The 71,941-nt window shown below is 46.3% G+C and overlaps 1 protein-coding gene and 1 non-coding gene across 2 annotated transcripts; one reads left to right on the top strand and one right to left on the bottom strand.

The window, feature by feature from the left end:
- The first annotated feature begins 23,945 nt into the window (after nucleotides 1-23,945).
- Nucleotides 23,946-32,670, top strand: SRSF3 (serine and arginine rich splicing factor 3). The gene is made up of 6 exons (XM_001508979.4): nucleotides 23,946-24,100; nucleotides 26,116-26,323; nucleotides 27,788-27,922; nucleotides 30,286-30,324; nucleotides 30,965-31,051; nucleotides 31,239-32,670. Exons 2-6 carry the CDS (start codon nucleotides 26,118-26,120, stop codon nucleotides 31,264-31,266), a joined length of 495 nt encoding a protein of 164 aa, XP_001509029.2. The 5' UTR covers nucleotides 23,946-24,100; nucleotides 26,116-26,117; the 3' UTR covers nucleotides 31,267-32,670.
- Nucleotides 32,671-51,454: 18,784 nt separating this feature from the next.
- Nucleotides 51,455-51,592, bottom strand: LOC114813594. The gene has a single exon (XR_003761311.1). It is a non-coding gene; the product is annotated as a small nucleolar RNA SNORA7 (small nucleolar RNA).
- Between the last annotated feature and the right edge of the window lie 20,349 nt (nucleotides 51,593-71,941).

The raw sequence follows: 71,941 nt of genomic DNA, 5'->3' as shown, positions 1-71,941 counted from the left end.
ATGTGCAGAGCAGTATACTAAGCGCTTGGAATGTACAAATCGGTAACAGAGACAGTCCCTGCCCTTTGACGGGTTTACAGTTTAATGGGGGAGACGGACAGACAAGAACAATAGCAATAAATAGAATCAAGGGGAGGGGAAGGGAGAGGGGGAGGAGCAGAGACAGAAGGGAGGGATTTGAGGCCTGGAGAGGTTCAGTTGCTAGCCCTCTTTCTCTCTCCCCTGACTTCAAAGCCTTATTGAAGGCATATCTCCTCCAGGAGGCCTTCCCTGACTAAGCCCTCTCTTTCCTCTTCTCCCACTCCCTTTCGCATCTCCCTGTTTGCTCCCTCACTTCTTCCCGCCCACCCAGCCCCACAACACTCATGTACATATCTGTAATTTTTTTTTAAATATTAATGTCTGTCTCCCCCACTCTAGACTGTAAGCTCATTGTGGGCAGGGAATGTATCTGTTCATTGTTGTACTGTACTCTCCCAAGCTCTTAGAAGAGTGCTCTTCACACTGTAAGCACTCAATAAATACAATTGAATAAATGAACGATTAGCCCAATGCGGGAGGCCAGATTCCTCTGGAGCCACCTTGCGACAGAGGTGTGGGGGATCCAAGAAGCGGCAGAAAAAGCAGAACCGGCCCTTTCTGGACTGAAATTTGGAGTTACAGGGAAGCAGCAAGGCCTAGTGGAAGGAGCAAAGGCATGGGAGTCAGAGGACGTGAGTTCTAATCCTGCTCTGCCACTTGCCTGTTGTGTGGGCAGGTCACTTAAATTATCTGTGCCTCAGTTACCTCATCTGTAAAATGGGGATTCAGACTGTGAGCCCTGTGTGGGACAGGGATGGTGTCCAACCCGATCATCTTCTAATTACCACAACACTTAATACAGTGTCTGGCACAAAGTAAGCACTTAACAGCATGGCGTAGCGGATAGAGAATTGATCTCAGAGTTAGAAGGTCATGGGTTTCTAATTCCAGCTCAGCCACTTGTCAGCTGTGTGACTTTGAGCAAGTCACTTCACTTCTCTGTGCCTCAGTTACCTCATCTGTCAAATAGGGTTTAAGTCTGTGAGCCCCACGTGAGACAACCTGATCACCTTGTAACCCCCAGCACTTAGAACAGTGTTTTGCACACAGTGAGCACTTAACAAATGCCATCATTGTTATTATTACTATTACATCACTTTTCTGTGCCTCAGTTACCTCATCTGTAAAATGGGGATTGAGACCGTGAGTCCCACATGAGACAGGGACTGTGTCTAAACCGATTTGCTTGTATGCATCCCAGGGCTTAGTACAGTGCCTGGTTCATAGTAAGCACTTAACCAATACTTATTAAATACAATTTTTTAAGAAAGAAAAGACTAACCTCTCCTCCTGGATCTACGGTGCTGCAGTGGTCCCTGTGGCCACTTGGTGGTGGTAATATTCATTCATTAATTCAATAGTAATAATAATAATAATAATTTGGTATTTGTTAAGTGCTTACTATGTGCAGAGCATTGCTCTAAGCGCTGGGTTAGATACAGGGTAATCAGGTCTCCCATGTGAGGCTCACAGTATTCATCCCCATTTTACAGATGAGGTAACTGAAGCACAGAGAAGTTGACACCCACAGTCACACAGCTGACAAGTGGCAGAGTCGGGATTTGAACCCATGACCTCTGACTCCCAAGCCCGGGCTCTTTCCAGTGAGCCATGCTTGAGCGTTAACTATGTGCAGAGCACTGTACTAAGCACTTGGAATGGACGATTCACCAACAGATAGAGACCATCCCTGCCCAATGACGGGCTCGTCGCTCCCATTGTGCAACGCCCTGTGCTATGCACTAGAGACGTATTATTGATGACTGTTTATTTGTTGATTTCTGTCCCCCACCCCCATTAGACTGTGAGGTTGGACTTGGGCGAGGAGTTTAGGTTCGATGGAGAAGGGACACAGGAAGCCAGGGGAAAGTTTGAGGATAAGGAGAGACGTGGACCAGGCGAAGCTTCAAGAAGATGATCCATGCGACAGTGCGTCTCATAAATAACAAAGTGGGGAGAGGCTGGAGGCAGGGAAGCCCTCGAAGAGCCTTCCTGGTTCTAACCCCAGCTCAGCCACTTGCCTGTTGTTTGGACGAGCCACTTAATCAATCCATCCTATTTATTGAGCACTTACTAGGTGCAGTGCACTGAATTAAGTACTTGGAAGAGTACAAAATAAAGAGTTGGTATACGCATTCCCTGCCCTTAATGAGCTTTAACTACTTTGCGCCTCTAACTCCTCACCTGTAAAATGGGGATTTGCTACCTGTTCTTCTTCCTATTTGGACTGTGAGCCCCATGTGGAACAGGGAGTATGTCCAACCCGATTATCTTGTTTCTACCTCAGCGTTTAGAACAAGTACTTGGCACACTTAATATATACTTTATTATTATTGTTATTATTAATAATCATCATTTTCAGACTAAGCCCCCCTGCTTTTCCTCAGCTCCCCCTCCCTTCTGCGTCACCTCGACTCGCTCCCTTTGCTCTTTCCCCTCTCCCTGCCTCACAGCACTTATGTATATATGTATATATCTAAAATTCTATTTATTTATATTGATAATAATAATAGTAATTTGTTATATGTTAAGCGCTTATTATGTGCAGAGCACTGTCCTTAGCGCTGGGTTAGATAGAGGGTAATCAGGTTGTCCCACATGAGGCTCACAGTCTTCATCCCCATTTTACAGATGAGGTAACTGAGGTACAGAGAAGCTAAGTGACTTGCCCACAAACAACCAGCTGACAAGGGGCAGAGCTGGGATTCAAACTCATGACCTCTGACTCCCAAGCCCAGGCTCTTTCCACTGAGCCACACTGCTTCCGGTTGATACCTGTTTTCTTGTTTTGATGTGTATATACCTATAATTCCATTTCTTTATACTGATGCCTGTTTACTTGTTTTGATGTCTGTCTTCCCCATTCTGGGCTGTAAACCCGGTGTGCGCAGGGATTGTCTCTCTTTATTGCTGAATTCAACTTTCCAAGTGCTTAGTACAGTGCTCTGCACAGAGTAAGTGCTCAGTAAATACGATTGATTGAATAAATGAAGCATTATTATTAGAGTACTCTACTTGGAATGTGACCTGAGTTTATAGCAGAGTAGAGAGCAAGGGGGATGAAACTTTTATTTTTAGGAAGAACCCACAGTATTTGGCAGTAGATTGAATGTAAGAGTTGAAATATAGTGAGTTGAGAAGCAGCGTGGGCTAGTGGGTAGAGCACAGACCTGGGAGTCAGAGGGACCTGGGTTCTAATCTACCGTGTGACCTTGGGGAAATCACTTAAATTCTCTGTGCCTCAGTTTCCTCATTTGTAAAATGGGGATTAAGATTGTGAGCAGGGACTGAGTCCAATCTGATGAACAGGTATCTACTCCAATGCTTAGTACAGTGCCTGGCATGTAGTAAGCGTTTAACAAATTCAATTTTTAAAAAGTAAGAAGCCGAGCCCTCCTAAAAAGCTATTTCCTTTAGGGAACATTCTTCAATTAATCCTCTCCACCTCTCCTGTCATACCAACCCAAGCAGCCTGGTCTAGTGGCAAGAGCACAGGCTCGGGAGTCAAAGGTCGTGGGTTCTAATCCCGGTTCCACCACTTGTCTGCTGTGTGACCTTGGGCAAAGCACTTCACTTCTCTGTGTCTCAGTTATAATAATAATAATGTTGGTATTTGTTAAGCGCTTACTATGTGCCGAGCACTGTTCTAAGCGCTGGGGTAGACATAGGGGAATCAGGTTGTCCCACGTGGGGCTCACAGTCTTAATCCCCATTTTACAGATGAGGGAACTGAGGCACAGAGAAGTTAAGTGACTTGCCCACAGTCACACAGCTGATAAGTGGCAGAGCTGGGATTCGAACTCATGAGCCCTGACTCCAAAGCCCGTGCTCTTTCCACTGAGCCACGCTGCTTCTCTATCTACAGTTATCTCATCTGTAAAATGGGGATTGAGACTGCGAGCCCCATGTGGGACAGGGACTGTGTCCAACCTGATTACCTTGTATCTATCCTGGTGTTTAGAACAGTGCTTGGCACATAGTAATCGCTTAACGAATACCATTATTATTATCTATTTCACTGTATTTATTCACTAGTAGTGATCGTTTACATCTATTCCCCAACTTAACCTTTGCGCAGTCAAGTCATTAATTTACATCTCCTTCTCAATAGGCTCTAAACCGATTTTCTACTATTGGAGACAAAGGCTATGAATTATCCAGGGACCCCTCCCTTGTAGGTGACGACCTTTGGTCCTTTCACAACGTGTTAGCATCTCTTCAGGGTTAGGCCAGAGGAAGGAGGAAAAGACCACATTGGGCAATTTTGCTCCCTTTTAGCAGTTCTTAGCAGTGCTTTGACTCTGCCAGACAAAATTATTTCTCCATCCTTGTTGACACCCAAGCCGGTTGTTCCAGACATTTAACTCCCTCCTCAAACTCCCTGTCCCCTCCACCATTCATTCATTCATACATTCAATAGCATTTATTGAGCGCTTTCTATGTGCAGAGCACTGTACTAAGCACTTGGAATGGACAATTCGGCAAAAGATAGAGACAATCCCTGCCCATTGACGGGCTCACAGTCTAATCGGGGGAGGCAGACGGATAAAAAGAAGACAACATAATCACGATAAGTAGAATCAAGGGGACGTACGCCTCATTAGCAAAATAAATAGGGTAATAAAAATATATACAAATGAGCACAGTGCTGAGGGGAGGGGAAGGGCACCACCCTCCCCCATCCCTTGCCCCTAATATTAATAATAATGTCGGTATTTGTTAAGCGCTTACTATGTGCCGAGCACTGTTCTAAGCGCTGGGGTAGACATAGGGGAATCAGGTTGTCCCACGTGGGGCTCACAGTCTTAATCCCCATTTTACAGATGAGGGAACTGAGGCACAGAGAAGTTAAGTGACTTGCCCACAGTCACACAGCCGGCAAGTGGCAGAGCTGGGATTCGAACTCATGAGCCCTGACTCCAAAGCCCGTGCTCTTTCCACTGAGCCACGCTGAAGAGTAGCAGGAGGGTCGATGTGTTAGGGGGAGTTTAGGGAGGTAGGAGAAAAGAAGGATAGCATCACCAGTCCTTGGGGAGAGAGTTCAGTCACAGAGTGGACAAGGGTCAGGTATTGATCTACCCTAAGTGCTTAGCGCAGCAACTCAGGCATTCAGTCAATGCCATTGATTGCCATTTAGGACTAAGTGCACAGACAGAAGGAGGGCTAAGGAGAAAGGCAGCAACATGATGTGGATGTGACTTGGGAGTCAGAGGTCATGGGTTCGAATTCCAACTCTGCCACTTGTCAGCTGTGTGACTGTGGACAAGTAACAATTTCTCTGGGCCTCAGTTACTTCATCTGTAAAATGGGGATTAAGACTGTGAGCCTCACGTGGGACACCCTGATTACCCTGTATCGACCCCAGCGCTTAGAACAGTGCTCTGCACATAGTAAGCGTTTAACAAATACCAACGTTATTATTATGTGGGGGGTAAGGGGGATGAGGACAAGAGCAGAGACAGAGCAACAGACCCTTGGGGCGGACCGGGTGTTTCTGCTAGGAATAATAATAACAATAATAATGGATGGTATTTGTTAAGGTCTTACTATGTACCAAGCACTGTTCTAAGCGCTGGGGGAGATACAAGGTCATCACGTTGTCCCACATGGGGCTCACAGTCTTCATCCCCATTTTACAGATTAGGTCACTGAGGCACAGAGAAGTTAAGTGAGTTGCAGTTGATAAGTGGTGGAGCCGGAATTAGAACCCACGACCATGATTTAGGAAGAAATAAGACTCAGAATACTTTCTGCTATGTGACCTTGAGTAAGTCACTTACTTTCAAGTGACTCCATTACCTCATCTGGAAAATGAGGATAAGAGTGTGAGCCCCATGTGGGACAGGGACTGCTTACAACCTGATTAACTTGTATCTACCCCAGCGCTTAGTACAGTGGTTGGCATATAGTAAGTCCGTAACAGTACTATTCATTCATTCATTCATTCAATCAATCATATTTATTGAGCACTTATGGGGTGCAGCACCCTGTACTAAGCACTTGAGAGAACACAATTACGGAGAAGCAGCATGGAATAATGGGTAGAGTACGGGCCTGGGAGACAGAAGGTCATGGATCTTAATCCCTGCTCAGCCACTTGTCTGCTGTCCTTGGGCAAGTCACTTTACTTCTGTGTGCCTCCGTTCCCTCATTTTTAAAATGGGGATTGAGAATATGAGCCCCTTGTGAGACAGGGACTGTGTCCAACCCAATTTGCTTGTATCCACCCCAGCGCTTAGTAAGTGCCTGGCAACATAGTAAGTGCTTAACAAATACCAAAATTATTACAATACAACAATAAAGACACATTTCCTGCCCACAACAAGCTCACAGTCTAGAGGAGGGGAGACAGACATTAATACAAATAAATTACAGATATGTACGCAAGTGCTATGGGGACTTTCCTCCATCCGTTGAATGAGATAGTGCTAAGGGTTTAGAACAGTGCTCTGAACATAATAACCGCTCAATAAATACCACTGATTGATTGATTGATAACTGCAAGATTGACAAAGGCATAAAATCCTTTCACTTTTCAGAAAGAAAGGGGGAGAGAGTTTTAACTTCACCTTTTTTGTGGAAAATTTTCCGAAGTAAAATGTTTTTCCCATTATAGCTCACCTGCATACACATAGGATTTTTAAGTGCCTGAATTTAGTTAATGATTACCTGCATTTTAGACTTCCTCCTTATACTTTTTATACCAAAATCTCCACATTCATGATGCATAAATGCAGGTATATTATGTACAATCAACTACATTATTGAAAAAAAACCCACAGGAAAACCAACACAGATTGATAGATTGAAATAAGATATTCAATGCGACAATAAAACTATGAGAAGCACCGTGGCCTAATGGAAAGGACATGGGCCTGGGAGTCAGAGGACTTGGGTTCTAATGCTGGCTCCACCAGTTATCTGCTATGTAACCTTGGGCTAGTCACTTCACTTCTCTGTGCTTCCGGGTCCTCGTCTGTAAACTGGGGATTCAATACTTGTTCTTCCCTCTACTTATACTTTGAGCCCCATGAGGGACGGAGGCTGTCTGACCTGATTAACTTGTATCTATTTAATGCTTAGAACTGTGCTTAACATAGTAAGTGCTTAACAAAAACCATGGTGTTGAAGGTAATAATAGTAATAATATATTATTCCTTCTTTCAGTAATTTTTTGTTTGATAGTCTATAAGCTATATGTATATGATTTCTATTGTACTCTCCCAACTCCCCACTATTGGCTTCAAAGCTGTCCATCACCTGTCCATCACCTTGCCCCCTCCTACCTCACCTCCTTTCTCTCCTACAGCCCAGCCAGCACACTCCACTCTTCTGGTGCTAACCTTCTCACTGGTCCTCGTTCTCACCTGAACCGCTGTCGACCCCTGGCCCACGTCCTACCTCTGGCCTGGAACACCCTCCCTCCTCACATCTGCCAAACTAGCTCTCTTCCCCCCTTCAAAGTCCTACTTTGGACTTCTCAGATTGAGCCCCTCTTTTCCTCTGCTCCTCCTCCCCTCCCCATCGCTCCGACTTGCTTCCTCTGCTCTACCTCCCTCCCCGCAGCACTTGTGTATATATGTACATATTTATTATTCTATTTATTCATTATGCATATGTATCTATAATTATATTTATTTATATTGCTGCTACTGATGCCTGTTTACTTGTTTTGATGTCTGTCTCCCCCCTTTTAGACTGGGAGCCCGTTGCTGAGCAGGGATTTTCTCTGTTGCTGAATTATACTTTCCAAGCACTTAGTACAGTGCTATACACACAGTAAGCGCTCTATAAATACGATTGAACGAATAAATGAATGAAAGAATGAAGTGCTTTTTTTGACACTTACTATGTGTCAGGCCCTATTCTAAACACTGGGGTAGAGTAAAAATAATCAGGTCCTACACAGGGTTCATGGTCTTAGTAGGAGGGAATACAGGTATTAAATCTTCATTTTGCAGATGAGAGAACTGAGATACAGAGAAGTTCATAAAACAGGCAACTGGCGAAGTGGGGATTAGGACCCAGGTCTTCTCTCTGGGTAAAAGTTCAGGATAAAATGCCCACATTACAATGCCCAATACTTCCCTTCATTAAAAGTGGACATCCTCAAATTTAACAATTGCTTAAATCATCTGATTTGGGAGACACAAAGAAAGAGTGATAGAGATAATACCCAAAGATGATTTATTAAAATAGTTTATTCTATGCAATGTAACAATGGTAAGCATAGATATGATATATCATCATTTGGTTGGGGTAGCATGGAATAAATATATAGTCAGGAAGCTGAGGATGGGGGGAGAGATTTGAAAGAATCTCTCTTGCTCAAGTCCATGGAAAAATGAAAAAATGAAACAGTACCCACATCAGGTTAGTTGCCATTGTTTTTACGAGATGTTCTTCCCCTTGACTCTATTTATTGCCATTGTTCTTGTCTGTCCGTCTCCCCCGATTAGACTGTAAGCCCGTCAAACGGCAGGGACTGTATCTGTTGCCGACTTGTTCATTCCAAGCGCTTAGTACAGTGCTCTGCACATAGTAAGTGCTCAATAAATACTATTGAATGAATGAATGACTCCAAAGTAAGAAGTGTAGGAATTTGCTTCCCTCTGAGACTGGTGTTGTAAATAATCTCAGCAGACACTCAGTAAATCCTACTGATTGATCACAGAAAGGTACAGAGGACATGACCTTTTGATTCCTTTTAGATTCAGGAGAGCAGGGAAAAACAGAACTTCGTCTCACGAGTCCTAGATTTTACAAAACAATCTGTAGACTTGGGCTCTGGTAACTGCTGAGAAAGTTTGCTGCCTAACATCCCAAGATTTATCAATCAATCAGTTGTATTTACTGAGTATAATACAAGTATCTGCTACTTTCTCTGCCCATAATGAGTTTACAATCTAAAGGACTGCACTTTTGTCCTCCGGCATTTGTCAAGTGCTTACTATGTGCCAAACACCAAGTGCTGATGTAGATAAACCCCCATATGAGACAGGAACTGTGTCCAACCTGATGATACCAGCAGTATCTCAAAAGGGGCTCTCCCCTGCAAGAGCTTGGCCAAGATCACACTGCAGGTAAGTGGTAAGAGTTAGGATTGGAACCCAGGTCCTATAACTCCCAGCCCCTTGCTCTTTCCACTAGGCCACAGTGCTTCCCATAATGATAGAGTTAATCATATCAGAATGATCTGGTCCTTTCGCTGGTACTAGGGGAGTAACTCTGGCCATGTACTATAATTAGTGCAGGGAAGCGAAATGGCCTAATGGAAAGAGCTCTGGCTTGGGAATCAGAGAACCTGCGTTCTAAACCTGGCTTTGCCACTTGCCAACCCTGTGACTTTGGGCGAGTCACTTCACTGTCTCTGGACCTCAGTTCCCTCATCTGCAAAATGGGGATTCAATTCCCTTTCTCCCTCATAGTTAGACTGTGAACCCCCGTGTGTGATCTGGCTATCTTGTGTCCACCCCAGCGTTTAGTACAGTGCTCGGCACATAGTAAGAGCTTGACAAATATCACAATTATTATTAATAGTAGTAGAAATTTCTGAGCAACCTGAGTGCATTTTGAGTGTTGTCAGCAGGGGGTGCTCCAAACCGTAGCTAAGCCCCTGATAGTCTACTACACACTGTCAACAAGCCAGTCGTATTTATTGAGCGCTTATTGGGGTGCAGAGCACTGTACTAACCGCTGGGAAGAGAACAATACAACAAGAAACTGACACATTCCCTGCCCCAACAAGTTTACGGTCTGCAGGGGGAGAGACAGACATTAATATAAATAAATGACAGATAACGTGGCTCAGTGGAAAGAGCACGGGCTTGGGAGTCAGAGGTCATGGGTTTGAATCCCCACTCTGCCACTTGTCAACTGTGTGACTTTGGGCAGGTCACTTCACTTCTCTGTGCCTCAGTTACCTCATCTGTAAAATGGGGATGAAGACTCTGAGCCTCATGAGGGACAACCTGATTACCCTCTATCTACCCCAGCGCTTAGAACAGTGCTCTGCAAATAGTAAGTGCTTAACAAATACCAACATTATTATTATTATTAGATACTTGTGAAAGTGCTGGGAGGCTGGGAGGGGGGGAGGAATAAAGGGAGAAAGCCACAAAGAAGGGAGTGGGAGAAGAGGAAAGGAGGGCTTAGTCAAGGAAGGCCTCCTGGAGAAGATGTGCCTTCAATAAATAAGGATTTGAAGGAGGGGAGAGTAATTGTCGGATTTAAGGAAAGAGGGCGTTCCAGGCCAGAGGCCCATGGGCGGTGAGATAGTTGAGAGGAAGGCAGGGAGAAGGTCAGCATTACAGCAGCCAAGTGTGAGGGCTGGGATGTAGTAGGAGAGCAACCAGGTGAGATAGGAGGGGACAAGATGATTGAGAGCTTTAAAGCCAATGGTCAGGGGTTTCTGTTTGATGCGGAGGTGGATGGGCAACCCCTGGAGGTTCTTAAGGAGTGGGGAAACAGACTGGATGTTTCTGTAGAAAAATGATCCGGGCAGCAGAGTGAAGTACAGCCCAGAGTGGGGAGAGGCAAGCAGACAGGGAGGTCAGTGATGAGGCTGTCACAGTAATCAAGGCAGGACAGGATGAGTGATCATTTTACAACTGAAGAAACTGAGGCACAAAAAATTGAGTGACTTGCCCAAGGTCAAAAAGCAGACAAGTGGCAGAACTGGGATTTAGAACCCTGACCCTCTGACTCTCAAGTCCTGGCTCTTTCCACTAGGCCATGCTGCCTTTCAGGTAGCCAGTAAGCATTCCTAAAAGGGCCATCTCAAATCAGAATGAGAACTGGGAAGGATAGAGGAGGAGGAGGACGAAAAACGTGTAAGAGACTTCGCCATATTCATCCCCAAGCTCTACTCCTTCTCTTCTGCAGAGGGTGAGACACCTGTGTGGGAAACGGCAAATGTTTATATGTGGAACAGAGAATAAAGCAACCTTTGATCTTGCTTTGTTGATTCTTGCTCTGGGGGATGGGAGTGTTCATTTGCCTAAGTACATAAAAAGAGCAATGATGTCTTTCTCTCTCTTAGGATCCTTTTGGGGTGGTTTTGGGCCTCTGCTCAGGTTCTGATATTTCTGGGCCTGGGGTCTGACCTGGATTCCTTTTTTGGGCACTGGATTATCCGGCTGGGCAATGACACGCTCAGTCTGGAGTACAAGGAAAAGTATCTGCCAGGGTTCCACAGAAGGAAAGTGGAACCCTGGAATCCTTACCTCCACACATTCCCTGACCCTCATGAAATCATGGATCCAACTGGGCTCTGGTGAAGTTCTCCTTTAGTACACTCTTAAATGCAAAGGAATTAGCCTAGTGGATAGGACGAGGGCCCCAGAATCAGAATAATAATAATGGTGGTATTTGTTAAGTGCTTTCTATGTGCAAAGCACTGTTCTAAGCGCTGGGGGGATACAAGGTGATCAGGTCATCCCAGGTGGGGCTCACAGTTTTAAACCCCATTTTACAGATGAGGTAACTGAGGCACAGAGAGGTTAAGTGACTTGCGCAAAGTCACACAGCTGGCAAGCGGTGGAGCGGGGATTAGAACTCATGACCTCTGACTCCCAAGCCCGGGCTCTTTCCACTGAGCCACGCTGCTTCTCTAGGGATTCTTATCCCGCCTCTGCCACTTTTCTGCTGAAGTCACTTCACTTCTCTGAGCCTCAGTGCCTTCATTTGTAAAATGGGGATTAAGACTGGGAACCCAATGTGGGACAGGGAATGTTTTCAACCCGATTTGCTTGTATTCTCTTCCCACACTCCTTAGCTGCTTAGGCACTGTAATTTATCTATTTATGTAGATCAAAATGTGTCTTCCCCTCTAGGCTGTGAGTTCCTTGTGGGCAGGGAATGTGTCAGTTGTTGCATTGTATTCTCCCCAGGGCTTAGTACAGTGGTTTGCACTCAGTAAATGCTGGATAAATACAATTGAATGAATGAATGAATGAATGGCAGAGAGTAAGCGCTTAACAAATACCACAGTTATTATTATTCCTAGATTCCCCACCCAGCAACCCGTTTTCTGTAAAAATTACATGGTCAGCCTAAGTGATATGGAGAGCATTTAATAAATATTAGTAGCAACAGGAGTCATACCAATGAGCCAGAGCCTTCCAGAGAGCCTAAACATTGTCCCAGTTGTATTTCAACCACTCTTTCCACTTCCCAAGGGTACAATTTAGTAAACTCAGTCTCCTAGTTACCTGAAAGATTTCCTGTCAGAGGGGTCTAATTTACAGACCGGGCACAGCTGAGCTGCAGGAAGAAATTGGCTTCATCCAAACACTCAACAAATACAATAAATACCAGTAATCAGAACTACATGCAGAGAAGTAGTGTGGCCTAATGGACAAGAGCACAGGTCTGGGAGTCAGAAGGACCTGGGTGCTGATACCGGCTCCATTATTTGTCTGCTCTGTGACCTTGGGCAAGTCACTTCACTTTCTGGGCCTCAGTTCCCTCACCTATAAAATGGAGATTAAGACTGAACCCCGTGTAGGAGATGGACTGTGTCCAACCTGATTAGCTTGTATCTGCCCCAGTGTTTAGTACAATGCCTGACAGTAAGTGCTTACCAAATACCATAAAAACAGTTCTTGAGGGGATTTTTCCCTTTCAGGCAGGTGTCCAGTTCGGGGCCTGGCACACAGTAGGCACTTAACAAATACCATAAAATGAAAAAACAAAAAACTACAAAAAACATGTTTCTCTTCTGCCCTCTTGATAGAAAGAAACTTTGATTTTTCCCCATTTAGACCAACCACACTCACAACTAAATCTTCCTCTCCAGAGATATTGGTAATGTGCTGTGAGATATGGCACCTGCCTTCTACTTCTTGACACAAAAAGCGGGTGACGGCTTTTTCTATGCTCTTCTGGTAATGGTCAGTCCACTGAGTTGGGTTAGATTTCTGCCTTTCTCTCCCGTAGCAGCAAAGTTGAGTAACAAAGTAACACATGCTCATCTGAGAGTCCTTTCTGCAGTTTCTCCTCGAGAAAGTGGGTCCCCTCAAAGTAACAGGCTTAGCAATTAGATTGAAAGTGCTCCTTTTTATGCTATTTATTATTAATAATAATAATAATAATAATGGCACTTGTTAAGCACTGAGTATGTGCCAAGCACTGTTCTAAGCATTCGGGTAGATACAAGGTAATTAGGTTGTCCCATGTGGGGCTCACTGTCTTTATCCCCATTTTCAGATGAGGTAACTGAGGCACAGAGAAGTTAAGTGACTTGCCCAAAGTCACAGCTGATAAGTGGTGGAGCCAGGATTAGAACCCACTACCTCTGACTCCCAAGCCTGGGATCTTTCCACTAAGCCACGCTGCTTCTCTAAAAATTTGTATTTGTTATTTGTTAAGTGCTTACTGTGTGTCCAGCACTGTACGAAGCGCTGGGGTCAAAACAAACTGATCAGATAGGACTCCGTCCATGTTCCATATGGGGCTCACAGTCTGAATCTCCATTTTACAGGTGAGGGAATTGAGGCCCAGAGAAGTGAAACGACTTGCCCAAGGTCACACAGCACACAAGTGGTGGAGCTGGGATTTGTACAGAGGTCCTTCTGACACCCAAGCCTGTGCTTTATCCACTAGGCTATTTTGCCTGAATACTGTCAGATGGGCTCCTTGAAGGTCAATTCCACACAAAAAATTCCTTGCAAGTGTGTGGGAGTACTGCTCCCTTTCACATCCTGCTTGACTGTCCCTGAGGTAGGCCTAAAGGTGTGTTTTTATTGTAGTCTCTGTAAATTCTGAAGAGGTAGAGCTGAAGTCACAATAGCCCCTCTCCCGTTCCTATCTGAGAGGAGTTCTTTTGTTCTGGGTTTGTAATCTTCTTCTCAGAGATCCAGGTGGTCCCGGCTTTGAATGGAGCAGCAAGAAGGACTGCAGAGAGAGAAAGGAGCGAGAGGCCCAGAAAAGGGGCTGGAAGAGAATAGGCAGAATTGAAGTGTAAAGACAGAAGAAGTAGCTTCCCCATATAGCTACTATGGAGTTAGACCATCTGAAAGACAGTGAGACTCTCAGGATCCCTCCCACAGTTTTGCCTTGAAAAATAAAGGAGAAGCAATATGGCCTAGTGGAAGAGTACCGGCCTGGGAGTCAGAGGACCTGGGTTTTAATCCCAACTCTGCCCCTTGTCTGCTTTGTGACCTTGGGCAAGTCAATTAACTTCTCTGGGCCTCATCGGTAAAATAAGGATTAAGATTGTGAGCCCCAAGTGGAACAAGGACTGTGTTCAACCTGATTAGATTGTATCTGCCCCAGCACTTAGTACAGTGCCTGGCACACAGTAAACATTTAACCAATACCATTTAAAAAAAAAAAAGCTCTTGAGGGGGATTTCTCCCTTTCAGGCAGATTTTAAGGTCTCTCTTCCTGTGACCTGCCAGAAGGGTTTGCTGGCTTTGTGCAATTCCTCCTTTCTTCTTGTTATCCCAACATCTGAGAGACCTCAGGTGCTGTTTTAATAATAGTAATAATAATAATAATGATGGCTTTTGTTAAGCACTTACTATGTGCAAAGCACTGTTCTAAGCGCTGGGGAGGATACAAGGTGATCTGGTTGTCCCACATAAGGCTCACAGTCTTAATCCCCTTTTTACAGTTGAGGGAACTGAGGCCCAGAGAAGTCAAATGACTTGCCCAAAGTCACACAGCTGACAAGCTGCGGAGCTGGGAATTGAACCCATGACCATGTTTTAATCATGTTTTAATCATCCTCCTCCTTCCCTGAAAATTTTGGGCGGTTAGAAGTCATAGGGACTTTGAGAAAGGCATCTCTGGAGCTAAACAAGTCATAATGATAATAGTGATAATGATATTTGCTAAGCACTTACTATGTGCCAGGCACTGTACTAAGCACGGGGGTAGATACAAGTAAATCAGGTTGAACAGAGTCCCTGTTCACATGGGGCTCACAGTCTTAATCCCCATTTTACAGATAAGGCCACTGAGGCACAGAGAAGTGAGGTGCCTTGCCCAAAGTCACACAGCAGACAAGTGGTGGAGCTGGGATTAGAACAGAGGTCTTTCTGACTCTCAGGCCCGTGCTCTATCCACTAGGCCACGCTGCTTCTCAACAGCTGTCTGAAGCCTCAGGCCCGGCTTCGCCTCACTCCTATGTGTTCTGCCTGAAATGTCCAGTAAGTTTTCAGCAGATGTGGCTCCAAGCATCTTCATGTCCCTTAGTTTTATTTTCAACAACCAGTGCTAAATTCCGAAAGCTGTGCCCGCCTGGATTCGCAAGGACTTGGGAAGGGAATGAGATTTCTTTGGATCAAAAGGGCATGGTGAAGGTTAAGGGTCCCTTCTGGGAAATGCTCTAGGTCCAGATGAACTCAGCATATTTCAATAGATTAATCAATCAATGGAACTGATTGAACACTTCCTGGGTGCAGAGCCCTATACTAAGCGATTCTGCAAAATGACATATATGAGGTCATCATGGTCCACTGTGTGCCTGGAGAACACATGTAATATGTATGTCTCAATGTCCGGTATTCAGTTAATAACATTTATTAATACCATATTCAATCTGTCCCCAACTCCTGTCCATTTTACCTTTTCAGCATTGTCCTTTCCTCTCCATCCAAAATGCTACCTTATTGATCCAAGCCCTTATTCATTCTTTCAATCGTATTTATTGAGCGCTTACTGTGTGTAGAGAGAGCACTGTAGTAAGCACTTATCCTATCCCTCCCTGCCTCTTGTTTCTCCATACTCCAGTCCCTACTTCATGCTGCTGCCCAGATCATTTTTCTAAGAACCTCCATTGTTGCCCATCCACCTCCGCTTCAAACAGAAACTCCGTACCATTGGTTTTAAACCACTCATTCACCTTGTCCTCACCTGTCTGTCTCACTGATTTCCTCCTCCTCCTCCTCTTATTACTACAACAATTACTACTAATAATAACTGTGGTATTTGTTAAGTGCTTACTCTATGCCGAGCATGGTACTAAGTGCTGGGGTAGCTATAAGAAGAAAATCAGGTCTCAAATGGGGCTCATAGTCTAAGTAGGAGGGAGAACAGGTTTTGAATCCCAATTTTGTAAATAAGGGAACTGGGAATAAAGAAATTAAGTGGCTTGCCCATGGTCACACGGCAAACAAGGGGCAGAGCTGGGATTAGAACCCAAGTTCTCCAACTCCCAGGCCCAGGATCTTTCTACTAGGCCATGCTGCTTCTATTCCAACCCAGCATGTTCACTTCACTTCGCTAACACCTACCTACTCCCTGTATAATAATAATAATGATGGCATTTGTTAAGTGCTTACTATGTGCCAACGACTGTTCTAAGCACTAGGGTAGATACAAGGTAATTAGGTTGTCCCATGTGGGGCTCACAGTCTTAATCCTCATTTGACAGATGACTTAACTGAGACCCAGAGAAGTTAAGTGACTTGTCCAAGGTCTCACAGCTGCTAAGTGGGGGAGCCGGGATTAGAACCCACGTCCTCTGACTCCCAAGCCGGTGCTCTTTCCAACTACGCCAAACTGCTTCATTATCTCTTGCTTCTTGATCTCATCTATCTCGCAGTTGACCTCTTGCCCATGTCCTGTGTCTGGCCTATAACTGTTCCTACTAAAATCACATCTCCTCCAAGAGGCCTTCCCTGACTAAACCCTCTTTTCCCCATCCCTGCTCCCTTCTTCATTACTCTTGCCCTTAGAATTGTACCCTTTATTCACCCCTCCTTCAACTCCATAGCCCTGTTTTGCATATCCATAGTTTATTTTAATGTCTGTCCCCTCTTTTAGACTTGTAAGCACCTTGAGGCAGGGAACATGTCCACCAACTCTGTTATATTGTATGCTACGCATACAGAGCTCAATAAATACAACTGATTGATTGAGTGATCGAGCACACACTGTACTATGTCCCTGGGGAGAGTTCAATCAAATTCGTAGACAGAATCCTTGCTCTCATGGCACTTACATTCCACTGGTATTCTCAAATGCCTATCCTTCAATCAATCAATTGTATTTATTGAATGCATACTTTTTTATGGTATTTGTTTAGCGCTTACTATGTGCCATGACACATGTCATGTGTAACATGACTATGAAAGGCAGTATTTTAATTGGATTTTAATTTTGATAAGGAGAAGCAGCATGGCCTAGTGGACAGAACACGGTCCTGGGAGTCGAAGGACCTGAGCTCTAGTCTGGGCTCCACCACTTGTCTCCTAATGACCTTGGGCAATTTACTTCACTTCTCTGTGCCTCAATCCATAAAACGGGGATTAAGACTTAGAGCCTCATGAGGGACATGGACTGTGTCCGACCTGATTACCTTGTATCTACCCCAGCACTTAGGACAGGGCACACAGTAAGCGCTTAACAAATGCCATAAAAAAATCCAAAACTGTAGACTGTCTCTTGCTTGCTCTCCATCCTGGAATACATACCTTTCCCAGGAGGAGAGAGGCTGCAGTCAGGAGCCTAAGGCTGTGACTTTTGAGCAAATCAGGCTCCTTACAGAAGACTGTTCACCCTGCCTGCCCTATGCAAAACACCAGCACAGTACAGCCCTGAATAATAATAATAATAATATTACTGTCCTCTCCTGGATTGTACTCTTTATTCACCTCTCCCTCAGCCCCACAACACTTACGTATATATCTATAATTTATATTATATTCATTCATTCATTCAATCGTATTTATTAAGCACTTACTGTATGCAGAGCACTCTACTAAGCTCTTGGGAGAGTATAATACAACAACAGTCACATTCCCTGCCCACCATAAGTTCACAGTCTAGAGGAATAATAATTGTGGTACTTGTTAAGCGCTTACTATTTGCCAGCCACTGTACTAAGCCCTAGGGTGAATAGAAGCAAATCAGGTTGGGCACAGTCTATGTGGGGCTCACAGGCCCCATTCCCATTTTACAGATGAGGTAACTGAAGCCCTGAGAAGTGGAGTGAGTTTCCCAAGGTCACACAGCTGACAAATGGTGGAGCTGAGATTAGAACCCATGACCTTCTGACTCCCAGGCCTGTGCTCTATCCAATATGCCATGTTGTTTCTCTAATATTAATGTCTGTCTCCCCCTCTAGACTGTAAACTACTCGTGGGTAGGGAATGGGTCAACCAACTCTGTCAAATTGTACTCTCCCAAGTGCTTAGTACAGTGCTCTGCACACAGTAAGTTAACTACCACTAATTGATTGGTATTCATTAAACATTTACTATGTTCCAAGCACTGTACTAAGCCCTTGGGTAAATACAAAATAAGCAGATCAGTCACAGTATTTCCACATGAGGCTGTAGTTGGGTAGGAATTGTCTCTAACTGTTGCCGAATTGTACTTTCCAATTACAATTAGTACAGTGCTCTGCACAGAGTAAGTGCTCAATAAATACGATTGAATGAATGAATGAACATAGGACTCATAATCTAAGAAGGAGGGATAACAGGTAATTAATCCCCATATTTACAGATGAAGATAGTGCTATTCGGGGAAGTTAAGTGACTTGCCCAAAATCACACATCAGACAAATACTTAAAAAGAAAAAAGTGGCAGAGCCAGGACTAGAACCCAGAACTTACAGTCCTGTTCTCTTTCTACTAGACCACACTCCTTTTCAAAATGCTTTTTAATCTCTTTTTCTACATAAAACAGAAGAGCCTGGTGTCCTGGGTGCCCACACCTCCAGTGGGAGCCAGCTCACTCCCCAAGCTTTGGGATTGGTCCCCTAATTCTTCTACCCTCTCCCCCATTCCACCTCTAGACCCTCCCCCAATGCTAACCCCAGGAGAAGGGAGACAAAGTGGACAAAGGATACAAAAATTCTTGTCATTGGAACCAATACATGCTTTGACTTCAATTATTTCAATATTCCAGAGTATTTATTTCCTTTTTTTGCATATAATAATCCAATAGCATTTATTTAGGGAGTACTCTATGCAGACCACTGTATTAAGCATTTGGAGGAGAATAATCAAATTAGTAGACATGATCTCTCATAATAGATGTGAGAGTGCTTTGAGCCCTTCATAAGAAATAGATTACCTTAACATCCAGTTTTAGTACTGTTGCTTTACTGTAAGAATGTAAATAATGTAAGAATGATAAGAATGATCCAGCAGATCACTGCTCTCCCATCTTCACAGCTCTTCTGGAATATCCCTTCTAGACTGTGAGCCCGATGTTAGGTAGAGATTGTCTCTATCTGTTGCCGAATTCTACTTCCCAAGCGCTTGGTACAGTGCTCTGCACACAGTAAGTGCTCAATAAATACGATTGAATGAATGGATCTCCTCCAGGAAGCCTTCCCCTATTGATTTCCAATTTCCCCACTTTAAAAAACCCATCTTTTCAGCATTTAAGGGCCACCTTAGCACTTAAATATTCTTTCTCCCCTTCTCCCGCCATCAGCACTTCATACATATCATTTATAATCTTATTACTTCCTACTTCCTCCTATCTTTTAGCGCCAGTCTCCCCTGCTAGATTATTAGTTCCTTGAGGGCAGAGATTATATCTAATTATGGTACTCTCTCATGCACCTAGTAAGGTGCTTTGCCCACAGTAGGTCCTTAATAAATACTATTGAATAGAAAAAGTTGAAACAAAAAAAGTTTATAACCCACACCACCAAGCTAGGAGAAGGGATCTCTGCTTCCCTTGAAAACCAGGCTAGTAGAAGGATAGGCCAAACCCAGGATCAGTCAGCAGAAGAGTAGCAAGAAAGGTAAATTTCCTGTTGTTGGGTTTTTAACTTTGTTTTTTCTTTCTTTTAATTTCCCTTATCCTTACAAGGGCTTATCTCAGGAAAACGGTGGGAGGCTGCACTTCCTGGAAGGCAGGAAGCACCTGGTTGGAAAATCTAATGAAAAAATAAATGTTTAGCCCTGGCAAGTTCCCAGGACCAGGTAGGCAGGTGGGGATGGATCCATCAATTAATGGATCAATGGTATTTATTGAGTGCTTACTGTGTGCAGTGCATTGTAACTAAGTTGTTGGGAGAGTATCTTACAACAGAATTGGTAGACACACTCCTTGCTCACAGGAGGCTATCAGTCTAGAAGGGGAAACAGAGGCCTGGAATGCCCACATCCTGCCTCTGGCCTGGAATGGCCTCCCTCCTCAAAAGCGGCAATTACTCTCCCCCTTCAAAGCCTTTTTGAAGGCCCATCTCCTCCAAGAGGCCTTCCTTGAGTATGCCCTCCTTTCCTCTTCTCCCACTCCCTTCTGCGTCATCCCAACTTGCTCCCTTCATTTATAGCCTCTCCTAGCCCCACAGCACTTTTGTTTTTATCTGTAATTTATTTATTTATTTATGCATTCAAAAGTATATATTGAGCGCTTACTGTTGCAGAGCAATATGCTCAGGGCTTGGGTTTTATAGTAATGTCTGTCTCCCCCTCTAGACTATGCTCTTTGTGAGCATGGATGTGTCTGCTTATTGTTATATTGTACACTCCCAAGCGCTTAGTACAGTGCTCTGTACAAAGGAAGCACTCAATAAATACAATTGAAAGAATGAACATTAAAATGAATTATGAATATGTACAAAAGTGCTACGGGGCCTGGGTGAGATGAATATCAAGTGCTTCAAGGATGCAGATCCGACTGCATAGGTGATGCAGAAGGTAGGGTAAAGAGGGGAAGTGAGAGGGCTTAGTCAGGTGAGGCCTCTTGAAAGAGTTGTGATTTTAATAGGTTTTGATGTGGGGAGAATAGTGATCTGTCGGATATGAAGGGAGAGGGAGCTGCAGGCTGGAGAGAGGACATGGGAATGGAGTGCACGGCGATGAAACTGAGATACAAAGAGTAGGTTAATATTGCTTGATCCATGGAAGAACGAAGGAGGGGGCTACCCAAGACAAAACAATAGAGGGTCTCTCCTGGCTTCTCATCACATCCTAATACCTTGTTTTGCAACAGTGTAGCGGTCTCAGGTTTCATCAGTCTTGATCATACCAAAAAAATACCACTTGCAAACATCCTTTTCAACTGTGAAGACGCCTGAAAATAGTTTGGCCAGTAAGCAGCAGGCAGGAACTGTTCAATTGCTTTTTTTTTTGGTGTGTAGTGTTGAATCTGTACTGAAAACCCAGCCCGAAGACACCCTTCCCTTAATAGCCAGAGAAGTTTCTCATTGGGCGGTTGATTTCCTTTCCAACTCTGTGAACTCGTGCAGAAAGAAAAAAAGTTCAACAGCTCCTCTTCCTTTCCTTTCCACTTTAAAAGTGTTTCTTAGAGGTTAAACTTTCTTAAAAGGCCATATCTCCTCACCTGGTTTTGCTCTGAATTCTTGGGGTGAGGTTTTTGTGTGTTGTTTTGTTTTTTCAGAGTGTTTAGGTCTTACATTTGCCTACTGCCTCTTCCTGGTAGGGGCTGGATTAGGAATAGCAGGAAACACTCTCACATTTAACCGGCTAATAAAATATAACAAGACCAATCTGATGGCGCTGGCCTTAAAGGCATCCAGTTAGGTAAGGTGATTTTCACCACTGCTAAAACCTGGAGGAAGTGCTTTAAACTGAAATCCCCCCAGGAATTCAAGCCCTTTTCCAAGCTCATGGCCCTGGCCTTTAAGGCCTGGGTTTTGATTCTTCAACACACAGCCTGTCTCTGCAGGGCTGCCTAACAAATTGAGTTCAGAGAAGAGCAGAGGGAATCAGGATTAGAAGCAGCACCCACATGCTCAGTCAATCAGGAGGTATTTATTAAACACTTACTCTGTACCCAACACTGTGCTGAACGCTTGGAAGAGCACAGCAGAGTAGGTAGACACGATCCCTGACCTCGAGGATCTTGTAATCTAGCAGGAGAGGCAATCACTAGAGTGTGAGCTCGATGTGGGCAGAGAATGTGTCTTTTTTTAATTGTACTCTCCCAAGCACTTAATAAGTGCTTTGCACTCAGTAAGAGCTCAATAAATAAATGGGAAGCAGTGTGGCTCAGTGGAAAGAGGTCAGGCTTGGGAGTCAGAGATCATGGGTTCTAATCGCCGCTCTGCCACTTATCAGCTGTGTGATTTTTGGACAAGTCACTTAACTGCTCTGTGTCTCAGTTGTCCCATCTGTAAAATGGGGATTAAGACTGTGAGCCCTACATGGGACAAACTGATTACCCTGTATCTACCCCCATGCTTAGAACAGAGCTTGTCAGATAGTAAGCGCTTAACAAATACCAGCATCATCGTTATTATTATAAAATACAATTGAATAAAATGAATTAGGGGAAAGGGAAACAATTTGTGAGTGCTGCGAGATGCCCTTTCCATTTGCACAGCTGCTCGATTTGGGCAGAGCTGGTAATCCGGGCCACATAATAATAATAATAGTAAAAATGTTGGTATTTGTTAAGTGCCTACTCTGTACCAAGCACTGTTCTATGCGTTGGGGGAGATAGAAGGTAATCGGTCTGTCTCAGGTGGGGCTCACAGTCTTCATCCCCATTTTACAGATGAGGGAACTGAGGCACAGATAGATTAAGTGACTTGCCCAAGGTCACAGAGCTGACAAGTGGCAGTGTCAGGATTAGAACCCATGACCTCTAACTCCCAAGCCCGGGCTCTTTCCGCTGAGCCACGCTGCTTCTCTAAAAATAATAATGGTGGTATTTGTTAAGTGCTTACTATGTGCAAAGCACTGTTCTAATTGCTGGGGGGATACGAGGTGATCAAGTTGTCCCACGTGGGGCTCACAGTCTTAATCCCCCTTTTACAGATGAGGTAACTGAAGCCCAGAGAACTGAAGTGATTTGCCCAAAGTCACACAGCTGACATGCGGCAGAGACGAGATAATAATAATAATAATAATGCTGGTATTGGATAAGCACTTACTATGTGCAAAGCACTGTTCTAAGCGCTGGGGGGATACAAGGTGATCAGATTGTCTCTCATGAGGCTCACAGTCTTCATCCCCATTTTACAGATGAGGGACCTGAGGCCCAGAGAAGTGAAGTGACTTGCCCACAGTCCCACAGCTGACAAGTGGCAGAGGAAGGATTAGAACCCATGACCTCTGACTCCCCAGCCCGGCCTCTTTCCACTGAGCCACGCTGCATAGGTACATATTTAGGATTCCATTTATTAATGATGTGTATATATGTATAATTCTATTTATACCGATGCAACCGTTGACTTGTTTTGTGGTCTGTCTCCCCCCTTCTAGACAGTTCATTCAATAGTATTTATTGAGCGCTTACTATGTGCAGAGCACTGGACTAAGCGCTTGGAATGGACAAATCGGTAACAGAGACAGTCCCTGCCCTTTGACGGGTTTAGGGATGGTCTCTGTTGCCGAATCCTCCTTTCCAAGCGCTTATTCTAGTGCTCCGCGCTCAGCCCAGTTCTCCTCCTTTCCCTCTGGTCCTCCCCCTCTCCCGTCCCCTCAGCACTGTACTCGTCCGCTCAACTGAATATATCTTCATCACCCTATTTACTTTGTTAATGAGATGTACATCACCCTGATTCTATTTATTTGCAATTGTTTTAATGAGATGTTCTTCCCCTCGATTCTATTTATTGCCCTTGTCCCCCCCGATTAGACTGTAAGCCCGTCAAAGGGCAGGCACTGTCTCTCTCTGCTACCGATTTGTCCATTCCAAGCGCTTAGTCCAGTGCTCCGCACATAGTAAGGGCTCAATGAATACATTGAATGAATGAATAAATGAACGATCGTCCTCCATTTTCTCCCCAGGCCGGGCTGAGGCCGCCAAGGCCCTCCCCGGCCGCCATGTTGCGCCGGGAAGCCCCGCCCGAAGGCGGCGAGGCGGGCCGGGGGAGCTGTCAATCAGGCGCTCCTCGGCCGCTGAGTGGTCGACGCCGGCAGCCCACGTGACCGGAGGCGGGCCTATATAAAGGGGTGGGCGGCGGCGAGTGGCCGCCATTTTGTGGACGTGGGACGAGCGGGAGCGACGGCCGGAGCGGCGCCGGGACGAGCGGGCATTCCAGCAGAGCGGGGGAGCTAGAGCCTCCTTTTTTTTTTGTTTTTCTTTTCCTCTCTCTTTCCCCGCCCCTCTCCCCTCTGAATCCCACTCTTCGGTAAGCGCCGTGGGGGAGAGGCCCGCGTTCCCGGGGCTCCCTGGCGGAGGCGGGAGACAAAGAGCCGCCGCCATTTTGTGGCGCACCGCGGAGGGCGGGGGCGGCGGGCGGCGCTCAGGCCTTCGCCCCTCCGCCGGGAGGACCACGAGGACCGCGGCCCTTCGGAGGCTGGTGGGGCGCAGGGGGAGAGGCCGAGGGCACCGGGGCTCCCCCCGCATCCACGTTGACACCAAAATAATCCCCCATCCCGCCTCCTACGGTCCCAATCTTCGTCCGAAGGACCGGCCTGGATGGCGGGGCGAGGGTCTTCCCGCACCCCCGCCGGTCGTCGAGGCCAACGGCTGGGCCCCCCACGTGGGGCAGCCCAAAGTCGCCCTCCCGTTTGGGTGCCCATAATAAAAACTAATACGAAAGGAAGGATTAATTAAGCCCTTTCGATGGGCCGAGCACTGGGCTAAGCGCTGGGCCAGGTAGACGGGGAGGTCGTCCCACGTGGGGCCCATTTTTCGGTTGGCTTCCCGCCCCGGGTGGTTGCCATTCAGCCCTTCTTTAGGTATTTATGTATTTTTTTCTCCTTCCCCAAAGAGGTTTTTAGTTGCACGGATCTCGGGGCAGTCCCGGTTTGGGCGGGGAGGGTGCCTGAGTGGTAGGAACTCGGGTGGCGGGTTCTAATCCCGCCTCTGCGCAAGTCACTTCCTCCTCCCTTGCTCGGCGACTTGGAGCAAAGCACTTCTCCCTGCCTCAGTTGCCTCGACTGTAAAATGGGTTGTAGGGCTGGGAGCCCCACGGGGGGCAACCTGATGATCTTCGATCTTCCCCAGCCTTTAGAACAGTGCTTGGCACATAGTAAGACCTCTCTCTCTGCCTCAGTTGCCTCGACTGTAAAATGGAGGTTAGGACTGGGAGCTCCACGCGCGGGGAGAGCCTGATTATCTTCGATCTACCCCAGCCTTTAGAACAGTGCTTGGCATATAGTAAAACCTCTCTCTGCCTCAGTTGCCTCGACTGTAAAATGGGGGTTAGGACTGGGAGCCCCACGGGGTGGGAGGCAGCCTGATTCTCATATCTCCCCCAGCCTTTAGAGCAGTGCCTGGCACATAGATTTCTCCCTGCCTCAGTTGCCTCGACTGTAAAATGGAGGTTAGGGCTGGGAGCTCCACGAGGGGGAGAGCCTGATTATCTTCCATCTCCCCCAGCCTTTGGAACAGTGCTTGGCACATAGTAAGACTCCTCCCTGCCTCAGTTGCCTCGACTGTAAAATGGGGGTTAGAACAGGGAGCCCCACGGGGTAAGGGCAGCCTTTTTATCTAATATCTCCCGCAGCCTTTAGAACATTGCTTGGCACGGAGTAAGCGCTTGATTGTCGATGCGAAGGAAAATGTGTTAGATCGTGTGGATCCAAAAATAGGGAACGTCGTGAATCGGTTTTAGGATCGTCTGCCTTCCCAGGCCCCTGCAGGGAATAACTGAATTTTTTTTTTTATCGGTAGGAGTCAAAATTGGGCTGCTGTGGCTGGGCCTAAATTAGTATCCCATGCCCATCTTGTAGCACGATGCATTTGGAGTTTTGACGCCGAGGGGGAGGTCGGAGGATTGGTCCCTTTTGATCAAAGTCGCGTTAAAAGACTTTCTGCCCCTCGAAACCCATTTGGTTTGGCACCGGGGAGGCATAGGACAGGTTCAGTTGGTGAAAATGGGCGTGGCGTTGTGCTGGGGAGGGGGGGGGTTTGAGGTGGAAGAGACTCTTTTATTTTAGACGTTTCAATACCACAACCTTCCCTCGGATTAATGCTTCCAGTATTGCCGTTGCAGTCCAAATCTTTAACCTGATTTTTGTATTGGAAATAATTCTTATTTTAAAAAATATTAGCCCCATATAGTCACCCATGTCATGAAAGTTGGTTTTTTTGGGGCCCGAAGGGGCAACCATAAGCGTTACTAGAAGTCTAGGCAATAAATAGGCGTAATTTGCTTTTTAGCCACTAACAATTAAAAAAAAAATTCTTGTCTTGCAGCGATGCATCGTGATTCTTGTCCACTGGACTGTAAGGTCTATGTAGGGAACCTTGGGAACAATGGGAACAAAACTGAATTGGAAAGAGCTTTTGGATATTATGGACCACTGCGCAGTGTATGGGTTGCTAGAAACCCCCCCGGCTTTGCTTTTGTTGAGTTTGAGGACCCACGAGATGCAGCGGATGCTGTGAGAGAACTAGATGGAAGGTAACTTTCAACTACCGTATTTAGTACTTATGGACTTCCGTTTTTCATTTCTTCAAACTTTACACAAAATGCAGTTCTGAAAATCCAAAAATTACTAAGGTCAAAATACGAGCAAAATGAATTTTGCCACTTTAAAAACTGGTCTTTTATGAAAAGCTAAGCCCTGAAGCTCAGAAATGAAAAAAATGTTACTCATCCTTGTAAACATTTTATTTGTTGGAATAACATGGCAAAGCAAGATGTCCGTTGCTTAAAGTAATGAACAGCATCCTTTTCCTGTTGTTTATCCAGCTCTTGTTTTCCTGATAATGAACAATTTCATTATTCTTTAGCAGGAGGCCCTAGGAGAAGAATGTAACTAAATTAGTAGCTTTAGGTGCAACTTAACACCTTCAGTAAAGCTTAGATGTGGGAAGAGTGTATAAACTAGGCTTAAGTGTGATGGAGATGGCTGAGTCTAGTTTTTTAAAGCACATGTTGAGGCACTGGAGCATTACCTGCTGCTGTGTGTTTTTGGGTAAGCCATTTAACTTCTCTGTACTTCAGTTTCCTCATGTAAAATGGGAGATAAAATTCTCGCTGTGCATCAGAGACTCCTGATTACCTTGCATCCACCCCAGGACTTGGTGCTTAGCATTTGATAATTACCATATGTCATGTTTGAACAACAGCCAGATGATACTTTCTAGAATCCAGATTTAGGTAATTTGATATAGTTTTTCCCGAATTAAAATCTGTTACTTTTTTGGATTAGGCTCAGCCAAATTCCTGTCTAAATAAAACTTGGCATTGTCATATCTGCAGTTTAAAAGAAAATTGGTTAAAACTGGCATGCTATAGAGGGGAATCTCAGTATATGGCCAAAATTGAGAGGTTGGAGTAATCTGCTTCTTTAAACACCTAGGTTTTGGGTTGGAGGGTGAACATTGCTGTGAGGGAAAACAGTGTGCAAGTAAGCTAATATTCATTTTCAGTCTAGCTTTTTGGAATGAAAGGGGTTGTGACTAAGAAGAAAATGGGCTATTGTGGGTGGGTTTAATGCAAATTTGGTATGCTGGACATTTCTGATTTGTCTGCATGGTTGGTTTATCGGAACCGATGCCTTAAAAGCAAATACCTCTGAGGTGTTATTTGGGGGGGCGGGAGGTGGGGAGAGAAGTGGAAAAGTTTGGGTTTTGATGAGGAGATCTGAATGAGCCAAACTTTGATTTAATGGCTTAATTAGTGGTTGATGGAAGCCTATGGTAGTATTGCAAGCATTGTCAACTGTGTGTAAACCCAAGATCCTCTAGTTGTTGGAGAGATTTGCTCGAAGGTGGGCTTTTCAAATATATCGTGGGTGTCACCTGTCAAACTTGGCTAGAATTTTCCGAGTTCGATAGATTCCCAAGATCTAATCAAGGATCCTTTCGGCCCGCTTAGGTGGAGTGTGGAGTAATTGTAGTGTCGGGTCTTTTCTTGCAGAACATTATGTGGGTGTCGCGTCCGGGTGGAACTCTCAAATGGAGAAAAAAGAAGTCGTAATCGAGGCCCACCACCTTCCTGGGGTCGTCGTCCTCGAGATGACTATCGCCGGAGGAGTCCTCCGCCTCGCCGCAGGTACCTAAGTCAGAGAACACCTTTGGAATCCTTGGTGTTGTTACCTTTAGGATTATAGGACCAGGTGTTTAAAGCATGTTGATGGGTAACATTTTAAACATCTATTGCTGGCAAACAGACACACGTAAAGGGAAAGAGGTGTGTGTGGGGTGGGTGGGGGAGAGGTCTGTAAGGTGTGCTGAATGTTGGCTTTTGTCCTGAGGTTTCTGTTCAAACTGATAGTCAGTTTCTTCTGTCCAGGATCTATCTATCTATCGATCTATCTTCGGAAAATTGTTTGATTTCATCTTCTAGCCACATCTTTCCCCTTCTTTCCCATACTTCAATTTAGGCCATCTCCCCTTCCTTTACTCCATAATGACAAACATTACATACAGCAGTTTAGATTTCCACGCAGATAGTTGTATCGTTCTACTGTTCACACAACTGTAATATTTGGTCAAACAGGCAGCTGTTTTCAAAACTGTTACAACTGGTAACAGACTTGTAAAATTAGCTTCACACCTAGGTCACCGATAAAAGGGGGCTAAACAGGACATAAATTCTGGCGTTTTGAGTTCTGCGAACCCCGATGTGAAAATTCAGGGTGGCTTTTTTTTTCTTTTTGCTTTTTTTTGCTTTTTTTTCCCTTTTTTTTTGGTAATTGAAAACGCCTCCTCATTCTTGGATCCAGACTGTTGTCTGGATGCATTTCACTGCCTCTCCTCAAACCAAAACATGGTTTCTCCAGGACTGAATTTACCTATTACAAGGTGAGTGAAGTCCTCTTTAGGAGAGGGGAGTTGGAAACCCTGCCCCTTTTGCAATTTAAACAGCCAAACCAGGAAAACCCCTTCCAAACCACACCTGTTGCCCATCGTAATAAGAGTACTTGTTAGCTAATAGATGGTTGTACTGATGGCTTGTTTTTCATTTTTTTGTGCTTTTTGGTCCATCTATTAATAAAAATGAACCCCGTTACAGAGTCACCATCATGTCTCTTCTCACCACCCTCTGAGTCTGCATTAGCCAGTCAACTAGCCCTTTCAGCGTCATGTGACCAGCGCGCCCCATTCTGCTTGGCTGGTGTCGTTTCACATGACCCAGGCATGGTCAGTCGTCAGGTTGCACCGCCCTTTGGTTCCCGAGCATGCTGTTTTCTCTCAGCCTCCTCTCCAACCTTAACCAAATCGGCAGCAGCCACCTCGACCGCCCACACATTCCTGGCCAATCAGCTCAGCTGTTTATTTACCAAATGTCTTCACTACAACTACAGCAGCAGCCTTCGGCTAACCAAAAAGCAGGAAAAATCCACACCACCCCCTTCGCCAACCAACTAAATACAACGCAACATCTGGCAAAACCTTTTCAGCAAATTCTTCCTGGCCGTCAGTCCGGCAGCCTCACCTCACCATTTCTAGCTTGTTGAAACCAAAAACTAGTAAGTTTTTCCTGCTTATACAGTTTACTGCTGGTTAAAATAAGGAGTAAGCGGCTTAAGTAATTATTTTTCTCGATCAAAGGCTGGCTGTGCATAATTGAGTGGTAACGTTACATATATTGCTTGAATAAAACTTTTAAGGGTGATAGGGAGTCTTTTACTGTAACCGGAATCTCAAGTTTAGACTCATTTGCATGTGTGAGATGCCAAACTAAAAATTTTAATACCTCTAACAAACAGTAGCTTTCCTTTCTTGCAAAAATTGGTTGAGTCCTATCACCTTTAAATGGTTTTACTAACAGTTTTTCAAAATTTTAAACAATTACTTTTTTGGGATGAACTGGGCCGAGCGAGCTAAGGTAATTTTTTTTTTTTATGTCTAAACACACTCTTTAAGACATTTAAAATGGGACAGATCACAGTTTGCGGTTCTAATGTACCTCTTATTGGCATCAGTATTTACCCGGAGCGCATTTTCACAAATTTTCACTCTGGTCCCCTTGGTACCACCTCAAGTCCTACCGTGGACTTTTTGGCTTGCATGGGTTCCAAAATAGTGGTCTCTGGTACCGTCCTTTTGGAACTATTCATGGGACTATGGCGTGGTGTTTGGGTAGTGGAGTTACTTGAAGTGGCAGTTTGGCATTGGACAGATCTGCTGTGAAGCATTCCTTAGTTAAAGTCAATTTCTGGTTGGAATACGTGCTTTTCACTTTGAGCTTTTTGTTCCTTAATCCTTCTGCGCGGGTTTTTTTTCCCTATTTGGTTTTGGTTTTTTTTTTTCTCCTTTTGGTTTGGTTTTGGTTTTGGTTTTTTCGGACGATGGGTGCCAGTTCTTCGGCACGTTCACTGAGCCCAACGGTGAGATTGCAAAATTGGGAGTTGCCTCACACCCAATTGCTCGAGTTGGTGAAGAGCCTCATTTTTCTATTTCTGCTTCTAGATCGCCACGAAGAAGAAGCTTCTCTCGCAGCCGCAGCAGGTAGGGGCCGTCCTGGTTTTTGACTAGGACTGTACCTCCCCCAGAACAGGTGGTAGGGCCCTCTGCTCCCAGGCGCTCAAGAGTATTTTGACTGGTGGTGGTCTCGAAATGGTAGTTTTCCCGAGGCCATTGTGATTTCTTGTCATACTCTTCGGGCTCTAAATTTGAGACTTTTGGCCGTACCTGTCAGCTTTGTGCTCTGCAGCATTCTCTCTGGCCAGTGCAGTGACCCTAAACCCTCCGTGTGGCCAATCAGTGGCACTTATCGAGTGCTTACCGTCTGTGGAACACTGTACTAAGCACTTGGATGAGTTGCTTAAGCAAGTTCCCTGCTCCCAACGAGTTTACAGTCCAGAGAACATGGTCAGATGGGCATACTGGGCTCCAGAGGGTGTGGCCCTGGCTTTGCTCGCTCTATAAGGGCCCTGGGGTCATCCTACCTGGGCACGGGTGAAGAGCGGTGGGTGGCTCCAGTGGGAAGATTTCCAGGTGGACTCGGTGTAACAGACTTGACTCGTGTGCCTAGATTTAGGAGGTAGTCTTGTGGGCAAGCTTTGAGTGCAAAGAATCCGTCTATCATTTTTTTTGGGGAAACAGCCTTAATCCAATTTTCTTCACCCCTCCCCCCCCTCCTCCCCAGGTCCCTTTCTAGAGACAGGAGAAGAGAAAGATCACTGTCCCGGGAGAGAAATCACAAGCCTTCCCGGTCCTTTTCCAGGTCTCGTAGGTAAGTGTCTTTACAAAGGCTGATGCTTTGATATGAGGTGGGTCTTTTTTTTTTTTTTTTGGTCAAAGTAGTGCTCTGAAATGTATAGAGGTCCTAAAGTCGTCTTAGAGCTGCTTTTTAGTCTCATCTTAATGAACTCACAAATTGCCCAGCTGAAAAGTTTTTTGTTTTGTTTTTTCTTCCCCAGTCGCTCTAGGTCAAATGAAAGGAAATAGAGCATCAGCCTTCAAGAGGAATGGTGTACAGGAATATGTACAGCACAATACAAGTTTTCTTTGAGACTTCATAAGCTTGGTGCATTTTTAAAATGTTTTAGCTGTTGAACTTTGTTTATTGTATCTTGTAACGGTGACACATGTAAAGATGTGAATCTGTATGGTTTTGAACTGAAGTGAGATTTAATACCAAGAATTTGTTACTTTACAATGTTCCCTTAAGCAAATTTGCATTGAATATTATTCAGTTTGTCTTGCACAGACTTGCAAATAAACCATTAAAACCTTGCAGTGGCCAAAATGTGTTTAATCTCAATGTCTTGAAAGTGATTCTGTGACCAAAATTAGACAACTTTGGAGAGCAGCCTGCATGTTTTCATGCATGCGATCAGATGATGCCTATTCAAACTGCATTTTATCTCGTTTAATGTTCCAGTGCTGGTCTAGAGGACCGTTCTTTTGACTAAATTTTGAGCCTAACTAAATTTCACTTGGGGGGAGAGAGGGGGAGAACCCTGAAGATTTGTGATTTTCCTTTTCAATGGAGGAAAACAGCCTCTCTCAGCATGCAGTCATGTAAAAATCAATATCTGGGGCGAGTAGTCTAGCCCTTTTCCACCATGCAATATTAACTGCACTCCAGTTTAAGGGTACATTGTAGAGGTGAAACATTGAATTACTGTGCAAAATTTTCCATGTTGTCATTTGTATCATGTTTTGTGAGACCTTGGGATTAAAATTTTGGTTACAACTTGTTGTAAGGATTTAACTTGCATACTTGACATGTTTTCTATGCAGAACATATTCATTCTGAATAGTCATGATTTCACATTAATGTCCAACATCGTTTGAGGAAGCTAGTTCCATTTCCTGATAAAATGCTTTTGCGGTAGTAGCCAGTCTGAGGGAAAGCCTTTCCTGTTCATTTCAATTCTTGGCATGTGGAAGTAGTTGGCCGGGCCATGAGACCTCGTTTTGTACAAAGTGGAGGCAGAACCTCGACCAGCTTACATTTTGGGGTTTTGTTCTCTTTAGGCTTAGACACTAATAAGGTTGCCCTTTCTTTTTCAAATAGAGGCCTAGTGACACTGTGACACACTTCAATTAAAAGTGTGACCTGATTGTTCTTAAACCCAAATGAAGATGCCTTTAAGAGTTTAGGCTTCAGAGTCAATTTAGCATGTTCAGTAATTTGCACTTTCCAATAAGATTTAAATTTGCTTCCATTCTGAGGTTAAATCTTGCATGGACTTCCTAAACAAAAATCATGTTGTAAAATTGTTTCGATTGTAGTCGGGCAAAATTGCTTAATATGGAGGCATGCCTAATCTTCCTAGGTAATGGGAGAAATTATGGTACATTTCAAAATCATTGTGCATTTAGATTAAACCATACTGGAACAATTTTGTGGCTTAATTTCCTTAAATGTTCTACTAAAGTTCTTGTGGGGAGCGATGCATTTGAAGGGCCCAAGGTGTTCTTAATTTCTACTCTTATTCCTTTTTTTAATCTCAGAACTACCCCAAAAATGTTTTTTCCCCAAGTAGAACCTAGGTAAAATACAGGAAACTCTTAACTTGGGTATTTTGGCTCCCTGGTTACTAGCGGATTTGTCCCATGAGAATCAATTCACTTTTAGAGAGTGAAGTAGGTGAGGAAAGCAAGAAAGCATAACCTGTTTCTTTGTAGTTTATATATCACCTGGGCTTTGTTGGCCAGGGTGCCAAATTCTGGCATCTTAGCCCAGTAACCCTTTCTTTAGGATTATCACCTAATTCCACAGGTCCCACTTGTCCTCCTTTATCCTTTAGGGGTAGATTTACTCCTTTAGGGGTAGATTTTAGGTTTTTTCCGCATTCTGATGGGGTGCTTCTTGGCACTCTGGTGGGGAGGCAGAGAAACTGGTGGCACCCAATGGCTTCTCTCAATCATCTAATGGTATTTGAGTGCTTACTGTTTGAAGAACGCTCTACTAAACCTTTGGGGAAAGTACAAAACAATAGTTGGCAGACACAATTTACCCACTGGAAACTTCCAGTCTACAGTGGGAGGCAGACACTAAAAATTAGATAGGGGAAATAGCATATAAGGATAGTTATGCAAGTGCTGGTGTGAGCTTTGAAGTACTCTCCTAACCTAATTCTTTAACTTGGGTCCCTTTTTAAGTGGATGGTCCACTCATGATACTAAATAAAAGAATGGAGTGCCCTCAGGATGGGTAATAGCACCTGGTGATTCGATTCCCTCAGAAGCCAGAGCAGTGATCCCTTCCTGGACTGCCCACTCCAGTTGTTTCAGATACTTAGTGCTGTCCTCATGCCCCCGACACCCCCAGCCCCCCACTTTTCCCCAGTGACCTGGCCATGTATTCTAATTAGAAAACCAACCATTGTGAGCTTTCACATCTCCCTTGTTCCTCTCCAGGCCATCCTGTGTCCTTTTTGATTCCTCCATCCTTCCCACCCATATCTTGAGATTTCTCACTTCTCAATCTCCTGTGCCTCTAGGCCCATCACTTCACACCTAATCAAAACACTTGCCCTGTTGGACTGAGCACCTCTTAGAACTCTGCACTTTCCAATACTTTCAAACCACTTAGAACTGTTCACTTTCCAGTGGTTTCTTCTCCAATTATAGCCCCAGTGCCCCCCTGCCATTCACCTCCAAACTCTTTCAGAGTTGCCTCCTGCAGGTGCTTCCAGTTCTCTCCTTGACTCCCACTGTGGCTTCCACCTGCATCACTCCAAAGAAACTTCCCTCTCTAAATTCACCAGTGACACTTGACAAATCCAAAGGCCCTCGTCTAGTTTTATGTTGTCGTTATCTCCGGCCCACAGGGACTCCATGGACAAGTCCCAGAATGCCTATAGTCCATGCTAATTCTTTGACCTCACAGTTGCCTTCACTGTGATTCCCCCCCACAAAACATCTAAGCTTGTCCTCCTGGTTCTCTGACTGCTACTGGTTCGTTACAGATTCCCTGTCCTCCAGTTCCTTTCATCTAACAATGGGACTTCCTCAAGGGTTCAGTTCTTACGAAAAAAGGCTTTCAGGCCACATCTCTTCACTCATCAAGAACCTTCCCTGGTTGTCCATCGACCGCTGCATCAAATAAACTTAGAGCACTTCATGGGCTCACCCCCCTCCTACCACGCCCTGCTGATTTCCTACTACAACCCAGTCCAAATACTTGGATCCAACTTGCTTTTACTTGATCTCATCTCTCAGCATTGACCCCTTGCCTACATCCTCCCTATGGCCTGGAAATTCCTTCCCCTTCATAAGTGACAGACCACCACTCTTCCCCACCTTCAAAGCTTTAGTCAGTGGTATTGAGTAGTTAATTGTGTGCAAATCAGTCAGTGGTATTTACTGAGTGCTCATTACAGGCCTAGCATTGTACTAAGTGCTTGGGCTGCACAATACAATGGAATTGGTTAGTATGTTCCATGCCCACAAGGAGCTTACAGCCTAGGAAAATCAAATCTGCAAAAGTCCTTCCCCAATTATACCCTTTTTTTCCTTACTCCCCCTCCCTTGTGTGTCGGTTGTACATTCCATAGTCACCCCACTCTCAGCCCCATACATTCGTGTACACATCCATAATTTATATCATCTGTCTCTGCTTCTGGACTGTATGTTCCTGTGGGCAGGGAATGTGTCTATGAACTAAACTATCCTCCCAAGAGTTTAGTGTGGTGTTTTGTGTTCAGTAACACCTTAGATTGGAAGCCAGACCAATGACCTCTTCCCAGTTGGTGTACTAATCCCTAGGTTTGTGTTGTAATGTGCTAACAAGCGCTCAGCTCAGTGCCCAGCACCCAGTAAGTGCTCAATAAATAGGTTCGATTGATCGATCGGTGCAGTGCCCTAGTTCAGAAGGAGGGGCGGAGCTCCCTAAGCAGCACAGGTGCCATCGTTCGGGTGAGCTTGTTGGAGAGGGTTGAAACAGACTTTTTCCTGTTTCCGGAACTATATGGAGCCGGTGGGGTCGTGCCCTGAAGTGTTTTGAAAGCTTAAGTAGCATTTTAATCTGATATTTGTGAAATGGTAAATTACAGCTATAGTGGTTACTTTCTAGTAATCAAATACGGAATGATTCAGAACTGAACTTCAACCTGTGCTGTATTATTGGAAAAGAACCACTAGGGGGCAGTAGGCCCAGCCTTCTCATCCTTTATATTGAAAACTGGCTGTTTTGGGTTTGTCAATATAATAATAAAAATAATTATGGCATTTGTTAAGCGCTTACTATGTGCAAAGCACTGTTCTGAGCGCTGGGGTTGATACAGGGTCTCACATGAGGCTCACAGTCTTCATCCCCATTTTACAGATGAGGTAACTGAGGCCCAGAGAAGTGAAGTGACTTGCCCGAAGTCACACAGCTGATAAGTGGCAGAGCCGGGATCAGAACCCATGACCTCTGACTTCCAAGCCTGTGCTCTTTCCACCGAGCCACGCCGCTTCTCGCCACCATCCTCTTCAGCACTACTGATTGAGCTCCTACTTTGAACACAGTCATTAGGCAATGTAGGAAATTGCAAAGGAAAACCAAAACCTTACAGTATAAGGGAGACCAACAAACCAGAACAGATGGGGGAAGACAACATGACTTCAAAGTGAGGTGACATCATTGCACAGCTTCAGGCCTGAACGCTGGTCTTTGATTTAAGGAGAGAAGAAAGGTTTGGAGAGGTGGCTGAGGAAAAACATTGTGGATGTGGGGTTGAAAGAATCAGTTGATTTAAGGGTATTGAAATAACTGGTCGTGCATTTATTAAACTAACAGACAATGGGAAACTTCCAGAGAGATGACTAGGAGCAGGGAGAAGATTCTTGCTATGAGTTGCGAGGAAGGAATTGCTTGAAATGTTGACGAGAGTGTCACCACAAAGTTGCATGTGGGGGCTGGAAAAGGAATCGTTGACAGCAAAGGGAAAGAAGACTGTTAGTTGTAAATAGCTCCATCTGAATATCTTGTATCTCAGGATTTTAGCCTGGGGCTTTGGCATGGAAAACTATAAATACCAGCATGGCCTAGTGGAAATAGTAATAATATAATAATAATACTTGTATCTGTTAAGTGCTTACTATTTGCCAAGCATTCTAAGTGCTGAGGTAGATACAAGATAATAATAATGGTATATGTTAAGCGCTTACTTTGTGTCAGACACTGTTCTGAATGCTGGTTTAATAATAATAATGATGGTATTTAAGTGCTTACTACGTGCCAAGCACTGTTCTAAGTGCTGGGGGGGATACAAGGTAAGCAGGTTGTCCCATGTGGGGTTCACAGTCTTAATCCCCATTTTACAGATGAGGTAAACTGAGGTACAGAGAAGTTAAGTGACTTGCCCCAAGTCACACAGCTGACAGGACAACCCATGACCTCTGGCTCTTTCCACTGAGATACGCTGCTTCTCTAGATACAAGAGAGATAGAGGGATAGATACAAGATAATTGGGTTGGACACAGTCCCTGTCCCACACAGGGCTCACGGTCTCAATCCCCATTTTACAGATGAGGTCACTGAGGCACAGTGAAGTGACTAGCCCAAGGCCACACAGCAAACGAGTGGCAGAGCTGGGATTAGAACCCATGTCCTGACCCCCAGGCCCGTGCTCTATCCACTAGGCCATGGTGCTTCCCTTCCCAAGATATTCAGGTTGGACACAGCCTCTGTCCCACATGGGATTCAGTCTAAGTAGGCAGGAGAAGGATTTAATCCCCATTTTACAGATGAGGAAACTGAGGCACATTAAAGTTAAGTGATTTGCCCAAGCATACACCAGGCAAGTAGTGGAGCCGGCACTGGATTCCAGGTCCTCTGACTCCCAGGCCTATGCTTTCCTAGATTCTAATCCCAGCTCTGCACTACCGGCTGGGTGACTTTAGGCAAGTCGGTTCACTCTGTGCCTGACTTCCCTCATCTTTAAGACTGATTTAAAACTTGTTCTCCCTCCTTAGATTTTGAGAACCATGTGGAACAAGGACTGTATCTAACTTGATTATCTTATCTACCGCAGCATTTAGTACAGTGTTTGGCCCATAGCAAATGCTTAACAAATACAATTGTTATCGATTATTCATATTTAGAGATTAATGTTACTTGAAAAGGGGAAAAATAGGGATTTGGAGAACAAGGGCTGGGAATGTAGATTAGAAGGAAAGAAGCCGAGTTCGAGCTGTTTGAATGGAGATGCTTCTGCAACAAAAACAGCAGATTCAGAATCGAACCTGGATGTCCTCAGTACAAAGGTGAGAAGAGGAAGAAGGACCAGAACAGAGATGGCTCCATCTGGCAGAAGAAGTAGAAAGGTGATGCGGCCCAGGAGAAGTTCTGAAACAGAGAAGATAAGTTAGATTTAGCCAGAAGAAAATCAGGTGAGGGGAGCCTTAATGGCAGAGTGAGGGATTCTGGATTGAAAAGAATGAGGTCAATAGGGTCAAAGTGGGGTGGAGCTGGTGGGGGTTAAACATTATAATCTAGTTGGTCTTCAGTGAGATGGGCTGGAGGGGGACTCAGGTGAACAATCCAACTCAAAAATCTTGGGTTGAGAAGCACTTCTTTAGACAAATATCCGGCACTTTCAGGGAGCACAAAAAGTGTTTATGTAGTATTTGTTAAGCATTTACTATGTGTCAAATACTGTTGTATGCACTAGGATAGATACATGTTAATCAGGCCTGACGCAGTTGAAGGAGAACCGGGTATTGAATCCCCTTTCCTTGCAGTTGAGGAAACTGAGGCATAGAGAAGTTGTGACCAGCCCAAGATCACACAGGCTCCCAGGCCCATTTTTTATCCACTAGGCCACAGTGTTTCAATTGTGCCCTAGGGCAGATCTGATCCTTTCAGCAGCACCTTCTCCTGCTGATATTTCCAGGAGGCTTTATTTTGAGGGCTTTTGTTGTGACCATTGCTAAATTCTGGAAACTCAGCTCTTACCCTGATGCCTAAAGAATCATTAGTCCATCAATAGTATTTATGGAGTATCTATTGTATGTAGAGCAAGTTACCCAGGCCTGGGAGTATTGAAAAGTTAGGAGGCCTGAAACCTGCCCTCAAGGAACTTACGGTGTGAAGTAGATCTGACAAGATCCAATACTAAACTGCATCTGTGTTTTAATCACGGTGGGTCAGAGTATTACAAAGCTTGCCCTGAGGCAATGGAAAGTAGGTGGCCATTATGGGGTTGGGCCAGTAGTGGGCTGGTGTCACCTGAGAACCCAAGAAAATCTTTCTCTCCTCAATTTGGACTATTGGCAACTTCTGTGTTGGACAGTTTTTGCCATTTCTCAACCCAAGTTGGACTAACCTCTGGCCCCTGGCAGGGCTCGCCCTATCTGGAAGCAGAGTCAAAGATTGACCCTCCACTTTTAAGTGACATCTATGGTCTGAGGGACTCATCCTGGAGATTAAAGGCCTGTGTCCCCAACTCAGCCCTGCAGATTGGTGGATGGATGTCAGTCAGTCAACCGTATTTATTGAGCGCTTACTGTGTGCAGAGCACTCTACTAAGCACTTGGGAGAGTACAATATAACAGACACATTTCCTGCCCACAACAAGCTTATAGTTTAGAGGGAGAGACAGGCATTAATATAAGTAAATAAAATTACAGATACGAGCATGAGTGCTATGTGGCTGGGATAGGGGATGAATAATAATAATAATGATGGTATTTGTTAAGCGCTTACTACATGCAACACACTGTTCTAAGTGCTGGGGGGGGATACAAGATAAGCAGATTGTCCCACATGGGGCTCACACTCTTAATCCCCAATTTACAGTTGAGGTAATTGGGGCACAGAGAAAAAGACTTGCCCAGAGTCACATGGCTGACAAGTGATGGAGTCGGGATTAGAACTCATGACCTCTGACTCTTAAGCCCATGCTCTTTCCACTAAGACACACTGCTTCCCAAAATAATGAATAAGGGGACCAAATCAGGGCGCTGCAGAAGGGAGTGGGAAAGAGGAAAGGAGGGCTTAGGGAAGACATCTTGGAGGAGATATGCCTTCAAAAAGGCTTTAAAGGTGGAGAGAGTAATTGATGAGAAAAGGGAGGGTGTTTCAGGCCAGAGGCAGGACATGAGTGAGAGGTTGAGAGAGAGAACTTGATGTCCTCCTCTCATTTCATCTTTCACCTCAGGTAAGAAGCAAAGGTCTTTGAAGATTTCAGGCCATTGTGTTGACATCATTCCAGTCTCGACATCCATCTTGCAATTCCATTAAAAATGATGTATGGGCCCAGGCCAAGCTTGGGTTAAGAGAGGAGCATGCATCATGAACTGGTAAAGGAATTAGGCTAGGGCGTGGGGACTGCGGGCTGCCTGGGAGTGATTTTGATCCACCATGGATGATGACTCCTCATGCCCTGGGTTCACCTTGCTGCTTTATTCCATTTCATGATTCTGGTTTTATCAAACAGGAACCATTCCCGATCAATTTCCTGTGACTGTCAAAGGATAGCTGTAATCTCTGGCTCCCGCTAGTTTGCACATGAGAGGAGAAACATGTGAGGAACTAATGGAAACGACCCATAAAATTTGAATACAATTGCTATTTTAAAATCCCAGATGCAGCAGCCAGAATTCATCTCTGCCCCTATTCTAAAATTGGAAAAGTCCCGGGTAAATTGGGTGAATTTTTCCCTGGTCCTCCTTGCCCTTCAGGCTGGGATGATGTAGTTAATGGTGGCTAAAGTTCCATTCCAGAGCTGAAGGTAACCCAGGGTGCCAATGTTATGTCAATCTGTCTGTCGCATTTATTGAGTGCTTACCATGTGCAGAACACTCTACTAAATGCTTGGGAGTGTACAGTGTAACAGTATAACAGACACATTCCCTGCCCACAGAGAGGGGGAGATTTTTCATTTAGGGTAGGGGGTAAACGAAGAGGACCAGAGAGCATAGTTGAGCTGCTCTCCTGAGTTTCCACAGTGGTTTCAGAGCCTCACCAGAATGTAACAGTAATGACTGGCCTATGTGTGAAGTACTTACCACTACCAAGCATCCTGCTCAGCTCTGAGGTAAATAAAATCAGATCAGACACTCCCTGACCCACAAGGGCCTCACAGGCTAAGGGAGCAGGAGAACAGAATTTTAATCCCCATTTTACAGAAGAGGAGACTGAGGTCCAGAAAAGTCGAGTGACTAGCCCAAGGTCACATCCTTGGAGCATCCTTCAGGTAGTCTGCTGGGGCTGGATGAGCGGGGCATACTGCTTGTTTGTTTTTTGTTTTTTTCAGCTAGTCTGAAAGATTGGGGCTGGCTCTCCTCCAGCCCCAGCCACCTTCCCCTTGGCTAAAAATATCTCTTGGTGATATGTATTAAGCTTGTAATAGTAGTAAAATTAGTAATAATAATAATAATGATGGTATTTGTTAAGCACTTACTATGTGCCAGACACTGTAATAATAATAATGATATTTGTTAATAGCTTATTATGTGCCAAGCACTGTTCTAAGCACTGGGAGGGATACAAGGTAATCTCGTTGTCTCGTTTTTGTCTGTCTGACTCCCCCGATTAGACTGTAAGCCCATCGTTGGGCAGGGATTGTCTCTATCGGTTGCCGAATTGTACATTCCAAGCACATAGTCCAGTGCTTTGCACATAGTAAGCGCTCAATAAATACTATTGAATGGATGAATCAGGTTGTCCCACGTGGGGCTCACGGTCTTGATCCCCATTTTACAGATGAGGGAACTGAGGCACAGAGAAATTAAGTGACTTGCCCAAAGTCACACAGCTGACAAGTGGCAGAGCCGGGATTCAAACCCATGACCTCTGACTCCCAAGCCCGGGCTCTTTCCACTGAGCCACACTGCTTCTTGCTGGGGTAGATGCAAGCAAATCAGGTTGGACACAGTCCCTGTCCCATGGGACATTTTGCAGATGAGGTAACTGAGGCCCAAAGAAGTCAAGTGACTTGACCAAGGTCACAGAGCAGACAAGTGGCAGAGCTGAGTACTAGTAACAGTTGTTTCACTTTATTCTGTTTCGCTTTGCTGTTTGTCTCCCCCGTTTAGACTGTGAGCCCATCATTAGGCAGGGATGGTCTCTGTTGCCAAATTGTACATCCCAAAGCGCTTAGTACAGTGCTTTGTACATAGTAAGCGCTCAACAAATATGATTGAATGAATAATAATCTCTGGGAAGGGTCTCTGATCTTTCAGAGAAGCCTGGCTGATTCCGGGACTGGTTCAAAGATACTAGGTATGCTGCTGGGAGTTGGGAAGGGAAAAGGAGGTGCCAATCTGGAGGGGGAGATCCAACCTAATTAGTTGAGAAACAGTGTGGCCCAGTGGAAAGAGCCGGGCTTGGGAGTCAGAGGTCATGGGTTCGAATCCCAGATCTGCCACTTGTCATTTGCGTGACTTTGGGCAAGTCACTTCACTTCTCTGTGCCTCAGTTACCTCTTCTGGAAAATGGGGATGAAGACTGTGAGCCCCACGTGGCACAACCTGATGACTTTGTATCTACCTCAGTGCTTAGAACAGTGCTTGGCACATAGTAGGCACTTACCAAATACTGTCATTATTATCTTTGCCCCGCCACTTCTAGCCCTTTTCTGGTCTCGGAAGGATAACTGCACACCTTATCTCACCTTGGCTTCATGGACTCAGTCCTCTCCTGGTTCTCCTCTTATCTTTCTGGCCGTTCATTCTTGGTCTCCTTCACTGGCTCCTCCTCCCCCTCTCATCCTCTAACTGTAGGGGTTCCTCAAGGGTCAGTTCTCGGCCCTCTTCTGTTCTCCATCTACACTCCCTCGGTGAACTCATTCGCTCTCACAGCTTCAACTATCATCTCTATGCAGATGACACACAAATCTACATCTCCTCCCTTGTTCTCTCCCCTTCTCTCCAGGGTCGTATCTCTTCCTGCCTCCAGGACGTCTCCACCTGGAATTCTGCCCGCCACCTAAGACTCAACATGTCCAAAACTGAGCTCCTTATCTTCCCTCCCAAGCCCTGTCCTCTTCCTGACTTCCCTGTCACTGTGGACGGTACGACCATCCCTCCCGTCTCTCAAGCCCGCAACCTCGGTGTCATCCTTGACTCGGCTCTCTCACTCACCCCATACATCCAATCCGTCACCGAGGCCTGCCTGTCTCACCTTTACAGTATCGCCAAAATCCGCCCTTTCCTTTCCACCCAAACGGCTCTTACTGGTACAAGCTCTCGTAATATCCTGACTGGATTATTGTGTCAGCCTTCTCTCTGATCGCCCTTCCTCCTGTCTCTCCCCGCTCCAGTCTATTCTTCTGCAGAAACACTCTGGGCCTGTCACTCCCCTCTTTAAAAGCCTCCAGTGGTTGCCTGTCAACTTCCGCACGAAACAAAACCTTCTCACTCTGGGCTTCAAGGCTCTCCATCACCTTGCCCCCTCCTACCTCTCCTCCCTTTTCTCTTTCTACAGCCCACCCCCCACGCTCCGCTCCTCTGCCGCCCACCTCCTCACCGTCTCTCGTTCTCGCCTATCCCACCGTCGACCCCTGGCCCACGTCCTCCCACTGTCCCGGAATGCCCTCCCTCCTCATCTCCACCAAACTAATTCCCTTCCCCTCTTCAAAGCCCTACTGAGAGCTCACCTCCTCCAAGAGGCCTTCCCACACTGAGCTTCCCCTTTTACCTCTGCTCCCTCTGCTCCCTCTCTGCTCCTCCCTGCCCTCTGCTCCCTCTCCCTTCCCCTCTTCACCTCCCCTCAGCACTGTGCTCATTTGTATATATTTTTATTGCCCTATTTATTTTGTTAATGAGGTGTACATCCCCTTGATTCTATTTACTGTGATATGTTGTCTTGTTTTTGTCCATCTGTTTCCCCCGATTAGACTGTAAGCCCGTCAATGGGCAGGGATTGTCTCCATCTGTTGCCGAACTGTACGTTCCAAGTGCTTAGTACAGTGCTCTGCACATAGTAAGCTCCCAATGCTTACTATGAGGCTTTTAAGTCAGAGGTCGTGGGTTCGAATCCCGCTCGGCCACTCGTCAGCTGTGTGACTTTGGGCAAGTCACTTGACTTCTCGGTGCCTCAGTTACCTCATCTGGAAAATGGGGATGAAGACTGTGAGCCCCTCGTGGGACAACTTGATTACCCTGTGTCTACCCCAGAGCTTAGGACAGTGCTCGGCACATAGTAAGCGCTTAACAAATACCAACATTAATGCTATTGAATGAATGAATGAATGGCCTGCACTGTAAGGAGGAAGCTAACGGCTTCGCCCCTGGTTCCTGGCCCCCACAGAGCTGTTACCCCTTTGGGCCACACTTGTATTTTTCTGAAAATGCCTAACTTCCTATCTGCCTGATTAACCTGGGCTGCTATGGAGGGAGAGGGAAGCAGTGATAAGGAGGAAGTGAATCTACTTTTTTCAGTGGATTGCTGTACACTGTCCAAGGAGAAAAGAAAATCAGCTTTGGAAACTGTTCTTCCTAAAGCAGGACATGAACATAAAAGTTTGCGGGCCAGTTTACCTTGCCCCCTCCTACCTCACCTCTCTGCTCTCCTACTATAATGCAGCCCGTACATTTTGCTACTCTAATGCCAACCTACTGACTGTACCTCTATCTCATCTATATCGCTCCTGACCTCTCGTGCCTCTGGCCTGGAAAGCCCTCCCTCTTCAGATCCCATAGATAATTGCTCTGCTTCAAAGTCTTATTGAAGGCACGTCTCCTCTGAGAGGCCTTTCTTAAACCCTCATTTCCTCTTTTCTCATTCCCTTCTTTCCCGGATTTGCTTCCTTTAACCACCACCCACCCTCAGCCCCACGGTACTTCTGTACATTTATGTAATTTATTTATTTACATTAATATCTGCTTCCTCTCTAGACTGTAAACTGGTTGTGGGCAGGGAATGGATCTGTTATATTGTTACACTGCACTCTCCCAAGTGCCTAGTACAGTTCTCTTCACTCACTGAATGCTCAATAATTGATTGATTGATTGATTGACTGAAAATGGAGTATGTAAATAAGTGAATTATTTCCTTGAGCTGGAGAATGAAGATGCCCCCCAGAGAAGCAGCGTGGCTCAGCGGAAAGAGCCCAGGCTTGGGAGTCAGAGGTCTTGGGTTTGAATCCCACTCTGCCACTTGTCAGCTGTGTGACTGTGGACAAGTCACTTAACTTCTCCGTGCCTCAGTTACCTCATCTGTAAAATGGGGATTAACTGTGAGCCTCACGCGGGACAACCTGATTACCCTGTATCTATCCCAGTGCTTAGAACAGTGCTCTGCACATAGCAAGCGCTTAACAAATACCAACATTATTATTATTATTGTTAGTCTGGCCCTCCGGGGTAATGCTTGGTTTCTTCCTTTTGCCTCACCTTCACTCTAATTGGAGAAGCAGCATGGCCTAGTCAAAGGAGCCGGGCCCGGAAGCCAGAGGACTTGGGTTTTAATCCCCACTCCACCACTTGCCTGCTGTGTGACCTTGATCAAGTCACTTAACTTCTCTGTGCCTCAGTTCCCTCACCTGCAAAAAGGGGATTCGAAATCTGTTCTCCTCCTACTTTAGACTGGGAGCTCCGTGTGGGCCCTGATTATCTTGTATCTACTCCAGCACTTAGTACGGTCCTTGGCACATAGAAAGGCCTTAACAGATTCCACAGTTAACTCCCTAGCGATTGATTCTCCCTTATTTTGGAAGGAAAGTTTCTGCAGAACTAGCAGGGGAGCAGAGGAGTGTTCCTCCCCTAGAAAATGTGTTTCTAGTTTTCCATACCTTTGCCCCACGTCACGTTCTATAAATCTGAATTCACATAATGTGAAAATAATAGCGAGTCAAGCAACCTTAGGAAAGTTTGACTTGAAGAGGTTTGTTAGAGAGGTTTTCCCAAGTGGCTTTTTATGAACTCTGCCCTACAAGAGCTGAGCAAGCAAAGATTAGTCATAAGGAAACTGATCATTGAAAAAAAGTTGGATCCTGCAGTGGAGAACCAGCCTGAGCCATACAATATGATATCTGGAAGAGCTCTTTGCTTCAGTAATAATGTTGGTATTTGTTAAGCGCTTACTATGTGCAGAGAACTGTGCTAAGCGCTGGGGTAGATACAGGATGATCAGGTTGTCCCACGTGAGGCTCACAGTTAATCCCCATTTTCAGATGAGGTAACTGAGGCCCAGAGAAGTGAAGTGACTTGCCCACAGTCACACAGCTGCCAAGTGGCAGAGTGGGGATTCGAACCCATGACCTCTGACTCCCAAGCCAGGGCTCTTTCCACTGAGCCACGCTGCTTCAGTAGAGCTGTTCAGTCAGGATTATTGAGAAGATAGATCTTTGGAATCACTGTGAACTTTATCTTATTTCTTGTTCCCCCACCCTTTTCTAGGGTTGTCATTTTAAAGTCTCTAATTTATGTTTGTGGTTTTTGCCCTGTAATTTTCCCTGGTGAGATGTCCTGAGTGGAAATCAAGACAGGCAGACAATAGCCAACAAAGAAGACTTTCTCCCTCTACAACTTGACTATGTTCTAACATATTTTTCCTCTCAGATATAACAGCTTTGGGGGCTTTAAACTATAATCCTATAAAATCCTATAAAACACGAAATATCTCCAGAGCAAGAAAAGAGATGCTTGATACAAGTAGCTGGATCTGTGTGGGGTCTGGGAGAACAAGTACACTGAAAGCAGGGTGTAGGTTCTGGACTGTAAGCTCCCTGTGGGCAGGGAACGTGTCTACCAACTCTACTGAATTGTACTCTTCCAAATGCTCAGTACAGTGCTCTCAGATAGACCTCCCTTCCTTCTTCCCTCTCTCTTTTCCTCCTGTCCCTTTGGAACATGTCTACCAACTCTGTTGAAGTGTAAAAATAATAATAATTATAGTATTTGTTAAGCAAATGCTTAAGCAAAAAGCCAAATACTGTTCTAAGCACTGGGGCAGATACAGGTTATCAGGTTGGACACCAACCCTGTCCCACCTGGGACTCATAGTCTTAAACCCCATTTTCCAGATGAGGGAACTGGAGGCCCAGAGAAGTGAAGTGACTGGCCCAAGGTCACACAGCAGACACGTGGCAGAGTCAGGATTAGAACCCATGACTTTCTGACTCCCAGGCTCGTGCTCTACCCACTATGGCATGCTGCTCCTCTCTCTGGGTGGTCCCACCTGGCCTTCCCAGATGATAAAATAAAGGAAATCTAGATCCTCTAACCTACTAGATTGTGATCTACCGGGAGGGAAGACCGACCTGCAGGGCTGGGTCAGAGGACTAGCAAGCAGGGCTGGTTGACCGGGAACCATGGTGCTCCTCCCACCATTCATTCATTGGTATTTATTGAGCGCTTACTGTGTGCAGAGCAATGTACTAAGCGCTTGAAATGTACATCGGCAATCTACCCGAGTCACCGGCTACAAAGGACCCACCACCTATAACATATAAACCTATAAACTTCTCATCTGTAAAATGGGGATTAAGACTGTGAGCCCCAACGTGGGACACAACCTGATTACCTTACATCTACCCCAGCGCTTAGAACAGTGCCTGGCACTTGGTAAGCTCTTAACAAATAAATGCAACCAGTATTATTATAAAAATCTCAGCCTGCCCTCTGCATCGGGCCGCTCCCTGTGGAAACACATCTGGCAGGGACAGGATAATAATAATAACAATAATCATAATGGTATTTGTTAAGCATTTACTATGTGCCAGGCACTGTACTGAGCGCTGGGTTAGTTTCAAGCAAATCGGGTTGGACACAGTTCCTGTCTCAGCTGTGTGACTGTGGGCAAGTCACTTAACTTCTCTGTGCCTCAGTTACCTCATCTATAAAATGGGGATTAACTGTGAGCCTCAGGTGGGACAACCTGATTACCCCGTATCTTCCCCAGTGCTTAGAACAGTGCTCTGCACATAGTAAGCGCTTAACAAATACCAACATCATTATCATTATTATTATTATTATGTGGAGCTCACATTCTCAATCCCCATCTTACAGATGAGGTCACTGAGGCACAGAGAATAATAATAATGTTTAGGGCTTACTATGTACCAAGCACTGTTCTAAGCACTGGGGTAGGTACAAGGTAATCAGGTTGTCCCACGTGGGGCTCTCGGTCTTAATCCCCATTTTCTAGATGAGGGAACTGAGACCCAGAGAAGTTAAGCGACTTGCCCAAGGTCCCACAGCAGACAAGTGGCAAAGCCGGGATTGAGTGAGTGGCAGTCAGCTGGAACCGTGAGTGACGCTGAGCAGACGGCTGGGGTTACAATCAGTTCCTTCATGCGCGCACAAGGTCTTGGACGTGAAGTCTCAGGGCCAATGCTTGCCCATCCAACTTACTAGAAGACCCCTAATTAGGGAAGCAGCGTGGCTCAGTGGAAAGAGCCCGGGCTTGGGATTCAGAAGTCATGGGTTTGAATCCCAGCTCTGCCACTTGTCAGCTGGGTGACTGTGGGCAAGTCACTTAACTTCTCTGTGCCTCAGTTCCCTCATCTGTAAAATGGGGATTAAGACCGTGAGCCTCACGTGGGACAACCTCATTACCTTGTATCTTCCCCGGCAGTTAGAACAGTGCTCTGCGCGTAGTGAGCACTTAACAAATACCAACGTTATTAATTCACACTAGCTACACCAGTTATCACAGATGAGCCTCTTTCCTCCTTTTTCTCTGGTCACACCTATCTGTGATCTAGAATTTTACATGGCCTAGGGGAAGAAGCACAGGCCTGAGAGTAGGGACCTGGGTTCTAACCCTGGCTCTGCTTCTTGCCTGCTGGGAAACCTTGGGCAAGTCACTTAACTCCTCTGGGTATGTTTCCTCATCTGTAAAATGGGGATTGAATCTCTGTCCTCCCTTTTATTTTGACTGTGAGTGGGACAGGGACTCTGTATGACTAATTATCTTCTATCTACCCCAGTGCTAAGTGCAGTACTTTGCACATAGTAAACACTTAACAAATATCCCAATAATATTAATAATGACTCCTAAAGCTGCTTATTTTTACCAAGAAAACTCTACGGATACACTATCAGAACAATTGCAGGTGAAGGTGGGGGGTTCTGGGAGAGATGCGTCCATGGTGTAGCTACTTGTCGGCATAAGACAAGACAAAGCTGCTTAGGCCAAGCAAACTCTTGAGTGACCTGCCCTCTGCTCTGATGAAGTTATAAACTCAATCGACCAGTGGTATTTACTGAGTCCTCACTGTGTGCAGAGCACTGTATTAAGCACTTGGGAGAGCGTACTATGAGGTGATTACAATCTGGAAAACTCAGAGGTTTTAATGATCTCTAATTCAGGCACTAGACTTGGGTAAGCCTCTAATCCTGTCCATCGGAGGTAAGGCTTAGGGGATCTCTGAGCCTTTAGCCAACAAGTTCTTCCTCCAATGTCAGACCAATTAATGGTATTTATTGAGCACTTACTATGTGCAGAGTGCTGTACTAAGCGCTTGGGAGAATACATCAGACCAATGATTCCCAGTCTTTCTGTCCCACTTCTGAACCTCACTGCTGCTGCTTTTAAAAGGGTGAGAGGAAGAGTGGGGGATGGAATTCTCAGATCCTTAATTTTCATTTTTCCAGAGCCCTGAAGAAAGGGCATGTGTGATCATGGCTACCAGGTGCCTTCGGGAGGTTCATTCATTCATTCACTTGTATTTATTGAGCACTTACTGTGTGCAGAGCACTCTACTAAGCGCTTGGAAAGTACAGTTCAGCAACAGAGAAAATCCCTTGCCGACAACGGGTAAACAAAACAACTAGACAGACATCAATAGTATAATAATAATGATGGTGTGTTAACAGCTTACTATGTGCTAAGCACTGTTCTAAGTGCTGGGGGAGATACAAGGTAATCAGGTTGTCTGACATGAGGCTCACAGTCTTAATCCCCATTGTACAGATGAGGTCACTGAGTCCCAGAGAAGTTAAGTGACTTGCCCAAAGTCACACAGCTGACAAGGGGCAGAGCCGGGCTTAGAACCCACGGCATCTGACTCCCAAGCCCGGGCTCTTGCCACTGAGCCACACTGCTTCTCCACCTAGCTTGGTCTGGTGGAAAGAGCATGAGGCTGGAAGTCAGGAGACTTGGCTCTAATCCCACCTGGGCCACTTGCCTACTGTGGGATCTTGGGCAAGTCACTAATGTCTCTGTGCCCTGATTTCCTCATCTGTAAAAAATGAATAAAGTGCTTGTTCTCCTTCGCTCTTAGACCGTGAGCCCCGTGTGGGGCAGGGACCGTGTCAGATCCGATTGCACGTGCTGTGCACGTACTAGGCACTTGAGAAATAATCAACCATATTTATTGAGTACTTACTGTATGCAGAGGCACTGTACTACGTGCCTGGGAGAGTACAGTATGTCAGAGTTGGTAGGCAGGTTCCCTGCCCACAATGAGTTTATAATATAGAAACCGCTATTTATTTATTTAATCACTGCAGTACTCGACTTTTTGCCTGACAAACGTTTGGGTTTCAGGCGGTCCGTTGGCGGTAGACAGTGCTTCTCTTAAATTTTCCAATCAGCTTGAAGTTGTAGTTTGAGCCTCTCCATACCTTTTGTTCCCAAAGTGACCTCACCAATACTCACTTCTCCTCACACTGTGTCTGAGGGGCATTGATTCAACAGTTACGCACCCAGGAGATTAACTGAGTCACCAGCCCCACTTCCTGTTCGTCCCTTAGCGTTTCCAGAAGACACTGCTTTGGTGACCCGGTGTCTCTCAGCCACGGCTCATCTCCTCTCTGTAGGTGGCCTTCACGTAGTCAACTGTGTGGACCCGGATACTAATCCTAAAGGCCGTGATTATAAAGATCTGTCCCCTGACTGTGCCGATGAAAAAAAAGGTTTAGGAGTTTCGACCCCCTGAGAGGGAGGTGGGACTCAAATTGTAGAATTGTCCTTCAGTTCAGAGAGGGTGCTGCTGGCAGTGGGGGCTAGCCTAGTGTCTAATAATAATAACAATTTTGGTATTAAGCACTTACTGTGTGCCAGACGCTGTACCCAGCTCTAGGGTGGATTCAAGAAAATAGGGTTGGACACAGTCCCTGCCCCATGTGGGGCTCACAATCTCAATCCCCCTTTTACAGATGAGACACAGAGAAGTGAAGTGACTTGCCACACAGCAGAGAAGTAGCGGAACCAGATTTAGAACCCATTACCTTCTGACTCCCAGGCCCGTGCTCTGTCCACTCCGCTACGATGTCATTTCTCCACAGGGAGACTGGAGACCACGTCCCGTGGGGGTAGCTGGGTGGTTCGAATGCCCTCCAAGCAAATCATGTAACGGGTTAACTTTGAAAGAGCCGGGAGTAGACAGCAAAGCATTACTATAATCATCCAGTCTCCAGAAAGATTAGATCGGTAGCTGCCAAAATGAGCGGCTTCTGTTTCGCAGCCACACTCCTGGGTTTACTCTACGGCTGCAAGATCAGCTGCCTCATCATTATTGTGGCAATAGGGTTTAACTTAAGGTATCCTAAACACAGGAGATTTTGCAGCTCACCTAATGCGTTCGCCAACCGGGTGACACTTCAAAAACCATTTGTCTGGCACACTGGCACCGGCTTTTTAAGGACTGAAAGTGTAATAACAAGCTCCGGGAGCAGGCAGATGTGTGCGATTCAGAGGTTACAGCCAGATAACATTTCTCTCCTTGGTCGCGGAGACACCGTGATCGAAACTTCTTGGGTGTGGCGTTCACATGCCTGAAAAGGGGCTCCCTTCAGCTAGTGTCCAGACGGATTAAAGTTGGGAGCAGATGTTCTGAAGTATTCTCCGTGCACACCAAGTTTGTAAAATCATACATTCATCATCCTCTTCATCAGTGATATTACGTGCCTACTTTTTTATGGTATTTGACAAGATAACAATAATAATAATGGTAATTGTTAAGCACTTGCTAGGTGTCAGGAACCGGTCTAAGCCCTGGGGTAGATACAAACTAATCAGGTTGGGCACAGTTCCTGTCCCACGTGGGGCTCACAGTCTTAATCCCCGTTTTGCTGTTGCTGTCTTATGCTGTCGCGTCATGTCCGACCCATAGCGACACCATAGACACATCTCTCCCAGAACGCCCCACTTCCATCTGCAATCGTTCCGGTAGTGGATCCATAGAGTTTTCTTGGTAAAAATCCGGAAGTGGTTTACCACTGCCTCCTTCCGTGCAGTAAACTTGACTCTCCCCCCTCTACTCTCTCCCGTGCCACTGCAGCCCAGCATGGGTGAGTTTTGACTTGTATCAGGTTGCCTTCCACTCACTAGCCACTGCCCAAGCTAGGAATGGAATGAACAGGCCTCTGCTTGACTCTCCCTCCTGTAGTCGTGACTGGTAGAAGACTGGAAACTCTCCAGGTGTGACCCTGAGAGGGGAATCCCCATTTTACAGATGAAGAAACCTAGGCACAGAGAGATTAAGTGACTTACCCAAGGTCACCCCAGCAGAGAGGTGGCATAACTAGAATTAGAACCCAGGTCCTTAGGACTCCTATCCACTAGGCCACACTGTTACTGAGTTCGACTGAGTGAACTAGGCACTTGGGAGAATAGAATGGAATTAGAGATCACTATATCCTTTCATTCCTCTAGTCTGTAAACTCCCTGTGGCCAGGGATTGTATCTACTAACTGGAGTGTATTATTACAATTACTACTATTATGGTATTTGTTAAGCGCTTACTATGTGCCAAGCACTGTTCTACACACGGGGGTAGATATAAGGTAATCGGGTTGTCCCACTTGTGGCTCGCCGTTTTAATCCCCGTTTTACAGATGAGGTAACTGAGACCCAGAGAAGTTAAGCAGCTTGCCCAAGGTCCCACGGCGGAAAAGTGGCGGAGCTGGGATTAGAACCCGTGTCCGCTGGCTCCCAAATCTATGCTCTTTCAACTAAGCCACGCTGCTTCCCAGTGCTGTGCACACAGTAAGTGCTCGAAAAGTGACATTGCTTGATTGATCTCATGGCATATCTCCACTTTGAAGCATGGCTCAGTGGAAAGAGCCCGGGCTTGGGAGTCAGAGGTCATGGGTTCTAATCCCAGATCCGCCACTTGACAGCTGTGTGACTTTGGGCAAGTCACTTCACTTCTCTGTGCCTCAGTTCCCTCATCTGTAAAATGTGGATTAAAACTGTGAGCCCCACATGGGATAACCTGATCACCTTGTATCCCCCAGCGCTTAGAACAGTGCTTTGCACATAGTAAGTGTTTAACAAATACCACCATTATTACTTTAGTCAAATGGAGGAGCAGCATGACCTAGTGGGAAAACACAGGTCTGGGAGTCAGAGGACTTGAGTTCTAATCCTGGATAAGCCAGTTGCCGGCTGTGGGACCTTAGGCAAGTCACTTCACATCTCTGGGCCTCAGTTTCCTCATCTGTAAAATAGGGATTCAATGCCTATTCTCCCTTCCTACTTTGACTGTGAGCCCCATGTGGGACAGGGACTGTGTCTGATCTGGTTAACCTTATAGCTACACCAGCGTTTAGAAGGGTTTGGCAAATAGCTCTTAATTAATATAATAATAATGATTATGATAATAATAGGATACGTACATATACATAATTTATTTTATTGTCTGTCTCCCTCTCTGGACCGTAAGCTTCCTGTGGGCTGGGAACATGGCTACCAAGTCTGCTAGAGTGTACTCTCCCAAGTATTTAGTACAGGGCTCAGCACACAGTAAGTACTCAATAGATATGATTGATCGGGAGGCAGACTAACAGAAATGATTTGCAATTAGTGGGAGCAGGAGGAGGAACAAAGCCATAACAGGAAATAGTCCAAGCGTACCAGGATGAAGCCTCTGAATATACAAATAAAATGCGCATGGGGATTAAGGGCTGAGGAGAGGAATGAAATACGTAAGTGCTAAGGGTGGTGTTAGATTGATGTGACTAGAATGTTGAGAAGCTTCCTGGAGGAGGTGGGGTTTCAGAAGGATTTTGAAGATGGGGATGTGAGCTGTGATCTGGGGGAGTTGGGATTTCAGAAAGACATGGAAGATGGAGAGAGCTGTGGTGTGGAGGATTTAGGGTGGGAGTTTCACGCTGGAGAGCTTGGAGTGAGCTCGGGAGAAGTGAAGTGTGAGAGCTGGCGAGTAGTGGGTGAACGGAGCTGATACAGGAGAAGCCGACACAGGAGAAGAAGTGGATAGAACCAGGTCTGGGAGTCACAAGGTCGTGGGTTCTAATCCTGGCTCTGCCAAGTATCTGCTGGGTGACCTTGGGCAAATCACTTCACTTCTCTGCCTCAGTTCTCTCATCTGTAAAATGGTGACTAAGACTGTGAGCCCCACGCGGCACAGAGACTGTGTCCAACCTGATGGTGCTGGCACATAGTAAGAGCTTAACAAATACAACAGTTATTATTATTATTACATTCAAACATATTTGATGAGTGCTTCTGGTGTGCAGAACACTGCACTAAGCTTTTGGGAGACTATGATATAACAATGAACGGACACATTTCCTGCCCACAATGAGTTCACAACCTAGAGGGGAAGGCAGACATTAATAGAAATAAATAGATTATAGAAACGTGAGATGGGGAGAGCTCTTTAAGAGAGGATCTTAGTTCTCCGAGGGTTTTGAGGAACGGAGGGACGGGTCCTGAGCCACACTTTGGGAAGGTGACTGATGCAACTTTGTAGAGTACAGCCTTGAGCCGGAGAGGCTGGTGGAAAGGAGGCGCCTGAAGAAGGCTTATGTCATGTGGGAAAACCCCGCCAAAGCAAAGTACAGTAACGTGGGTGAAAACCCCGGCTCGGTGGAGCCGGACCACTCCCCACATCCTCAGAAGAGGAGAGCCCTAACGTGGAGTCATTCTTCTGTCAGTCTAAAGAGATCACCGAAAATCACAGAAATCACCATTCCTCCTGGATGAGTAATGGCCAGAACCCCAGGTAAGACGCTGCAAGAATCAGAAAGGTTTTTTTGAATTACATCGTGCTTCACCCTAGCCCCACAATCAACACTTCCACCCCAAATACTTCAGCAAACTCACACACACACTCTCTCATATATGTATAAATTCTCAGTACCCTGTCTTCCAACTTCCCCATACCTCTCTCTCAGCTTCCCTCCCCTTAAGCAGCAACTTCATTCATTCAATTGTATTTATTGAGCACTTACTCTGTGCAAATCACTGTACTAAGCGCTTGGGAGAGTACAATATAAATCCATGATTTGTGTTCACCCTCTTTTTCCGCTGGGAGGAGATGAAACCCAGAACTCAAACTTCATTCATTCAGTCGTATTTATTGAGCACCCACTGTGTGCAGAGCACTGTACTAAGCGCTTGGAAAGTACAGTTCGGCAACAGATAGAGACAATCCAATCCCTACCCAACAACGGGCTCATTCACTCTACTCTTCTCACTTTCCCTTCGCTCACTTCCTTGGAAATTAGTAGCGAGGCCCAAATGGAAAGAGCACTGGCCTGGGAGTCAGAGGACCTGGTTTCTAATTCCGGCTCCACCAGTTGCCTGTTGGGTCATCTTGGGCCAGTCATTTAGCTTCTCAATGGCTGAGTGGCCTCATCTGTAAAATGGGGATTGAAAACCTGTTCTCCCTCTTGCTTGGACTGTGAGTCCCCTGGGGAACAGGGACTATGTCTGCCCTGATTAACTTGTATCTACCCCAGTGCTTAGAACAGTGCTTGACACACAGTAGGCACTTAACAAGTACCATTCCTAGGGCTCTGGGTGGACAAAGGAGAGACTGGGAGAAGTTGAGGAAGGAGAGAAGGGATGAATGAGGTAGAGACTGGTAGTTCAATCAATCCATTAGTCAGTGGAAATATGCATGGGAGGAAATAAGGAGTCTGTGGAAGAAACACAAGAAGAAGCAGTGTGGCCTAGTGGGTAGAGCACAGACCTGGGAGTCTGAAGGACCTGGGTTCTGATCCTGGCTCTGCCACTTGCATGTGGTGTGACCTTGGACAAGTCACTTAACTTCTCTGGACTTCAGTTGCTTCGTCTATAAAATGGGGATGAAGACCGTGAGCCCCACGTGGGACATGGACTGTGTCCAACCTGATTAGCTTGTACCTACTCCAGCGCTTAGTACAGAGCCTGGCACATACTAAGCACTTAATAAATACCACAAAAAAAAAGAAGCTAGGAAGCAGCAATAGTCATTATTCACATTCAATTTTCACCTACTGGAAAAGTCTTCAGGAGACCAAGGGAGATGTTCTCAGTTCTCCCTGTCTTCCAAGCTGAGCTCTGCTAACTACAATCCTGTATTGTCACACAACTTTCCCTTCCCTCCTCCATTTCCTCCCTTGATTAATTGATCCCCATGACCCTTCCAGGCCTCCACCTTGTCCTCTGCCACGAGATCTTCGGCTTCCGGACTTAATCCAGGGGCTCGCCCTCAATCACTTTCTTAAACCCTCCAAGGGGGCCCTTCTTGGTCACCCCATTTCCCAGGCCCTTGCCAATGAGATTCATTCATTCAATCAAATTTATCGAGCATTTACTGTGTACTCTACTAAGCTCTTGGGAGAGTACAATTCAACAATCAACGGGCACATTCTCTGCCAACAACGAGCTTATGGTCTAAGGAGACAGACATTAATATAAGTAAGTGAATGACAGATGTGTACCTAAATGCTGTGGGGCTGGGAGGGGGGGCTGAACAGAGGGAGCCAAGTCAGAGCGAGCAGAAGGGAGTGGGAGATGAGGAAGGGGGGCTTAATCAGTGCCAAATGATGCAGGGCCAACTTAGTCAGATATAACTGGGCCTAGTGAGAATCAGTATGGCCCAGGGCACAGAACACCAGCCTAAGAGTCAGAAGATCTGGGTTCTAATCCTGCCTCCTCCGCTAATCTTCTAAGTGGCTTTAAGTAAGCTACTTCACTTCCCCATGCCTCAGTTACCTCAGCGCTGGGGAATTGGGGATTGGGAAATGGGGATTAAGACTGTAAATTCCAGGTGGGACAAGGACCGTGTTCTACCTGATTGTCTTGTATCTACCCTAGAGTTTAGTGCACATAGACCCTGACACATAGTAGTGCTTAACGACTATCATTAAAAAAGGTTCTCCTTTCCTCTCTTCCTTCTTCTTTCTTTTTTTTAATGGTATTTCCTCCTTCCCTGCCTGATGCCGGAATGGCGCTCCCCTGAGAAGAGCAGGTTCTCTCACGATCCTGGGAAACGGGCTGAGAAACACAAATAGCTCAAAGTGAACACAACACGACGGCTGGGAAAAGCCAGCCCAGACCAAGGATGTTGACTCTGTTCATGAGTTGACTCTGCTCCTGAGTTTGTCTTTCAGCTTTCCACTGGGGCTCATCAGGCACCCAGCCCACCTGCCCGAGTCACCTCAGCCACCTGCCAACTGCCAGTTCCACCCATTGGGCAGAGATCTGTGCCGGGGGTGGGGGGGCAAGGCTCCCCCCTGGGGGAGTTTATTGTGACAGCTGGGGATGAGGCTCACCCACCCTCTGCCTCTGGCCTGGAACATCCTCCCTCCTCAAATCCGACAGAGAGTGACTCTCCCCCTCCTTCAAAGTCTTCAGTTCCAATAGGCCTTCCCTGGCTGAGCCGTCCTTTCCACTTCTCTCACTCCCCTCTACATCACCCTGACTTGCTCCCTTTATTCTTCCCCCCCTCCCAGCCCCACAGCACTTATGCCCCTATCTGTCATTTATTTAGTTATATTAATGTCTGTCTCCCCAGCTCTAGACTGTAAACTCGTTGCGGGCAGGGAATGTGTGACTGTTTATTGTTATATTGTACTCTCCCAAGTGCTTAGTACAGTGTTCTGCACCCAGTAAGCACTCAATAAATATGAACGAATGAATGATCGAGAAGCCCCGTTTGGGTTGTGTTTGGGATCACCACAGTCAGTAAGTCTATGGAGAATCTCTCCAGGGGGTGTGTTAGACTGTAAGATCGCTGTGGCAGGAAACGTGTCTACCAACTCTGTGGAACTATAATTTCCCAAGCTCTCAGGACAGTGCTCTGCACAAAGTAAGCAATAGATCAATAAATACCATTGATTGATTAAGTGCAATGCAGGCTGTGAATAATAATAATAACGGTATTTGTTAAGCACTTACTAAGTGCCAAGCACTGTTCTAAACACTGGGTGGGTAATCAGTTTGTCCCACGTGGGGCTCCCAGTCATAATCCCCATTTTAGAGATGAGGTAACTGAGACACAGAGAAGTTAAGTGATTTGCCCAAAGTCACACAGCTGACAAGTGGTGGAGCCAGAATTAGAACTCACAATTTCTGAGTCCTAGGCCCGGGCTCTTTCGACTAAGCCACGCTGCTTTCCAGGGCAGGGCCAAACCATCTCTCTCCTCTCTCCCGATGCCAACGATCTTAAACCCGGCCTAGCACACAGAGCACGGGCCCGCAAGTCAGAAGACCTGGGTTCTAAACCCGGTTCCATCAGTTTTCTGCTAGGTGACCTTGGGTAAGTCACTTCACTTTTCTCTGTGGCTCAGTCGCCTCATCTGCGAAATGGAGATTCAGTATCCCTTCTCCCTTGCCCTTTGATTGTGAACCCTCATGAGAGACGGGGACTGTGTCTGACTGATTATAATAATAATAATAATAATGATAATGTTAAGCGATTACTATGTGCAAATCACTGTTCTAAGCGCTGGGGGGATACAGGGTAATTAGGTTGTCCCACATGGGGATCACAGTTTTAACCCCCATTTTACAGATTAGGTAACTGAGGCACAGAGAAGTTAAGTGACTTGCCCAAAGTCACACAGTTGGCAAGCGGCAGAGGCAGGATTTGAACCCATGACCTCTGTCTCCCAAACCTGGGCTCTTTACGCTGAGCCACGCTGCTTTTCGTGATTATCTTGTATCTACCTCAGTAGCTAGTGCAATGCTTGGCACATAGTAAGCACTTAGCAAATATCCCAGTTATCTGAGGCCCAGCCAAAACAAGAACATCCTCTATACAGACTGAGTCTCCCCCACGGAACAGAGATCGTGTCCAACCCTACTATCTAGTGTCTAACTCCAGCTCTTAGTTGAGTGTCTGATATATATTAGGCGCTTCACAGATATTATTATTATTGTTGGGATTTTTAATAATAATAATAATTAGTTTCTCTTGAAGTTCAGCATCCCCTGGCTTTGGCCTGGTTGTGTGGGCTTATGTGGGTCCAAAGATATTTGTGAAGAGATCCCAGTTAGAGGCAGCACTAACAAGAGTGTGGGTTGTTACTGCCTGCTTCACCTCAAGGCAAATGCACACTTAAACACAGCTCTACCGTGTGGGCCAACTCCACCCAGGAAAATAGAGGAAAACATTTCTACCCCAAAAATACTCCCCCAGAAAATCCCCTAAATCCTTTCTCTGGTTGGTAAGCCACTCCCTTAAGCCCTCTGATGAATGAACATAATACTAATACTAATAATAATATTAACTGTGGTAGTTAAGTGCCAGGTAGTTGAGCAGAGCAGTAAGTTCTGGGACCAAAACAAGCAGAATGGAACCAGTCCTTTCCCACGAGATGCTCACAGACTAAGCAGGAGGGAGAACAAGTATTGAATCCCCATTTTAAAAATGAGGAAACTGAGGCCTAAAAAAGTTGAGTGACTTTCCCAGAGTCACATAGCGGATACCCCAGCCGCTTTCCCTCAGATCCTAGCCCCAGGTTGACAGTGTGTACAAAGCCTACTGCGTCATCACATCCCTTGAAGAAGAATAATTACGGTGTTTATTAAACTCTTACTCTACTGGCTCTCCCACTTGTCTGCTGTGTGACCTTGGGAAGTCATTTAAATTCTCTGGGTCCGCCCTCCCCCTTCCCCTCAGCTCTTTCCCTTAGTGACCTGAGCACATACATTACAGATCGAATTGAAACCGTCAGGCTTGATCTCTTTAGGGAAGCAGAATGGCCTAGTGGCAAGAGACCTGGCTTGGGAGTCAGAGGACATGGGCTCTAATCCCGGCTCTGTCTGCTACGTGACCTTAGGCAAGTCACTTAACTTCTCTGTGCCTCGGTTCCCTTATCTGTAAAATGGGGATTGAGACTGTGAGCCCCACGTGGGACAACCTGATTATCTCGTATCTATCCCAGTGCTTAGAACAGTGCTTGGCACAGAGTAAGCACTTAATACCATCATTATTATTTTTTTAATTTAAAATCTCCCCTGCTCCTCTCCAGTTCCTCCCTCCTCTACCCTCTTCGACTCTCCCATCCTTCCCAGCGGTATCTCGAGAGGAGATCTTCCGCATCCTCTCAAAATGCACTTCCTCCACCTGCACCTCCGACCCCTCCGACACCTTACCTGAACACGTGCCCACTATCTTCTTCCTTCCCTGACCGTCACCTTCCACAATTCATTCTCCAATGGCTTCTTCCCCACTGCTTTCAAACATGCTCATGTCTCCTCTATCCTAAAAAATCCCTTCCTGGACCCCACGGCTCCCTTCATTTATCCCCACTCCCTTCATCTCACCATTCCTCTCCGAATTCCTCTAGCGAGTTGTCTATCCCCACTGTCTCCATTTCCTCTCCTCCTCACTGAACCTCGATCTCATCTGTCTCGCTGCCCACCCCTTGTCCATGTCCCCCTTCTACGCGGGTACTCCCTCCCCCCTCATATATGACAGAAACTACTCTACCCACCTTCAAAATCTTATTAGAATCACATCTCCTCCAAGGGGCTTTCCCCATTTAAGCCCTCTTTTTCCCTATTCCCGCTCCCTTCTGCCTCACCTTTGCACTTAGATCTGTACCCAAGATCTGTACCTTAGAGAAGCAGCAGGGCATAGTGGATAGAGCATGAGTCTGGGAGTCAGAAAGTCATGGGTTCTAATCTCCGATCTCCCACCTGTCTGCTGTGTGAGCTTGGGCAAGTTACTTCACTTCTCTGTGCCTCAGTTACCTCATTTGTAAAATGGCAATCGAGACTGTGAGCCCCATATGCGCCAGGAATTGGGTCCAACCCGATCTGCTTGTATTCACTCCACCGCTTAATACACTGTCTGGCACATAGTAAGTGCTTAAATTATAAATATTATCCTTTAAGCACTTGACATTCACCCCACCCTCAGCTCCACAACACTTACATACATAGTCATAATTTATTTATTTAAATATCTGTCTTCCCCTCTAGGCATTGAGTTCTTTTGAGCAGGGAACATGTCCACCAATTCCTCTGTATTATACTCTCCCAAGCACTTAGTAGAGTGCTCTGCACACAGTAAGCGCTCAACAAATACTACTGATTAATTGATTGATCTGGGCTTCAATTTCCTCATCAGTAATGTGAGGATAAAATACCTGTTCTCCGTCCCGTTAGACTGTGAGCCTTATGTGTGACAAGGATTGTGTCCAATTTCCTTATCTTAAAGGTACCCTAGTGCCTAGTACAGTGCCTGGTGTCTTGTAAGCACTCAACAAATACCATAAAATTTTTAAATCGAGAAATGCACCCATCCTGCAGGCTGCTGACTACAATGGACCCTTGAATACCTTTTTAATGCTTTGGGGCCACTGGTCTGCCTTTCCTACAGAGTGAGGAGCTGCTCTATGAAAGATTCCCTCGTAACCTCCAGCCCACTTAAGGTTTTTTTTTCTTTTTATGAAAAGGAAAGGGGGCATTCTCCTTAGGTGGGGCAGACCAGACACTCAAGGTCTATTTCTTGGACTCCTGGGTTGAGTCAAGCTGAACGCCCAGCTGAAGGCAGCACAAGAGCCCAGGACTGGGACTCAGGAGCCAGCGGCTTCTAAACCCTACTGAGTGACTTGGGGTAAATCACTTAACCTCCCTGTCCTTCAGTTTCCTTATCTGCAAAACAGGGATAGAATGCCTGCTCTCCTTCCCACTTGGGCCGTGAGACTTTTGTGAGAAAGGGACTCGCGTCCAGTCTATCGTGTACCTCCCCCAGGGCTCAGCACAGTGCTCATCACATCACAAGCCCTTAATAAACATCATAATCAGCGGGCAAACGGCCCCAGCCGGCCTGCCACCCCAACACGTCTGTGGCACAGCACTGCGTCCGCTGCCTTGCGTGGGAACTGGCGCCCGTCCAGGCTTCGCTCGGGCACAGAAAGCCTCAGACGGAGGGCAAATAGTGAGTGGCACCAAAATGAAACGCGCATGAGTGAGTCACCCGGCAATTTAGCCGACTGTTGTTTCTCCAGCGCCTCGCGGCCCCGCGCCACCCCTCTCTGGCGGAGGCGGGATTGGCGGCTCGGGGGGGCGGATGGCGTCATTCCAAGGTGAGGGGAACGGGGCTGGGGGCTGGTGGTGGCCGGGGCGGGACCTGAGCCAAGGAAGGCCTGGTTTCAGGGGTTTCTACCTGGCCTCTCACGGCCCTGGGAGCGGTGAGAGCAATTCCCCAGAGAAACAGCATGGCCTACTGGAAAGAGCCCGGACCTGGGAGTCAGAGGACCTGGATCCTAATCCCAGCTCTACCACCTGCTTGCACTGCGACCTAGGGCAAGTCATTTCTTTTCCCTGGGCCTCAGTTCCCTCACATGTAAAATGGAGATTAACGCTGAGTTCCATGCGGGACACAGACTGTGTCCAACCTGATTAACTGGTATCTACCCAGCGATTAGTACAGTGCCTGGCAGATAGTAAGCGCTTAACAAATATCATAAAAATACATAAAGAAAAAAGGACAGGTCGTTCCAGCATTTGGGTGGGGCGGTGGGGTGAGAGCGGAGCTGTCAGTCACCTGGAAGGGTTGGTCTTCCCCCGCTTCCCCCGCTGCGGGATCGGGAAGAAGGCGAGGGCCGGGCCGGGATGGGCTCTCACCCCATCCCCGACCTCTTCCTCGCAGAGGCTGTCGCTTGCCCCTGAGTCCAGAAAGAGGCCCGATGAGCTCCGTAAACAGCCTCGGTCTCCCCTTGGAGTCGGTTCGAGTCTCCCGTGGGAATGCTGAGAGCCTCGTGTGTGTGAGGCCAGCCGAGAGCTATTCCGGTTCTGGTAACACGCTGTACCTCCTGCCCGAGGGTTTGCTGGACAAACATTCATTAATCAAACTTCCTAACAGTCCCCGGGGTCAGGAACAGGATGAGGAAATCACTGGACTCCTCCTGACATGCCGCCGCCACCTCTTGGGAGGAACGCGGCCACTCCTCCCAAGGGTGGACGGATGGCTGGTCCGGGGCAGGATGAGAAGGGTACCTTTGGGCCTTCCCAATCAGGGCAGGCGGGATGGGCCAACCCTGCCGGAATCCAGCCGAGAGAGCCGTCAGCACCCTCGCGCCCGTGGAGCGTCCCGAGCGTCTTGGGCGGTCGCAAGTCAGCTTAACGGTTATTGAGTGCCTCCTGGTCTGATGTCAAGGAGTGAATGATGTGAAATAGTAATAATAATAATTATTATTATGGCATTTAATAATAATAATAATAATTGTGGTATTTGTTAAGCACTTCCTTCGTACTAAGCACTGGAGTAAATACAAACAGATCAGGGTGGACACAGTCCCTGTCCCACGTGGATTCACAGTCTCAATCCCACTTTTACAGATGAGGTAACTGAGGCCCAGAGAAGTGAAGCGACTTGCCCCAGGTCACACAGCAGACAAGTGGCAGAGCCGGGATTAGAACCCATGACCTTCTGATTCTCAGGCCCATGCTCTATCCACGACGCTGTGCTGCTTCTCCAGATCCAAGCAGGCATAGGTCAGGAGATGAGGCGTGTTCTCTGATGTCGGGGCCTCGCTCTAGCCGTGAACCTGGAACCCCGGGGGGATAGGAAATCTTGGTGAGAAAGAGGATTGTGGAACCCAGAACTGTGGGCTGCCAACTGGCTTGCATAGAGTCAGGAAACCACTGCTCTAATCCTGGCTCCACCCACCAACCCCCCCTTTTTTTTCATGGTATTTGTTAAGTGCTTATTGTGTCAGGCACTCAGTCAGTCAGTTATATTTATTGAGCACTTACTATGTGAAGAGCACCGTCCTAAGTGCCTGGGAGAGTACAGTACAACAATGTAACAGGCACATTCCCTACCCACAACGAGCTATGTGTCAAACGCTGTTCTATACCCTGGGGTAGGTACAAGTTAATTAAATTGGATAGAGTTCCTATCCCGCATGGGGTTCACTATCTAAGTAGGAGGGAGAACAAGTATCCCCATTTTACCGTCAAGGAAACTGAGGCACAGTGACTTGCCCCAGCAAGTCATACAGCAATTGGCAGAGTCAGGATTAAAACCCACATCCTTCTGATTCCCAGGTCCATGCTCTCTCTACTAGGCCAGGCTGCTTCTCACTACTTGCCTGTTATGTGACCTTGGACATGTCCCTGAACTTCTCTTGGTCTCAGTTTCCTCATCTGTAAAATGGGGATTAAATTGCCATTTCCCCTCCCCTGAGACAGGGCGCCCTGTGTGGGACAGAGACTGTGTTCGATCCGATTGGCCTGTATCTACCACAGTGCTCGGGATGCAACGAGCACCGAATTGCTATTAATATTACTATTGACTCCCAAGAGGAAAATCAGGTCTAGCAGAAGTTCAGCTTGATCATCCCTGGGTGGGGAGGATGAGCAGCTCTGCCAAGGATAAACACATTCAAATCTGGTCCATGACTCAGTGGCTCCTAGGTCGATGGTATCCTCACCCTACAAGGAGGAAAGAGGCCGGGTGTCCCTACCTGACACATCTTCCTGGAGCCACATAAAAGCAACCAGAGAGTGCTCAGCCTCAGGCTGGGCTGATTGGGATCGCTCCTTCCAGGTGGAGGGAGGGGAAACGTGAATTGGTGCTTCGTGAATGGTTCTTGGAAAGGTTTTCTTACGCTGAAAGTGCCCAAAATTAAGAGCCCCCAGGAATCCTGTCAGTAGGGGATGTCGTTTCCATGGTGATTTTCTAGGCCGAGGGTCCTCCGAGGAAATCTTCCCGGAAAGAGATGGGGTGTGGGAGGAGAAAGACGATTTTAAAAAGTGTCTTATCGGAGAGCCTTCCTCTGGGCCAAATCCAGCAGAGCTGAATTCTATTTATGGTACTCTGCCAAGCTCTCGGCCCAGTGCTCGGCCTACGGTAGGCACTCGGTAAATACCGCCGATTGATTGATTGTTTGTGGATGAGTCACGGTTTTGCCAAAACTGGGGCCTCACCAGACCTCATATGCTCCGAGACTGTAGATGAGAAGTGCCCCAAAGCCCTCCGGGAGTCAGTGAGTCACGTCCCCCTGCTCTGCGTTGCTGGAGATTGGGAGGAGACCAGCCTCGTCCTAGTGACTCCTTCTACCCTTCCACCTCATGCGGCAGTCAGCTTGAGTCAACCGGTTACCATGGAAACCCCTCTGCGTGCCCGCATCCCAGTTTCGGGCAAGTGAATGGTTTACCTGGAAAACTCTCCAGGTTTGGTCCGTTTGGGGCCGTCGTCCATTGTATTGTACTCTCCCAAGCGCTTAGTATGGTGCTCGGTACACAGAAAGCGCTCAGCAAATACGATTGGATGAATCATCCGTGGCTCGGGGATCAATCAGTCGATCGATCAGAGGTATTTGTTGAGCACCTACTATGTGCCGAGCAGTACAATCCACAGAGTTAGCGCCTCTCCTTTCCTGGCCATGGGATGGGATTGGTCAACCTCAGATCGGGAGGGTGAGGGTCCAGCCATGGGATCGGGGTCCACCAGGCATTGACCACCACGTCTGCTGAACACAAATCACCAGACTGATGGGGTAATAATAATGATTACCAATAACAATAATAATAGTAATAAATTGTGGGATTTGTTAGGCACTTACTATGTGAGAAACACTGTACTAAGCACTGGGAGACATATGAGATGATCAGGCTGCACCCAGTCTCTGTCCCACATGAGGCTCGCAGTCTAAGCAGAGGGAGAACAGGTGAAACCCCCCCACATACCCAACCAGCAAGCTGCCCTCAAGGACAGGCCAGGGCCACACCGAAGCCAGTCTGAGTTGGACCACAAGGCCAGAGGACCACCAGAAGTCACCTCACTTCTCTGCGCCTCAGTTACCTCATCGGTAAAATGGGGATTGAGACTGCGAGCCCTCTGTGGGACAGGGACTGGGTCCGAACCCGAATTGCTCGTATGCACCCCAGCGCTTAATACAGTGCCCGGCAGGCAAATCCCACGGTGATGATGATGATTATTATTAGGAGGAATTGAGTACGGAACATGTCGCTCAACTCTGCCCCTGTCCCCAAGAGTCCCCGGGGCTAGGCGTGTCTGGAGACCAGAGGGGCTGAGGTTGAGTTCTGTATCTTCCCTTAGGGTGGAGCGCCTTTACTGAACCCCACTGCTTCCTCCCTGACTCTCCCACGGTCTCTCAATTATGCTGCATTAATTAGTGAGTCCCGGCAGGGTGTGTGCCTGGAAGACCAGCCCTGTACAAGGGCGGAGGCCCTCTGTGCTATATATAAATGTGTGCACAGATACACACACACACACAAACTCACTCACTCAATCGCTCCCCGCCCAGGACAGGTCCTTTCTCCCTAGAGTTGTTAGGCTTTTTTTTGGCTCCCAGCGTGGTTTTCCTTCCTGATCCTCCCATTGGACAACCCAACTGCACCTGCTGGGTCAGGGTTCGGGGCCCGGCGGGAGGGGAAGCAGGGGAGGGGGTTGCCTGCCTGGACCCGCCTGAAGCGGGACAGCCGGCCCGCTTACACATCAGGGAGGAGGCGTTGCGGGTGCTCGTATGGGTAATACTGATGATAGGGCTTGTTAAAGCGCTTAACTTTGTACCCAGCACTGGGCTTGGGGTTGGGTGGATGCAGTCCATACAGATCACACACAATAGGTGCAGGAGTATTTGTGTGTTTTGCAATCTGTGATCTGCATAGAGAAGCGGCGTGGCTCAGTGGCAAGAGCCCAGGTTGGGAGTCAGAAGTCATGGGTTCTAATCCCAGCTCCGCCCCTTGTCAGCTGTGTGACTTTGGGCAAGTCACTTTGCTTCTCTGGACCTCAGTTATCTCATCTGGAAAATGGGGATTAAGACCGGGAGTCCCGGGGACAACCTGATCACCTTGCACCAGCGCTTAGAACAGTGCTTTGCACGTAGTAAGCGCTTATCAAATGGTATCATTATTATTATTATTATTATACAGTAAGATCTCAATAAATACGATTGAACGAATGATCGTCATCATGCTGTTGGGAAGCAGCATGGCCTCGTGGCAAGAGCACGAGCTTGGGGATCAGAGGTTGTGGGTTCTAATTCTGCCACCTGTCTGCTGTGTGACCTTGGGCAAGTCTCTTCACTTCGCTGCCCCTCAGTTACCTCATCTGTAAAATGGGGATTAAGACCGTGAGCCCCATGTGGGACAGGGACAGCGTCCAAGCTGATTACCTTGTATTTACCCCAGAGTTTAGAGCAGTGCTCGGCACATAATAAATGCTTAACAAATACCATCATTATTATTGTTATTACTATCCCCTAGTTGCACATTAGGCGCTCAGGGAACCCCGTGGCTAGAACAAGTGGAGAAGCACTAGCCCAGAGCAGGAAAGGTGGTGGTCATGGCAGGCTATCTCAGGGTGAAGACTTCCTAATCAGCAGAGCATGGGGAGCAGCGTGGCCTAGTGGAACGAGCACAAGCCTGGGACGAGCACAGGCCTGGGACGAGCACAGCGTGGTCTGCAACGAGCACGGGCCTGGGAATCAGAGGACCGGGATCCTAATCCTGGCTCTGCCACTTGCCTGCTGTGTTACCTCAGACAAATCACTTCACTTCTCTGCGCCTCAGTAAAATCTGTAAAATGGGGATAAAATACCTGTTCTCCCTCTTTGACCCTGAGCCCCGCGTTGGAGAGAGACAGTCTCTGGCCAACCCCCTTATCTCGGAGCTACCCCAATGTTTAGTACAGTGGTTGGCGTGTAATAAGTGCTTAACAAGTACCACAATTATTATTAGTACTTACTGAACAACCACTGGGTGGAGACCTCTGCACTAGAGGCTTATGGGAGACTAGAGGCAAGTGGGATCCTTTTTCTGATGAGCTTCAAGAAACAGGAGAGCCAAGCGCATATAAATTGTTGACTATGTAACTGGTGAAAAATCAATCAACCAGGGCCATTTATTAAGTGCTAAAAAAGTGAGAGGATAGATTCAAATGGCAAACACAAGAAAATAGGTCGACGGTAAATAAACCAATACATGATGCTGATGAATTGCTCCCCCAAGCGCTTAGAACAGTGCAAGCAGACCGAAGGTGTTCAGCATGCTATTGATTGATATTGAAATTGGGAATGTCTACCATCTCCCCCTTCAGACGGGAAGGTCCTTAAGGACTGAAATCATGACTTTTAGTTCTTAAATGTGTTCCTCAAACATCCAGTTCGGATCCTGCACACAGTAGGTTTCAGCAAAGTGACTTGTGCACGAAAGGTGCTCAATAAATACTGATGGGTGATAGTGGATGATGCTAATAATAATAAGAATCGTGGTATTTTTTAAGCAATATGTGCACGGGACTGTACTAAGCTCTGGGGTAGATACAAGATGGTGGACGATAATGGCGGTGACGGAGAAACCTTCCTCCCACCGGGGACTGTCGGAGCCATTTCAGTGCTCGAGAGAAGTGCTGGTTTTCTGGTTTCCGACACCCCAGCATCTTTGCCGGGACAAACCAGGATCCAGGACCACATCCCCGGACAACTGGGACCATCCCCCCGGGATGCCAGGATATCCATCTCCAGTTATGGAGGACACTCTGGTTCTCCAGTTTTGCCTGCTTGGCATCGGGAGGAGCCGAATGAATGTCCGTCTCCCCCTCTAGACTCTAAGCTCATTGCGGGCAGGAAATGTGTCTGTTATGATATTGTACTCTTTGGCTCAGCGGAAAGAGCACGGGCTTAGGAGTCAGAGGTCAAGTGTTCTAATCCCGGCTCTGCTACCTGTCAGCTGTGTGACTTTGGGCAAGTCACTTAACTTCTCGGTGCCTCAGTGACCTCATCTGGAAAATGGGGATGAACACTGTGAGCCTCACGTGGGACAACCTGATTAGCCTGTATCTACCCCAGCGCTTAGAACAGAGCTCGGCGCATAGTAAGCGCTTAACGAATACCAACATAATCATTATTATTACTCTCCCAAGCCCTTAGTACAGTGATCTGCACACCGTAAGCGCTCAATGAATATGATTGATTGCTATTATTAAGGGAGTGATAGAGGGAGACAGGAAGGAGGCAGGGAGACCAGGGCTTAGAAAAGGACCAGACACTCTGTTTTCCCAACAGACACTCCTCTTTCTTTCTCCCCCACTTTAACTTCTCCCCTGCCACTTCCCTCTCTCTGGCTTGACTGTGGATCAGAGAGATGTTGACCTTTCAGTGTCTGCCCAGAACAGGCTCTTGAGGGAATTCCAATTGAAAACCAAAAGCCCTACCCCGCCCGAGGGGCTGGAAAATCCCACAGAGGGCATTGCTTCTGGAAACTTGATGGGTGGCTGCCCATCCCCTGTCTGGGCCCTCCTAACAGCTTCACTTTCAGAATCATCAGCCTGGAGAATTCCCCCTTTTTTTTCTTTTTTTAAAAATGGTATTTGTTAAAACGCTTATTTTGTGCCAGGAACTGTACTAAGTGCTGGGGTAGGTTCAAGCTAATCAGGTTGGACACAGTCCCTGTCCCATGTGGGGCTCACGGTCTCAATCCCCATTGTACAGATGAGGTAGCTGAGGCAGAGAGAAGTGAAATAATAATAATAATGATAATCATGGCATTTGTTAAGCGCTTACTATGTGCCGGGCATTGTACTTAGCAATGGGGTGGATACACGTAAATCGGGTTGGGCATAGTCCTTGTCTCACGTGGGGCTCGTAGTCTCAATCCCCATTTTACAGATGAGGTCACTGAGGCCCAGAGAAGTGAAGTGACTTGTCCAAAGTCACACAGCTGACAAGTGGCAGAGTCAGGATTAGAACCCATGACCTCTGCCTCCCAAGCCCGGGCTCTTTCCACTAAGCCACGCTGTTTCTCTGCCCGGAGACTTCTGGCTACTCTGAGATGGAGCTGGAGCCAAACTTAAATCGCTTGCTACCCACTGCAGGTGGGCTAGAACAGGGGGGCAAGCCACAGTCCTGGACAGCTCTGTGAGCATCAGAACATTCAAGAAAGGTGAGACCAATCCATCAAAGGTATTTATGGATAATAATATTTAATAATAATTATGGTACTTGTTAAGCACTTACTATGTGCCAAGCACTGTTCTAAGCACCGGGGTGGTTACAAGTTAATCAGGTTGGACACAGTCCCGGTCCCCCATGGGGCTCACACTTTTCATCCCCATGTTACAGATGGGGGAACTGAGGCCCAGAGAAGTTCATTCATTCATTCAATCGGTCATATTTATTGAGCGCTTACTGTGTGCAGAGCACTGTACTAAGCACTTGAAAGTACAAGCAGTGTGGCTCAGTGGAAAGAGCACAGGTTTAGGAGTCATGGATTCTAATCTTGGCTCTGCCGCTTGTCAGCTGTGTGACTTTGGGCAAGGCACTTCACTTCTCCATGCCTCAGTTACCTCATCTGTAAAATGGAGATGAAGACTGTGAGCCTTACATGGGACAACCTGATTACCCTGTATCTACCCCAGCACTTAGAACAGTGCTCTGCACATAGTAAGCACTTAACAAATACCAACATTATTATTATTATTATTAATAAATACAATTGTTTGAAGGAATGATTGCTTGGGAGACTAGGAGGTTGGGAGAATGGGCGTCCAAAACCAGTGACCTTCCCATTGGATTGTCAGCTGGGAGTGCATCTTGTGAGCGTGTCTACCAATTGAAGCACACTCTTCTGAATGCTTAGTACAGTGCTCTGCACACAGTCAGTGCTCAAGAGATATCGTGGATTGTGCTTTTGTAGTACCGTCCCAAGCACTTAGTGTGTTGCATTGAATTTAGAAAGCAGTCAATAAATATTAGTGCTTACTCTCTCTCCCAGTCATGTTCACTTCCCTCTCTCCCCAAGGCTACTGCACTTGAACTTAGTGATTATTCATTCATTCAGTTGTATTTCTTGAGCACTTACTGTGTGCAGAGCACTGTACTAAGCGCTTGGAAAGTACAATTCATCCATAGTATTTACTGAGTTCCTACTGCAGGCAGAGCCCTGTTCCTAAGGGCTTGGGAGAGTACAGCAAAAGCGAAAGATGTAGGCAGACGTACTTCCTTTACAAATTATGGAAGCTGGGAAGCAGCGTGGTTTAATGGAATGAGCATGGCCTTGAGAGTAAGAGGACCTGGGTTCTAATCCTACTCCAGGACTGACTTACCTGCTATGTGACCTTGGGCGAGTCACTTAACTCCTCTGTGCCTCAGTTCCCTCATCTGCAAAACGGAGATTCAATGTGTCTTCTCCCTCCTACTTAGACTATGACCCTCATGTGGGACTTGATTATCTTGCATCTTTTATTCATTCATTCATTAGTATTTATTGAGTGCCTACTATGTGCAGAGCACTGTATTAAGCGCTGGAATGTACAATTCGGCAACAGACAGAGACAATCCCTGCCCATTGACGGGCTCCCCATTTTACAGATGAGGGAACTGAGGCACAGAGAAATGAAGTGACTTGCCCAAAGTCACACAGCTGATAGGCAGAACTGGGATTAGAACCCATGACCCATGATTAGATAATCGGGGGAGACAGATGGCAGGGTAAAATAGAACGAAACAAAAACAAGACAACGTTATCAAGCTAAATAGAATCAAGGGGATGTACACCTCATTAACAAAATAAATAGAGTAATAAAAACTACATACAAATGAGCACAGCATCTGTCCCAGTACTTAGTACAATGCTTGGCATATAGTAAGCGCTTAACAAATACCACAATTATTAATATTATTAGCAGGAAGGAGAGCAAGGATACAGCTAGCTAGTTGTAAGAATTCCAAGCGCTTAGTACAGTGCTCTGCACATAGTAAGTGCTCAATAAATACTATTGAATGAATGAATAGGAAGAAATAGATGAATAAATAACAAATATAGATTGAACTCTAATCACTCAATGAATGGTACAAACATAAGTACCAGGAGGAACAGCGTGGCTTAGTGGAAAGAGCACAAGCTTGGGAGTCAGAGGATCGGGGTTCTAATCCCGGCTCTGCTACTTGTCTGCCGTGTGACCTTGGGGAGGTCATTTAACTTCGTGGTGCCTCGGTCCCCTCATCTATAAAATGGGGATTAAGACTGTGAGCCCCATGTGGGTCATGGACTGTGTTCAACCCGACTAGCTTGTATCTACCCCTGTGCTTAGTACGGTGCCTGGCACATAGTACTTAACAAATACCATAAAAAGAAAAAAAATTCTCCAACATGAGGAAGAATGCAGCACTTTGTAACCAGGAAGGGTTTGCCTGGAGGGCCAAGGTCCCGGATGACTTTCTGATGATTTATTTATTACTTTCATTATTTTTATTTTATATTAAATTGTTCATTGTGATTCTTCTCTTTTATGTGTTGTCTTCCCTCTCTTAGCTTATGATCCCCTTGGGCCAGGGACTGCGTCTTAATATGCTCTGGTATTTATGCCAATGCATGGTACAGTACCTTCCACTTTGCATATGCTTAATAAATGTTATTATTCATTGAGGAGAAGCAGTGTGGCCTGATGGATAGAGCACGGCCCTGAGAGTCAGAAGGACCTGGGTTCTAATTCCAGCTCTGCCACTTGTCTGCTGTGTGACCTTGGGTAAATCACTTCACTGTGCCGCGGTTCCCTCATCTGTAAAATGGGGATTAAGATTGTGAGACAAGGACTGTGTCCAATCTCTTTAGCTTGTATCTATCCCA

The sequence above is a fragment of the Ornithorhynchus anatinus genome, chromosome 7 (genome assembly GCF_004115215.2).
Source record: "Ornithorhynchus anatinus isolate Pmale09 chromosome 7, mOrnAna1.pri.v4, whole genome shotgun sequence".
NCBI classification, from domain to species: domain Eukaryota; kingdom Metazoa; phylum Chordata; class Mammalia; order Monotremata; family Ornithorhynchidae; genus Ornithorhynchus; species Ornithorhynchus anatinus.
The sequence above is the reverse complement of the archived record's forward strand: the minus strand, read 5'-3'. Positions and strand labels throughout refer to the sequence as shown.

Bases quoted from the DNA above. Each gene is read 5' to 3' on its own strand.
- SRSF3 (XM_001508979.4), top strand. From the start codon at position 26,118: ATGCATCGTGATTCTTGTCCACTGGACTGTAAGGTCTATGTAGGGAAC. The intron at 27,923-30,285 runs GTACCTAAGTCA...TTCTGCTTCTAG, and splicing joins AGTCCTCCGCCTCGCCGCAG to ATCGCCACGAAGAAGAAGCT. The intron at 31,052-31,238 runs GTAAGTGTCTTT...TTTCTTCCCCAG, and splicing joins TCCTTTTCCAGGTCTCGTAG to TCGCTCTAGGTCAAATGAAA.